At 39.6% G+C, this 72,089-nt stretch overlaps 2 protein-coding genes across 3 annotated transcripts; both read left to right on the top strand.

Moving 5' to 3' along the window:
- Positions 1 to 7,820: 7,820 nt before the first annotated feature.
- ARGLU1 (arginine and glutamate rich 1) lies at positions 7,821 to 18,214 on the top strand. Of its 2 annotated transcripts, XM_061996454.1 has the most exons (4): positions 7,824 to 8,434; positions 12,364 to 12,589; positions 14,947 to 15,030; positions 16,285 to 18,214. In XM_061996454.1, the coding sequence occupies exons 1-4, from the start codon at positions 8,079 to 8,081 to the stop codon at positions 16,447 to 16,449; spliced, it is 831 nt and encodes a 276-aa protein (XP_061852438.1). In that variant the 5' UTR covers positions 7,824 to 8,078; the 3' UTR covers positions 16,450 to 18,214. The 2 variants fall into 2 exon arrangements, with proteins under 2 accessions (XP_061852447.1, XP_061852438.1); XM_061996463.1 differs by lacking the exon at positions 16,285 to 18,214 and having other exon boundaries at positions 7,821 to 8,434; positions 14,461 to 15,026.
- A 5,887-nt stretch (positions 18,215 to 24,101) lies between these two features.
- Positions 24,102 to 70,368, top strand: EFNB2 (ephrin B2). Its single transcript, XM_061996439.1, has 5 exons — positions 24,102 to 25,250; positions 47,054 to 47,337; positions 63,981 to 64,073; positions 64,834 to 64,947; positions 66,569 to 70,368. The coding sequence occupies exons 1-5, from the start codon at positions 25,123 to 25,125 to the stop codon at positions 66,949 to 66,951; spliced, it is 1,002 nt and encodes a 333-aa protein (XP_061852423.1). The 5' UTR covers positions 24,102 to 25,122; the 3' UTR covers positions 66,952 to 70,368.
- Positions 70,369 to 72,089: the final 1,721 nt, after the last annotated feature.

Here is a 72,089-nt window from a genome sequence, read left to right as displayed (position 1 = left end):
AGGAGCTAAATGAAGAGAGTCTAGGGTATGCTAACTCATTAACCAACTAGCAGGAAACTCAACAAATTCAGATTGGCTAGATATTCCAATGCTATGCACATTCAAATTGGACTGGTGCCTACTATCAGATGCTGGCAGCCAAATACCACAGCCTTCTAGCCTGGGAAAAAAAAAAAATAAAAGGCTTAAGGAGCTATGTCTGCATAGATCCAATGTACAAACTCACTGTGTCAACTTTTGGCCTGCACTTTTTGCAATATCTGTGTCCTCCTCAGCAAAAGAGCCAACACCAAAGAACTTGCCAACTCAGCTCTACATGACGTTAGTGACTATCTCCATGTTAGGAAGTAGCACTTTGCAATAGAAAGTCTGTGAACTAAGTGGCTGCTGAGAACCAGATGCCCACTCTACACGATTTTGTTAAGTGCTTTACTTTCCACTAGCTCTAGACCAGTCCTGCAGACTAAAACCCCAAGAGCAGATGGAGTCCTAGAATACACCATTTGTTTTCGCAAAATGGTTGATGTTGTAAGCGATCTCTGGAAGTCTCCTTTTAAAACCTAATCTACCCAAGTAGGGTCACCTAGCGTTGGTTGCCCAGGACCATGTTGCCCAGGATGGAGACTGCACAAACTCTCCAGGTAACCAGTACTATTGCTGGGTCACTATCACAGTAAAAAAAAGTTTCCTTATGTTCAAACAGAACCTACCATATTTCAGTTTTATTTCAGACTTATTCTTACTCAAAAAGAATTCCATTTACCCCATCTGAGACCACTCTAAAGCAATCAAATTTTTGTCCAAGAGATTTGTTTCAACAACAAAAACACAACCAAGTTGAAATTAATTCTACTGTAGATTCATTAATTTGTTTTCCTATACCATGTTCTGACACCTTTATTCACAACCAGCAGTGCCTGACTTTAAAAAGTGGTGTTTAAAATAGTATTTATTTAAATGTTTAAATATCATATAGACATGTTTCTTCCTCTTTAGCTGCTTTCCTGTCTCAAAAAACAGGATGTAAAGTAAAATACAAAGAACTGTCTAAACACAAATATACCACACACTCTGCATTGCAATTGTTAAAAGCATAGAATTATATGCTTCACTCATTCAAAACTTGGTAATAATAACACAGAGAGATAAAGGAGAAAGACTGGTGCATTTCCTTCTACATTTACTTTATTTACCACATTATGAATTCTTGGGATATAAGTTCAATAAAGCTACAATTAGTATGTGTTATACTAACCTGAAAACAACTTTATCAAACTTGTATGCCAACACAAAACACTATGAAAGACCAGTAATCACATACATATTGATGTCAGTTGTATCTCTACCGAAATGTATATAGGAATTAGACAGTCCAGCCATTTAGAAGCCTATCCTGCTCTAACAGACTGCCATTTTGGATGACAACCCACGTTAATCTGGCACTCAGCCCATTTTGAAATCAATGAACACCAAGGCTGACAGCTGATTAAATGCACTGTGCACAGACTCTACAGACCAACACTGTATTATGGAAGCAGTGGGTTAGATGCTGTGCGTGTGGAGGGTGCCCGGTGTTCAGAGCTTTGGGATGGATCAAGCTGGCCTTATTCTAGTATTGCTGAAGTAACAGTTATGCTTATAGCTCTGTGGCAGATCATTAGCTAGGACAACAAGGTCAGACAGATCACTTAGGAAAATACAATTCAGTTTGATCTGCACAACCACTATCGCTGCAGTTTAAAAATTATCAAACCATCTGCAAACTCAATAATAAAAGACAAGAGGAAAAATTAGAGTGAAATGACACATGCCACAAGATTTTCAATGGCTTCCAAAATGAGTGAAGAGATATTCCAATGAAAGCTCCCAGAATGACGGACTTCAAATTGTCTGTTTTCTCTCTCGTATTTTGTTTCTCTTCAGATGATTAAAAAAGATATCTACAAGTACAGTCTTGCAGCTTTTGCCACTTTAATGAGATTTTCACAAGAATTTAAAATTTAAAGCTTCTGTTAAACTGTATAGTAAAATTACATCAGGCCTACATGTTTTATTCCTTCAACCTTTAACCTACTTAGTCAGGGAAATGAATTAATGAACCAGTTTGTAAAATGAAGCTCTACTTTGGTGAATATGGGAGGCAGAATCTGGGACTTGCAAGACTTCCTGCTAAACTGGCTTGCTCATATAGCCAACATATTTGTGTTACACTTTTTAACAAAACATTTTAGGAAAGTGATACTTGTTTTCTGCCTATTAATATGTGCAAAAATTAATTTTAAATTCCATAAATCTGCATGTTGGTAAGAAAGAATGAAAAAGTTTAATATGATCTTAAAAAAAAAAAAAAAAGATTAACGGAAGAGCTGTCAACATTCAAAAATGCTTGAGGGTCAATTCCCCTTAACTGTGGTATCATTGTTTTAGTTTTTAAGCACAGGTAGGAGGTTTTTCCCATACCTGCAACTTTTTCATAAACAAGTTGCTTCTTGACTACTTTTTTTTCAGAAGAAGAGTAAGCACTCTCAGTTATTTTCATGCTCACATAGAAAAAGGGGTACTACTAGACATTTGAGTATGTTTAAAAAAACCAGGAAAAAATCTGTTTACAAATAAAAGATGCAAAATACTCTGGATATGAAACTTCCACAGCCAGCACTTCATCCAAATTGTTTTTCAAAATTAAACAAGAATTAGGAACTCATAAAACACACATGCTAAGTAGAAGTCACTAAGCCAAAAGGAAATGCTGTAGAGGAGTGTCTGTCATCCCGTTAAAGCCAAGGTGTCTGAGTCAACACCACAAGGGTGGCATCTTCATCTATTTCTGAGCCAAAAATTGGAGTCCTCTCCCAAGGGCAGTGCCTACAGTAGACTTTGAAGAACTGAGCATGACACACCCCTTTTGAAACACAGCTGCTGTGGGAGGGAGCATGTTATGCAACACCCAAGCAGCTACAGCATCTGCCAAGTTTTGTGCTCCAGCTTTCAAGATTAGCCCTATTTCCTGTCTCATGATTATTTAACAAAATTCAAACCCAGTCTTTTGAATAGACTTAAATCCAGGGCAATCTGCTATTCACCTTCCAGAGTACTACAATCATTAGGTTACAGCCACATTGCCTCCTGTATCTGAACATGTCTATTATGTATTTTGTGATATCCACTTGGTTTCAACTGAGGAAGCAGAACAGGACTCTGCCCTAACACCCTTCTCGCCTTCCTACAGCCTAGACAGAGGCCTTGTGATTAACATACTGTCATGGGAAGGAAGAAGCATTGACATGAATGAGCACAGACCTGAATCCAATTTTCTTGGTTGTCCAACTAGTTTAACCACTATGCTAACCACCGGATCATGAGCAATCCAATTTTGTGTAACAGTGTCTGTTGCTACTTTAGTTTGTTTTGTTGTTGGGGTGTTTTTAAGGAATTTTACAAGTACCCACACTAGATCAGTCCGTCGTGAGGCTCAGATGACACTTTAACTCATTTCTGACTGGCTTTGGTCCTTAGTTACACATAATAACCACTACAATCTACAACTGTTATAAAGTCTTACGGATAAAGCAGAACATGCCTACTGAGTGAAAGCAGTTCCATAATTATGTAGCTGCTGAGGAAGGCTGGTTGGATTTTTACTGTCAGCCTTCAGTGAACCACGTCTTATGTCCAGTTATAAATATTTCTATGTGATAGTAAATCTGCATACTCCATGTAAGAACAATTTTTAAAAAAACATTCACTATGAGAAAAAGTCATATCACCATGGATACACAGCTTGCAGATGAGTGTCTCAATTTGTGAACAAAACTTATATTCACCACTTCTAATAGGATTCAAGAGCTTTTTTTTTAGGACCTAAACGAGCCAGGCAATGTGAACAAAACAAGCAAATTAACGTTTCCTTTTCCTTTCTTCCACGTATAAAGTAGTTTAAACATTAAAAAAATAAGTGCATTTGCAGGAAATAAAAATTGTAATATGTCCTCTGACATCCATAATTAATGTTATTTTTAAATTATTCCCACACTGATCATGATTTGGCAATTTATTTCCTAAAACTAGATCCACATGAGGATGAAAACAGATATTGTTTTAAATGAATTTATCATATATCCACACACTAGCCCTGATTACTCAAGCTGTGCCTTTTTTCATATCCAAATTACAAAACACTTTCAACAGCACTCTGTACTGTATTGTTTGCTTTCCAAGGATACGATTATCATCTGAACATATGGAAAAGAGGAGTATTTCAGCTAATAACTAAACTTATGTATACAATCTACCCAGCCTCTCTGTATTGGTACAATGAGAAAACCCTTTCCATTTATTTAATTTCTCATTGTACAGAGTTTCCTCTCCATTCTTTCAATTAAATGGTTTTTTTTCCCCTTTTCAAAGGAGTCCTTTGCAGTAGCTTTAATGACTTATTCTCTCAAGTTATAGAAAAGATACTTCCCTTTCTGCCAACTGTTCCATGCTCCTGCCATGGCTTCCTCACAGCTGTTCTGCTGGTCTCCCAGATGCTTCATCTCCCCACCTCTGCAGCTTAGCTGCTAAGAACTCCATAGAGCTGCTAAAAAAGAAACAAAGCAGCTGACAGAAAATGCATAAGGAAAACAAGCAACTTTGGAATTAGGTGTTAAAAAAAAGTGATTAAGTAATACAACTTCTACACCTGCACAGCTGCTGTGATCTATGTGACATGAATCACAGTACTGACTCATACTTTAAAAACCAAAAACCCTGTATACAGAGTTTTTGAGCTTGCAATCAACTCAAGCTGAAACAGTCACTTTGAAAGAATAAACACACATTTAAAACACTTTTTCTCTTCCAAGAATTTCGCTCTTCTGTGCTGCTCTTGCCCTCTTACTGCTGTGAGCCACACTATGCCAAATGACAGCAAATTATATACCAAACACCTTATCCTATTATACTTTCTTTCTCTGCTTACCCTCCACAGCTCTTTGATTTTAGAACAATTACAATGATCTTACATCCAGCTGTGACACACTAACACAAACCAAAGTAATCTATCTGTAATCTCCCAAGATTCCTCTTGACCTAGCTAACAACAAAAGTGATGGTGTGAGAGCAGGTATGATCTGGAGATTATCAGAACACAGTATCTTCACAGGGCTAGCCTCAAATGCCTACGGGTTGACAGATTTCATGTGATGACAGTAGCCAAGATAAAGAAGGGTTAGGTGTTTTAATTATACCACAATTTTGGCTATCAAATAAAGTGTTTTCCAACTAAGACAACCATTTTAAGTATCAAATTATGCATTTTAATAACTCAAGAGGTATTAAAATGGAAAAAAAATAAAGCAAACACACAAGAATGCACAGAAATGATGAACGGCTAGCAAACCATGAATAATACATGCACTTATATAGGAATAAAACCTCAAAAATTATACTAATCCAGAAAAAAAATACATTAATCAAATTTTGAAAGGAAACTGACATGGGAAATAACTCTCTTCTTTTTTAATGAACTGGAGAAATAATTAAATAGAACAAGATTCCGCAATTTAGGATTAATTAAAAATTCCTTTTGGTACTGTAATTCCATATCAATTGCAATTTTACCTGGGGGAGGGGGAAACTCTAAAGATTAATATTTTATTAAGCAGGAAAATACAAAGCGATAGGATGAAAAACTCTACCAAATTTCAAAATAAGAAATAAATCAGACAGAAATGTTCTTCTACCACTTTGTTAGCTCTCAGGAATGTATTTTTAAAAAGAAAATTAGCTTTTTCCAGAACTGTTAGAATTTAGTGCTCATAAACATATAACACGGGGAATTGACTAATGACCTTAACCTACTATAGGTATTAAAGATCTTGTGTTCTGATTAATTCAGGATTTAAAAAAAAAAAAATAAGATCAAGTAACACAGTATTGGATTGGGGAAAATAATTTCATTATATCACATAATTTCTTAATTCCACACAATCTATCTTCATTAATTGCTGTCATAAAATCTTGCATAACGCATTTTATAGCTTTGATGATTCAACATTACTAAATAGAATTCTGCAGTTCAAATTGATAGTTTCAGATAACCACGGTGCTAAATATAGGTTATCTTGATATATCAGGGTGAAAATTCAGCCTATAGTGAATATTTTAAAAACTTCTTTATACTTGCAAGTGACTATGAAACAACTAGTGATGTTCCTTTTCCTTTTTTTATGAATTCCAGGTCAAGGTTCGGTACATACAATATGGAATGTAGTACTAATAAAATAATGATAGAACTTTTAACCAGAACCTGTTGTATTGACTGTCAGTTGGAAACTCATCTACTCAGTTTGGAGCTAAAAATCTGACAGGTAACTAGGAAGTTGCCAGTTGTATGAGCTTCCTCAGGGCCTGGAATTCCTGCCATAGAGGTTGCACCATGTCCACTCCTCTGCTGTTACTTGCAAAGTGGTCCAGAGCAGAGATTCTTCAACTTTATTTTTGGTACTAATTAAAGTAAATTAATTTCAAAATAAGAAAGTCTTCCTTAAAGAAGAATAAGACAAGGCAGTCACACAAAAGGAGATGAAAAGACCTTTAGATGTGACTGGATTTTGCCTCGTGACAAAACAAATGTTTTACAAAATGTGCTTCCTAAAAATGTATACTTAAAAACCCAAAAAGATATAACCACTGAAAGTGAAAAGCTGGCTTAACTATCTATAGCTTGCACCAGTTCATCTGAAATCAAGAATAACATGACTTGCAAATTTTTTTATAGCAGAAAAATCTAACAACTACATGGCAAAAACTAGGACAAAAACACTGTATGAAAATGTCTACTGAACTACTAGTTGATACTCTCCACACGACCTGAATCCACTTCCTTTGCCAAAATACCTACTAGCAATGGTATGTGTACAGGTAGACTCACACTAAATACCTTCACACTCATTCACTGGGCTACATCAGAGATCAGGTAAAATGAGACATATCCCAGCAACGACCTGATTCAACAGAAGATACATAAAGAAAACCCCAGTTTTCACAATTTATTGGGGGCTTTGCTTTTCATAACTTCCTTAACATAGACTCCCGCTGACCCCTATGCCAAAATTGCATCTAAACCCAAAACCAAATAAACAAAAAAACCCCAAAATATTCAAAGCTCGACAAATAAAGCAAAATACAAACCCCTGTCCTAACCACTGTGGCACTGGGATGCCCATTCAGGCTGCAGCTCCCGGGGTAGGGGATGGAAAGACACCAGGCAATGAGTCCCCCCGGGCCTAAGCGCTCCCGCAGGCAGACCAGAGAAACAGCCACAGGCGCTCCCATACCCTCTAGCCCGGTCTCATCTTGGAAAAAAAATCGTCCCGTTCTTGGACGATTTTTGAGGTGATGTCTCGGAGCGGATGGGCCTCTCTCTAAATGCTCCAAGTGCTCCTCACCTTACCCTCTTAAGCCGCCTCCCCCTCCCCGCGCTCTTGAACAGGCCCTCACCACAGCCGGGACGAAGCACAACTGGCCCTGGTGCACTAACTGCAAATGGGTCTACGGTACTACACCAAGTAGTGGATCCTGGGGTAACTCCCAGATCGCCCACAAGAGCCTAACCCTGGCACGAACAACCTCCCGAGCAAGACACCCCTGCCGCCAGCGCCTCCTACGCGCCAGTCGTCCGTCACGCATATGCGCAGAATAGAACCCCTGCCTGACGGGGTTTCTTCCTCGAGTGGCGCTTGCTATTGGTTGCCGAAGATTACCGAGTGCTTTCGTGCTCTTCCGGAGCGACGCCGAAGGCGGCGGTAACAAGGAGGGGGAGCAAACGGCTCGAACACGGCGCAGTGCATTGTGGGGCGGAAGAGGAGAGTCACAGCTCTGCCAGGGCCGCCATCTTGCCTGCGTCCGGACTTGCTCCCGCTTTCGGGGCCTGCTGCTTCTCCTCGCAGCGTGAAGAGGTCAAAAGAGAGAGGACTTAGGGGCCCGCCTGGGCGGTGCTGATGCGCGCAGAGCCTCCTCGCACCTATCTCGGGCTCCACTAGCAAAGGGGGCGGGGGTAGCCGGGCGGTCGCCGGCGCGGCTTCTCCGCCGGGATGGGTCGGTCCCGCAGCCGGAGCTCGTCCCGCTCCAAGCACACCAAGAGCTCCAAGCACAATAAGAAGAACCGGAGTCGATCGCGTTCCCGCTCCCGGGAGAAGGATCGGGCGCGGAAGCGCTCCAAGTCCCGGGAGAGCAAGCGGAACCGGCGCCGGGAGTCCCGCTCACGTTCACGCTCCAACACGGCCCCCTCTTCCCGCCGCGACCGAGAGCGGGAGCGCGACCGCGCCTCCTCCCCGCCCGACCGCATCGACATCTTCGGGCGCACGGTGAGCAAGCGCAGCAGCCTGGACGAGAAGCAAAAGCGGGAGGAGGAGGAGAAAAAAGCGGAGTTCGAGCGGCAGCGGAAAATGTGAGCCCCGGGCCTGGGCTGGGGGTGTGGGGGGGGTGTGATGGTACGGGGAGGTGGGACAAGAGAGGCTCTGCTCCGCGGTTTCTTTCTCTCCCAGCCTCCCTCCGGATCAGGGCCGCCACGATGAGGGTAAAGGCGTTTAGGCCCTGGCCGAGGCCTAACTTATGGCCGTTTTCCCGCCATCCTTTCTTTCTTCCTTCCCTTTCCTGGCTCCCTGGGGAGTGTTAGCAGCCGCCTACTCTTGAGTGCGGGGTGCCAGCCGCCCGCACACCGTCCCCCTGCTCCGCCTCTTCTGCTCGCTTTCGATCTGCCGCTGCTCTTCTCCGCGCCTCTTCCAGCTTCCGGCGGCGGCCTCCGCGCCCCGTGGGCTTTGTGCAGTGCTGCTGCACCGCCCGCCCCTCCCCTACCGGCGTGGGGCTCGCGGTGCGAGGCGTCTGGAATTGCTCGACTTGGGGTTTTAGGAAATCTGTGCAACGACGACATTAACGCTGAGGGTGGTGGTGGGGTTTATTTTCTTGCCAAATGGGACTGTGAGATCTGGTGACTTGTTTCATTGGAAACCATTTCCTTTTTCAGTTTTTCCTACGGGGGAAAGTGGTTCTTTATTATAAGGCCTACAGAGATAGATAAACTGTATTTTAATGGATGCTAGATATAAATTAAGATGTTTAACAATATTGCCAAGTTATGAAAGAGACCTTTATACATTAGAGATAACAGCGGTTTTAACAATTGTGAAAAGTGATTCTTTGAATGTTGCCCTTGCTCATTGCAGCACTGAATCCAGAAATAGCACTTGTTTGTATGTGCAAAGCCAAGTAGTTCTGTCAATTCTCAGGTGGAGCTTTGAGTTTTGAATTTTGGCAATACTGATATAATGAGATATTGTAGTTCAGAAGGCTTGTTCACCCTGAGTTGTTACTTTCAGTTTTGTTTGTCAATAAACAACTTTGCTAACTTAGAATTTGACAGCAATGTCATAAAAAAATTGCGGAGTAGCACAAAATCACATGAAAAATTTGAAGACTTCTTGAGTTACTGATCTTAATTTTGGGGTTTAGTAATTTTAATCAGTACGTAAATTATTTGTGTATATCTGTGATGAAGAATTGGAATGTGCTTAACACTTTGAGCATACAGTGAATGTGTCTTAGTGGTCTGGAATGGTTTTAATTCTTATGCAAGCAAGTTTTCTATATAACTTAGTTTTGCATTTTTAAAACTCATAAAGTCTGAATAGGAAGAATACATTTGAGTGATATTGCAGATACGACTTTTGAGTGAGAAGCAATATTGGAAAAGATGGTGTATATATAATTTTGATGCTTCTAACTACACTTCAAATTTCAAAAAGAAGAAGCCATACAACTGAATAGAGTAGAAAACTATGGTATTTGAGCACATCATTTCTAAATTGTGTTATATATGTTAGTATATACTTGTGTTAGTGAAGGAAAGAAGTATTTTTTACTGACAGTTAACTATAAGGGACAGTTAAAATATTGAAAGTGCCTTTCTTCATGTGTCCAAGACTTAATACATAGCCTAACTTGTGCTTTTTCCTATAATGCTAGTTTTCTATGAAGGCTTTGCAAATGCAAGCTTTGTTATTCCTAAATCTGATGAAATACGAGCAGTTTCTTTTCTGCAGACTTTATGTGATTTGCCTTTAAGAAGTAAACAGAGCACACTAAAAATACTTTCACATTAATGACTTACCTGTTGCTCTGGAGTCATGGCTCAGAAAGTCAGGATGATAAACTTACTACACCTGTATATAAAAAACTGTAAGGTCATGCGATATTAAATAATAGTTGGCATGAGCTATAGAATAAATCATTGATATTTATATCTGTCTTTATAATTCTATGTTCTCTGTAATCTCAAAGGCATTATATATATTATTATATATTTGCAATATTGCCAGTGAATGTGAAAAGATATATTTACAATTTGAGGAAAATATTAGTTATTGATGATAATTGAACACATATTTCAGACAGAAGTGTCCAGAGTATCTTTATAGCTTTATTCAGTTAGCTAACTTTTATTCTAGACTTCCCTGGTCTTAAATGTAAAGCTAAAATAGTTGAATAAAATATGTGAATATGAGCTTTCTGAAAGATGATTTCTGTAGAACCATCTCTTATATGGTAAGCTGTATCAGTACAGAATGGTGACTACACTCACTGTTGAATAAATGCTCATAAGAGGGAAGAAAAATCTTTTATTTTAAAAGGATATTTAGTATATAAAGGATGTTCAAAAAATTTTCCAAAAAGGATTGTAGGTAGTGGCTTGGTAGAAGCACACCAACAGAATGGAGTTGATGTGTTCTCTGGATGATGATGGGGGTCTAGATTTTTGTTGCTGAAAAAGTAACTTTGAGATATTTTTTGTTACTTTAGAAAAAGTAAATGCTGGCCTAATGTGCCACCCAGTGAGTCTGCTGTCTCATAAGGAACATAAATATAAAATTTGTCTTTTGGGACTGAATGCCAAGTCTTCCTAAGTTAAGAGTTGCAGAACTTTTTACTAGAGGATTTGCTTCAGTGCACTTATGAAAAGAAGGTGTACAAATGGGGTAAATTTAGAGTTTGGTGTTTCACATGTTTATCTAGATCAGCAAGTGTTTATCTAGATCAGTAATGTCTACTTTGTTATCTCTTATTGCTTGTTTGCAAATTATACACTGGGAAATCTAAAAGTTAGTATATCTTGTAACTTTTTTTTAATGAGTTGGGTTTACGTTTCAATATAAATACGATAGGAAAATGCAAACATGAAAATATCAGGATATTACAACAGTAGTTGTTTTTCTAAATCATAGATTTCTGGTGCTGAGAGGACAGAAGATAATTTTAAAAGATTGTTCTGTACTTCACAGAATACTTAAAATACATAAAAGTTCAATGTCAAGGTTAAAAAGAATAACCTTCTCTCCAAAACACATAATAATTGTAAATAAACAGTACTGCAGGAAACATAGCTATACAGTATTCACTTTTGTTAATCTTTGGATATCTAATTGTCATATTGCACTAGGGATGACTATCTGGAGATATTTTTTTTCTGCATTTGGTAATAGATCTGTGAAATTACATAATATTTTGTGTCCTTTTGAATGATAACTTAAAATAGTGGTCAGGCTAAGTGATAATGCTACTGCTAAACAAAAATAAAAACAAGAACAAAAATCAAGACAAGAATATGTTTGAAAATACTTCAAAAATTCAGAACATGGAAAATTCCACAGTTTGCAAGGATTGATTTAATGCTGAGTATTGGTATATTTTATTTTGGATAATTCTAGCAGAAGAGAGTGCAGCAATAAAGAAGTTTAGGAGAACTCCGGTATTTGAAATTTAAGAAGTTAAATGACTGAATAACTACATTACAGATACAACACCTGTAATTCTTGTTAAAGTATTCAAATTACAATTTTTTTTGTGTCTGACTTGTAGTTAACAAAGATTAGTTTGGTGCCTCTGAGATGGTGACTTAAAGACAAGATTTTACAAGATACTATTGTGATATAGGGCTTAAAATTGAGATAATTTAAATTCCGGAAGGATGGCTCAAGTTGGTATTTTTCTGTTGTTTTTTTTTTTTTTCCCCCTAGAAATGATCAGGAAGTAGTGTGATAAGCTGTCATCTTAGAGCTTAGTGTCTTGAGATATGTAGAGATGCTAACAGTGATATGGTCTGACTGGGTTCCTTGTGGTAGGAACGCTAACTGCTTCAATATTCACTTTCCTTAAATGTTGTGCAGAACTTTGTTTAAATGTATGATCTTTGTGTATAAGGTGTAAATCTATTTAAAAAGTGATTCAGTAGCATGGCCGCTGCTGTGTATTTGAGGAGGTTTGTTTCAGTGCAGTCATTCTTTATTGATTAAAAAAAGTAACCCTCACATTTGCATTTTGTAGTCGTCAACAAGAAATTGAAGAGAAACTCATAGAGGAAGAAACTGCTCGAAGAGTGGAAGAGCTTGTGGCTAAACGTGTAGAAGAAGAGTTGGAGAAAAGGAAGGATGAGATTGAACGAGAGGTTCTCCGCAGGGTGGAGGAGGCTAAGCGCATCATGGAAAAACAGTTGCTCGAAGAACTCGAGCGACAGCGACAAGCTGAACTTGCAGCACAAAAAGCCAGAGAGGTAACGCTCGGTCGTTTGGAAAGTAGAGACAGTCCATGGCAAAACTTTCAGTGTCGGTTTGTGCTTCCTGTTCGGTTCAGAAAGAGATGGAATACAGCAAATCTTAATTCCCTTCTCGTATAAACTTGCATTGCTGCGAAACTTAATTTCTAGCCTATTCAGAGGAGCTCACTGATACTTAAACAGTTATTCTCCTAAAACCTGAACAAGGATACTTGATTTTTAATGGAACTGACCTACATATTTCAGAATGGTTTGAAACTTTTGCCATGGCTGCAGGATTTATCGGCGGTCCTTTCATTTTTGGGGAAGGGTATTGAATCGGTAATTATGTATCCTTCATTTGTGTCATTTTGTTTACCTAGACTGTAAGAGGCTTTTGCCTTCAGTCAGGCAAAAAGCAGGGTCCAGCAGTGAGCTGCAGTACCTGTCTTTAACAAATAGGTTTCTTACTCTTCATTTAAAATGAACATTTTCCTTGAGCGTACATTGGACTAATTCCGGGACTTCGAGCATAAGCCCATCCACGTCTTCACGAAGGATCTATGTCCAAATCATTATATTCAGTTTTAATAACTACTAACAACTCCTTTTTTTTCCATAGAAGTTATAAAAGAGCAGGTTGCCCTTGTCTGAAGTCAAGCTGAACATGTGACTGGGGTTTTTGTTTGGTTTTTATTTTGTTTTTTTTTCAATTGGCAGCTGGAGCAGAAGCTGAAAATGTCTTTCTGTGAGACAGTAATTTGCTACTAAAGGCTTTGATGCCTGCCTGCACCAATCATTCCAGGATCCAGAAATTTCAACACAAACTTTAAACTGTAAAGGAAATTTGTGCTAGATAGTCCTAAGTCTCAAATGCCTGTTTTACTCTGTATCTCCTACAGAGTTTGTTAATGTTTTGATTGGCTTACAAAAGGAAACACAGTAGCAGTGAAGTTTTCCCCTTTGTGCTAAACCTGACTTGTCTATCACATAATATCTTTAAATTAAAAGTGAAGGGAAAAAAAAACTGAACAGAACAAATACTAAGACTATTAAGATACACTTGTTTTGCAAATTCAAACCTTACTATGAAAGAATTTAAGTTAAATTTAGATGTCTATAGGCAGCAAATGCTTCATATATAGAGGTTTTCATTTGTTCAGTCAGATGGCTTTTTTGGGGTTGTGGTTTGTTTTTTTGTTTTTTAAGTATTTTTGATATTGTCAATGTGATGTGGTGAAGTCCCATCAGTTCTTTATGACACAGAATAAACTTCCATGCCTGGAGTGAAGCGTGCTAGCTGGTAGCTGGTTACTAGTCATAGTAAGAAGTTTTCTCTTCATATGCTTGCTTTGTTCTTATTAACTTTTTTTTCTTACACAGACACAAACCTCTGGCTAACTTTAAATCTTCCAAATATTAAAATAATTCGGATCTATATTATGTGAACTACACTTCAAAAATTTTCACGCAATCTTTATATTTATGAGTTGCATAACAGAGTTCCATAAAATTCACCAAGAAAAGAACAATTACAAGGCTTTATTTCCTGATCTTGCCTTCCCTGGACTCCTGAATTCCAAGTTCAGACTGCAAATGACAGTTTCAGCTGTCTTAAAATTGTCAAAATACTGAATGTTAAGTCCATTCTCCCCATGAAAGAAGCCCATAGCTCCATGAAGTATGGATTACCATTTGTATTTTTCACTAACAGTAAATGTATTTTTCTTATTAATTGTTTGCCTTAGGAATGATTTACATATTTTTGTTCCTTCCTATCATAAACATCTGCATTCCTCAGCTCAGCCTTCCTTGTATGTTGTTTCTTTATAAATGGTTGAGCTGCTGATGCAGGTATTGCCAAGCTAACAGTACAAATCATTTTAAAGAGGAAGCTGGCGCGTATGGCAGCCGAGGAGCACACTCTGCAGGACACTGGACAAGACAGTAAATATTCAACTTTTAATGCTGATTAAAGGAGTATAGGTAAAGAATACGTAGGTATACTTAATTGGTGAGACAAACTATTCACTTTATTTATATTTTCTATATTACTTTTTAATTTGGTAAATACTATCCAGTTTTTGTAGTTGTCCTTGTTGATTTGTGTGATATTAAAATTCTTAGTAATAAATTGTCAGGATTCTTTGATTAGGGAGGGTTTAGTTGGTTGCTGTTTGGACTGGGCGGGATGATGTAAACTGAGTACTAGGAACCAGTTTTAGTGGCTGCACAGTTTACTGTTGTGAGACAAAATAGGTGGCTGTAAAGCTGCCACTTTAAGTCAGTTCACAGAAGAATTCTGAGAAAGATTAGTGAACATGCAGAAATTAATATTTTACTTTACTAACATCTTGCCCTGTCCTCCCCTTTAGGAAGAAGAGCGTGCAAAGCGTGAGGAACTAGAACGAATACTAGAAGAGAATAATCGAAAAATTGCAGAAGCACAAGCTAAACTGGTACGCAAAGATGTAGTTAACTGTTCTGTGGAGGAATACCGGTCCCTCTGCCTGATTTGCAACACAATTAAGCAAATGGACCCTTTCTAAAGAGTGTAGTTTCTCTGGGTGGCTGTGTCAATAGTGTTGCTCTTCTTTCTTTAAGCTAAGTGTAAGAAGCCAGATCCTTAGCAGTTAATGCTTGTCTGAAAAAGTAGTTCAGATCCAGCTAAGAGAAAGAAAGCTGCCTTCAGAATTTTAAAAGTATATTTTCAACTATATTATCTCACAGGAAAACTTGAAGTCAGTTTGCAAACATGTTCAGCTTTTAAGACAGAAGTGACTAGTTCTGTTTTGATGAACAGGACAAGTACAAACTGGATCTGAAATTAGTCTAATGTTGATGTACAAGTGCTGAAAGGGACTTTCAGCATCAGCTTAACATGTCTTAAGTTATGAAAGTCTATCTCATGTTGTTCTCCAAGCCTTTTTAAGCAGACGCCTGCCTTATGAGAACATTCAATATGACTTAGCTGATTCCAATCAATTAATGATAGGCCAAACTAAGCTGCTTCTAAATCCTAACTGAACTCTATCAGTTTTAATTACCCAAGTAATTTCACCTTTTCCAAGTAAAGATAATGCTTCCTAAAACTGTTTAGTTGAACTACATCTGCTTTAGATCTCTTTTTTTTTTTTTCTACTTATTTCCCAACCTCATACAGTAGAAACAGGACAAATGGAAAATGTAAGATATTAACTGATGTAATGAACAAAATAAGCACATTTGGAAGAGCCGTAAGAATTGTAAGTCAGTCAGTGTAAGAGTTGTTTTGTTACAAAACAGGTAAAGATGTTTTTTAATTAGGAGGAGTTTTTAAATGGGTTTTGTAGTGGGGAGACCTCTGTTTCATGGTCTGTTAATTCATTATATTGTGTCTTAATTTGACACGTGACAGGTGTCAGAGGAATTTCTCTATACTGACTTCCTTAATTAAAATGTCATGTGTTGTTTGCAAAGCAATGCTGAAAAACATTGCATGTAAGCGCTCAAGATTTTGATGTGTTGGCTTTAGGAAGTTTTCAGTGTTTCTTCTAAACTGAATTCAAATAATTACAAATAGTTTCGCTGAAACCACCGTGGCATCTAGTGCAGGTAGAACTGCTTACATACCTATGCAGATTTAGACCTGTTTGGAACTCAAATACGTACTTGTAAATTGCTTTTATGACTACAAAGTATGCTGGCCTGAATTCTACCATTTTCATATATAGGCTGAAGAACAATTGAAAATTGTTGAAGAACAAAGAAAGATTCATGAGGAGAGGATGAAACTAGAACAAGAGAGACAACGTCAGCAAAAGGAAGAGCAAAAAATTATCCTGGGCAAAGGAAAATCTAGGCCAAAACTGTCCTTCTCACTAAAAAGCCAGGATTAAATTGCAATTCTGAACTCTTAAAAGAAACGACGACAACAACAACAAAAAAAAAACCAACAAAAAAGGAAAAAAAACCCCACCTTTGTATGGTAGCTTCATGTTGAAGTGTTTTTTGGTTTTTTCTCTCAATTTTTTTTTTTTTTTGTCTTTTTTTGAAAGTCTGGAAAGTTAGCTTGTTCTAATAGGGGCTGTGCTCTGCAAATCTTAATTTTTTTTTTTAAACTTCCATTAAGTTAAACCCTTATCAGATCATTGTTGCCTTTTAGAGGGTAACTTGTTCTTGTCAATTTTGTTTCTGTATTAGTGATCTGAAGCAGATCAGGTCACTTTATGAATTGGGGATGATCTGATAAGGTTTTACTGATCTACTCATCAGAGTTTGACTCTGATAATTGACAGAACTTTATACTGGGTATTGCTGACTTTTAATTATTTTTTTTTTTTAAGTCAGTAAATACATGAGTAAATTGCCATAGTATTACTGGACCTCTGTGGTTTATTGTTAAATCAGTGTCCTATGATACTGTCCCATTGTTGCGCTTGATGTTCCTGATACAGGTAAGGAAATAGTTTGTCATTTCTGCTATGAATACATAGAGAGAGTTCAGTATTGTCTCTGTTAGATTTGTTTTTATTACATTGACAGCATTCAACCAGCGTTCCCCATTGTGTAAATAAACCAATTTGCTGAATAAAGTGAAAGTCTTAAATTCATATGTTTAAGTAAATTTTTTTAGTACACTTCTATAAACAGCTATAAGAGTGACAATTCACTTTATTAAATTCAAGACTATAGTGATATCTTTTAAAATTTTGCTTTAAACTATTGTGGCTTCTCCTACTTACAATGCAAAATTACATACAGTAAAAAAAATCCCTGCAGTTGTGAATGTTTTTGATGGCTGCTGCTGTTTTCATGAATGTCAGGTTTTTATTCTGACAGATATTTATTTCAGCTGTAGTATCATGTTTAAACAGCTGTTTGGCTTACTGCACCCAAACCAATACTTCGATATCTAATCCCCTTCAGTTCACCTCATAATATAGTATACTGTATAAGTTAAGGTCATTACCATATAATGAATCTGATGGATCCTAAAGGATTTTAAGATGGAAGGTTTTTTTTCCCAAAGGATTGGACTGGCTAGCATATTTGAAGTGAAAAACAGAAAGAGAGATTCTGTCTAAATATATTATTTTAGCCAGAAAGCAACTGTTATTGATATACAGACCTTGAATGTTACCATTTATATATACAGGTTTTGTTTTCAAAAGTGAAACTGCAGATGGAAAGCTATTAAAAAAAAAAATCCCTTTTTTGTATATCATTCTACCAAAAACTGGATTATTATAGCTTGTCCAGTTCTAAAACTTTTGGTTTTTCTGTCAATGTGCAACATCCGTAGTAAACATAAAACAAAAGTTACCAGTAGTTGCCTGAGTATTTGAATGTCACTAGACAAAGTTGGAAATAATTCCTGATATTCCCAAAAGGTCTGTTTCTGTAGATTTGTCAAGTTAAGTGTGGGGGCAAGTTGAGTGTGCCACTGAAAGCAGAATTTGACCTGCTTCGTGTGCAGCCTGGGCTTGGGGGCAAACTGATGTGTACCACTTTGTCCAGCGTGTCAAAAGAGAAATGTGAAGACAGTAAAATACCTACACTATCACTGTACTTAAATTTGTCTATATTTGTGTTTAGAAAGAAGGTTGAAGGTTGCTTAATGGATAAAAACAAAAGCTGAAGCCAAATAAATCATGTACATGACCTGTTGGCAGGAGCAGGCTGTATTTAAAGGTCAACTGATACCTGTATTTCTTAAACAGAAAATATCCCCTGTTCCCTTATAAGAAACAAGCTATTAAAAGTCAATACTAAAAACAGACCTATGCATGTTTGTTTCCTGTCCTCTCCTAAAAGCAAGAAGCTGAGTTCTCATACATGCAGCCCTATTATCAAGCACTTTGTTCTACATCACTTTGCTGCTAAACAACAGTATTTGTTATTTACCCTTAACATTGCATAGACTTAGACATTGAGGGGTTAATTTCAGTCACACTGTAAGACTACTGTGTGGTCAAAATGTCCCATCACAACACTCTTTCTGCTATTCCACACCTTCCTACTTGTGTTCCCCCCCACCCCCGCCCTCAAAAAGAGGGAAAGCGTATATTTTTTTTTTTTTTTTCTTGCTGGGGCAGAGGTTCAGTTGGTAGAAAGGACGGTCTCTTTTCTGTCCTAAAGCATTTTGTATTTGAGATAGGGTTTTGTAGTCCTGGTGGGGGTAGATGTCACATCTGCATTATTCTGAGGTTTTCTGTCTTTTTAAAATTACTGCAGTACTTTGGGGATACAGTCAGTTTCTAGGAAACAGGCACACACAGTTTGGCAGGAGGGTAAATTGACCTTGGATGATAAGAACTTCAGATGTTCTTCTATATTCTTAAAACTTGGTACCCATCTAATGCAATGTAGGTTAGACTGTAGACTGATGTTCAGGTAGTAACTAAATTGAGTAAGAATTCTGTGTGTGGATCTATGTGAAACTATTAACCGTCCTAGAGAAATTGCTGTTAGAACTTGTGTTGGGTTTAAATTTTTATTTCATTACAGTTGGAAGTTTCAGCTTAAGATTTTGGTTTCTTCCCTTTTTTTTTGTGGGGTGATTTTTTTTCCTTCCCCTGCCCCTTGGGAGGCAGATAGGCATTTTTTTTAGTACTACCTATCTTGAGTGGTATTCCTTTCCCTTATATCATGACAGAAGGGATCTCATTTTCCAACCCCGGTTCATAAACGTCCTGGAGAATCATTTTAATACTGAAAAATATGTCTATCCGTCAGAGGCAGGAGAGAGTGGAAGGCCTTTCAGCAGTATCCTAGCAGTATGCTGTTTCTTTAGAGATTTGTTCAACTGCCCTTTGAACTTCTCATGTTCATTATCATCATTTTTCCAAGCAGAAGTGAAAAGCTGACTCTGGTGAAATGTATTGAAGAGCTGGTGTCCTTGAAGCTTAGCAAAGCAGAGACAATTAGGTTGGCAAGGTGTCTTAAGCTGCCAAGCAACTGCATGCCTACATATAGACAGATATGTCACTGTTATCTTACTAAAGTATCAATACTTCATCCGCTCCCATCTTGTAAAAGAAGGATCTACCTTCATTGTCTCTCCTTTTAAACTTTGTGCTGCCTCACACACCTCACCCTTTCTGTTGTCCTTGCTGATTTGAAGGTTGTAAACTCTGCTTCCTGATGCTGTTAACATGCCCTCTTAGGATCATTTTCAGTTTCTTTGATGGTTTATTGTATGGACAGCAAATATGAAGGCATTAGCTGTGATTGACTCTTAACTGCGTGAAGGTTCTCATTAAACATTTTCAGAGTATTAGGAAAATTATTAGCTCTGTTATTGCAGGGTCTCAATGCGGTGCAAGCTCAGGAGAAATTCAAGTTGATGAGTGCTTCTCAGTTGGCATTGCAGAGGTGATTTATTTCAGAAGGGTAGAAGGTTCATTCCAAGACAGGAGGATATGGTTGAAATGCCTAGGCTGTTAAGAGTTACAGAGCGACAAGCCAGTCCAGCTGCAGCTGAACCGTGACTTTCACACACCTCTGTTTCATGCTAGTACCACAAATTGACTGCATTTCAGGCTTATGCCCCTCTTCCTCTCCCTCGTTTGCATTTAGCCAATGGAAGAGTCATGTTGACTTTCCATACTGAAAACCCTAATGCTGGTAATTGTCTTTCCTGGACCAACACATGAAGCTAAGGGTTACACTGGCTCAGTGGTCAGCTCTGCAGAAGAGGATGTAAACCCTTACAAAGGCCTTGTAGTCACTGAGTGATATTGAGAATCAGTATAAAAATAAGTCAAGCTGAGAATTAAAATGCATGTAGGACGTACTAGCTTCTTTCTGATTTTTATTACAAGGCTGCTTGAGTTCTCGGGCTGTACCTAGGAACCAAGCTCATTTTTTAAGAAGCCATGGTTAACCAAAATTGCAGTTATAAAACAGACACAGAGAAGACAAAATAACATCTAGATATAAACTCACACTACCGTAAATGCAGAAAATGCATTGTTATGGTGTGAATGATATTTTAGGAGCTGTTTCAAGTATGCGCCACACTTGGCCTTTTGTACAATCAGTAAACAATCCATTTAAATCAGTGTCAATCGTGCTCATTTGTTTTTATTACATTTAGCAGTAATTGTAATCTATTGAGCTATCTTTTTTTGGCTTTCAAAATTGGTAAACTTTCAAGTAATGATGAATGATGGAGAGCTTTTCCACTTAATAAAAATGTTTAGACTTGATGTTAAAAAGAGAATCGGGGATTTTGGGCCCGATCCTGTGCCCATTCAGATTAGCTGCCTTCTTGTTAAACGTTTCCTAGGATCAGAGATAGTATCTATGCAATTATTGTGCACAACACTATGAGAAAGAAGCTGAAAAAACCTGTTTTTTGTTGTCAGCCCGTCTGGATAGAGGAAATAAAGCTACAGGAGTTGTGGGTTTTGTCTGAAAGTAAAGGGAAAGTCAGATCTCACCTGCTCCCGGGCTCAGCTCTTCTGTCCGTCCATCCTTGCCCATCCAGGCGGAGAGGGATGGAGCTAGGATTTCCTTCCTCTAGAAGCCTGTACCCTGTGAGTGTCTGCCAGGAAACCACGTTCCCCAACAAACACGAAATACCTGCCGGGACCTCCTCTGAAATAGCGGCTCCTGCATCCGAAACTGATTGCGAGGGGTTTTGGGGTTTTTTTTTGCTTTTTAACTCCCTCCTCCGCCCCCGTCCCCAACCCGTATTCTCATGTTTCCTCTATTTCCGAGACGATTCCTCCTGTTCCTCTGAAGGTAGTCGGGAAAATCGGAGGCCGATGCAGCGGGCGGTGAGGGGACGGGACCCGGGACGGGGAGCGGCCTCGCCGAGTGCCGCCCGCTCGCGTCCGGCCCTGGCCCTGATCGCGGCACCGCTCGGACCCGCAAATAACCGCCCGCGCTACAAAAAGCTTTCCCCGACCTGATTCCAGCCGTGGGGATCGAGCCCACGGGCAAAAAGAGTGACCTGAGGTGGAGCAGGCACGGAGCCCGCATTTCTTCTTACGTCTTAACCTTTGGTGCGTGGGTTATCTCGGAAACAAGTGCCTGTTTTTCTCTCGGTTCTTACTTAAAAGTGAGTTTGTTAATGCGGATTTTTATGCAGCTACAGTGACATCAATTAGGATGCTGAGAAGAGAGAAGAGTAAAACAGCTGTATTTACGTAAAATGATTAGCTGATGGACAATAGAAGTCGAGTGATATATTTAGCTACAGGAGGATATTTTCAGACAATACCAGGGCTCTTCATTTCCTCTGGTTTACTTAAAGCGAGGATACGGAGAGTTAGAGGTCACAGTTTACTCACAGCTTTTACAAAACACCGCTCGTAACCTTTTGCTTCAAAACAAACAGAAGAAGCAGCCTGGCAAAATTGAGGTAAACCTCTTTTACACGTCTCTGTTGCTAGAAGCGTTTATCAGGTTCGCTGTTTACATTGGCTGGTGACTGGGTATACACCACACATTTGTTTAAAATAATAATAAAGTACTTTCCTCCCCTCGCCGGCGAAGCTCTCCTTTGATGCCTGCCCCTCGATGTGCGGAGATATTCCACCCTCTGTCTCCCACTTGAGTGCTAAGCTTCCGTCCTGGGAATGGGATCCTTTTCCACCAAATTGCGTCGCCGGATCTGCAATTCCTTCCTCACTGCAAATTAAATTTAATTAAGTAGTTTACTTAAAACGTATTCAGTGTTTTGTGCGAAAAGCAAACTGTTTTCCTTGCTTCCTTGAGTGGTAGATTGCATTAGGGAACTACCAAACACAATTAACACAGAATCTATGGGGGCATCGAATGCGTCTCAAATCTTCTCTCCCTTTTGCTATGAGCGGGAGGAGCGGTCCCTGCCAGGCGGGGCGGCGGGGGCTGAAACACTGGTTTAGTTTAAAAGGGGGTCAAAATGATCATTGTCTTTTACATCGATCAGGGAAATAAATTACGGTGCTAGTCGTTTTCCTTATAAGGGCTTCTTCACGTTTCTCTAAAAGCCGAGTGAGCACCACCACTGACCCATTTTCAAGTAAACGCCCATACTTCTTCGGCAATAAAATGATGCGAAATTATTACGGCCTTTCATAGCGTGTTCTTTGCATGCCATAACTAAACGGTAGGGAAATGACAGAGCGCGCGCCGTAATGTCCTGGGATTTAACTTTTAATCCTTTCTGCAGATAGTATTTTGGCAAGAAATCCCTACTGGAAGAAATTCGGTAAGCTCCTTCGTTCTACAGGAGCGACTATGACACCATAGTACAACCGGTGCTCAGCCGCAGCACAGCTCTCGACGCGGCCCGTTCACCCATGCCGCCTCCTCGACCCAGTGCTACCCTTGGGGGCAGCGGTACCGCCGGCTCTTTCCGCGGGGGAACGGCGCTGCCGGCGGCCAGGGAGGGACGCGAGGCAGCCGCGGAGTGGCACAGCGAGGGGCACGGCTCCGCTCCCCTCCGCTGCCCCGCGGAGCGAGGGCGCTGGCCGCTAGTGGGAGCTGTGGGCCCGTGGAAGTGCCGCGGGAGCCGCGGACCCAGAGCACGGCGGCAGGCGCGTCCGCGGGGGCCGCGATCATCACCTCCGGCGGCCTCCGAACCCCCCGGGGAGGCATCTCCAGTGCTATCCGCAGCTAGCTCCTCTGGCTACCTTCTTATTTCAATAAAATCAAATAAAAGGGCCAGGTGCCGGCGGGGTACGCGGGGTCTTGAAAGAGAACTGGATCCGAAAATTGCCTGCCCCCACCTGAAAGTGGAAGGGAAAGACAGCGATCGCGGGGGAAAGGCGATGGAGTCCACACCCGACCTCAGCACCCCTAATTGCGCTCCGCAACCTTTTGAAGGGGCTCCGCGCATCCAAGTCCTGTTATTTCGGGATAGCCCTTGGCTAATTTCCACGCAACCAGACAAACTTCGTAAATTCGGGGACATTTCGCGGAGAGGCCCAGTGGGGACTGAGCATAGGAGAGACCCCTGTCTCCCCTCCTTCGCCCGGGCACCTGCATAAAGTTGCTGGAGAACGCCGCGTCAGCGGAGCCCCGGGCCCTCCCCCGAGCAGCGGCGCGGAGGTGGTCGCAGCCGCGGAGCGCTATCAGCAGCGCTTTGCCTGAGTAAAGAAGAGGGTGCGGGGGAGCCCTGCGCCCCCCGGCCCTGCTGCTGCTCCCCACTCTTTAAACAGCACTGTAAGTGGAAACATGCTCAATTTTAGCAAAGACGTGGTTAGGTGTTTGCTTCATTTTATTTCCCCCACCGTGATTCCGCCCCGCGTGAGCCAGTCGCGCCTCCCGCACAACCCCAGCGTGACTAACAGCGAGTGGGCTCTTTCCCTCAGCCCGGCGGCCGCCCGCGGCGCGCCGGGGCCGGGGGGTGTTACCTGCCGTCCCGGCTCGGCTAGGCTCGGCTGGATTCGGCTGGGCTCGGCGCGGCCCCGCCCGCCGCCGCGGCGGTAAGTGACACACGCGGCGCCCAACCAGCGTGGCGGCCCGGCGGCGGCCCTATGAGCGACGGCGGCGGGGCGGCGGGGCCGCGCTTATATGGCTACGGCGGCGCGCTGCCGCCGGCCGCGCTCCTGTGCTGGGGACTCGCGGCGGCAGTAGCAGCGCTAACAGCAGCAGTACCACGGGTCGGAGGCGCCGCGCTGGGAGCGGCGGCGTCTGTCGCTTCTTTTCCTTCCTTCTCCGCGCTGCGCGGCCGCGCAGGTCCCACGCCCGGCTTTCTTCGTCCTCCCATCGCCGCGGCGCGCACTGCGGATTTTGCAACGGGAGAGAGAGGGACGTTTTAACGCGGCGACAACCACCCCCCTCCCCGCCGTTTATTTTGTTTTATTTTGTTAATTACTCTTTTTCATCGCCACCTTCTTTCTCTGCATCTCTCTGGGGGCTTGGCCGGCGACAAGGACATCGGTGACCCCCGGGGAAACCGGAGCCCTGCGGATGCGCCTCCCCAGGACCGGGGGAGCTGACTCTCGGAGTGGATTTATTGACTCGCGGTTGCTTCCGAGCTGCCCAAAACAGCCCGAGCTGGTGCCTGTGCGGATTGCAAACTGCAGGGAGCAGTGAAAGACACACAGAAGGAGTCTCTTGTTGAGGCTGTGCCCCTTACCCCCAACCCCTTTATTTCTCCTACCACCATTTCTTTTTCTTTACCTTTTTGTACTCCTTTTTACACGAGCCTTAGACACTGTGAACGTGTATGGCGCACTGGATCCAAATGGGAGTTGGCAGTTTTGAGTGGCATCCTCCAAGACAGCCGGGAGACCCCCAGTAAGAGGAAAGACTGAAGTGTTTGCTTTTTTTTGTTGTTGTTGTTGTTCTTGTTACTTCGGAGGTAGCTTGGATCTTAACCTCGCAGGAGAATTTCCTACATGCGAGTGGCATACATGACTCAGTAGATCCGCCTGCAGATCTCACCAAGTGCATTCGACCACCCTTAGCGTGTGATTTTTTTTTTTAATTATTTTAATTAATTTTCCCCTATCAATCGCCCGGGCTGTTGGGATACCGGGCACCCACCCTGCTGTTGCTGCCCAGGTGCGAGGAAGCCGCACGGCGGAGTTGGCGAGGCTCCGGGGAGGGACTCGGTTCCGCCTGCGACCATGGCAGCGCGGAGGCGAGACGCCTCCGCCTGGAAGTACTGCTGGGGAGTCGCGATGGTTTTATGCAGAACTGCACTGGCGAGGTCCATCGTATTAGACCCCATTTATTGGAATTCCTCCAACCCCAAGTAAGTTTCCATTCCGCTCCCGCCCGCCGCCTCCCCGGGGGCTGGCGGTGCGTGGTGGGCAGAGGGGGGGGGGGACGGCAGTGCCGCAGCCTGGCCGCGGCCGTCGGGGGCCACGGGGACGGGACGGGGCGGGAGACTCCGGCGTGGGCTGGCGGGTGGCCCGTGTGACGGCGGCGCTGCCCCGCTGCTGCTTGTCGCCCGGCGGGAGGGTCGAGGGAGGAAGGGAGGGAGGTGGGAGCCGCGACGGGACGGTGTGGCGGATCGGGAGCGGGGCGGCGGCACTGGACTGCAACCTGCAGGCGGGGCCTGGGCTCCGCGCCCGCGGAGCCGCCGCCTCCCCGGGGTCGGAGCAGCGGCGGAGCCGGGCCTTACTGGCCTGCCAGGAAAGGGTGATACTCTTCAACTTCTCCGTCTGCAGATGCAAACTCATCCCATTGACTCCAGCGAAGTTACATCTGCTTATAACAGGGCTAAATTTGGTTGTGGAGTTGATGGTGTCAAGGCACATGTCAGTGAGTAATGAACTAAGCATTACCCATCACACAGCCATTTAGTGTCATTCTTCATTAACAAACCCAGGCAAAAAAAGTACATGTGTTCCCAGGACTTCACTATCAAAGCACACTCTTAAAATAGACGCATATCCTTTTTAAAAAACAAAACTTCTTTATTTAAACGTAAAACATTTCTTGCTATTGGGAGGAGGAACTTTTTGGCAAGTGGGCTGTCTTTCTAAAGAGAAATATGAGTCGGTGATGTACAATTTCTACTTTTGGTTTTGTCTCCATTTTCGACGTGCAGAATTACAGTTGGCTTTGTTCACTTGTGAAATCCTTTGAACTTTTGTGATTAAACCCGCTATTTTAAAAGACAAAAATTGCAATAGGAAGAAATAAATTTAGGGGAGTTTACACCAGAATTAAAATAATTTCTTTTAACTCATGCTATTATCTTCAATTATGTATGTTTAAAAGCAAACCATATGAGTAGTGCTAATTGAATTTAACATTTCCCATTAAATCCAGTAAGTGCACATCTTGTTTTCCCGGGGGACTTTTTAGAGGAAATGTTAGGTGGTGATGGGACAAGAAGCATGGAGTGTTTCCTGGATCGGGGATTAATTTTGTGTAGGTGGCGGGATCTCCAGGAGTTGGGTGAAGATTCTAAAGTTTAAATTAAGAGTAGAATCTCGAAGTTTATCAAGTAGCTGGCTTTACAGTCGTTATTACCTACCATTGTTCCCATGGGAAGAAAAAGTGGCTGCAGACTTCTGCCGGTGTTTTTCATTAATTTCATATTTGCAGTATCTTTGTAGGATTTCTTTGCAGAAAAGTTTTGTGATCTTTAACAAAAGTGTTGAGAATGCTGTGGGCTGCTTAGTTCAGTGTCTTTATTCCGAGTATTGCGTGGCAAATTATCGTTTTATAAATCCACCAGGTGGGAAACCAGTGAAAATAAAGTTTAGTTCCAGCCTCTGGCTCTGCACTTTTATGATGCTGGGTAGCTAAAACCCTTCCTTTGGATTAAGAAAGGTACGATATACCATCTGAGAATAAAGCCACCTGGCAGGTTTTAAATAAAGCGGGCGTTACAAGGCTCTTTGAACTCTCCCAAGTCAAAAGGCTGAGAGTCGGGGTTGCATGGCATCAGTGGGCCTGCTGAGCCGGTGGAGAAGGGGTTGGGCTCCGTCGTGGAGGAAGGGGAAGGCTTATTCTTTCCCCAGCCAGCCCTGGGAGGGCTCATGCCTACAGAGGTCACTGTTCCAATGCAGAAGCGGCTTCTCGGGCTCCGGCTCTGCCGGGGCTGGAGCCACTTGCTAAGGCAGCTTTGCTGTGCTTGCTACCGGTGCGGTGAGAACCCGAGCTAGCTGAACTCAGCCCATCTTACACAGCCTGGGGATATGCTTCCTCTATCAAATACAAGTCGTGTTTCTATTTGGTTAATTCTAAACTATTTGATTAAAAAAAAAAAAGAGGTTGAACGTTGTTAATGGTAGATCTAATGATAATATCTAATTGCTTTTTCAACTTAAATGCACGCTTAAAAATAGGTTGTGTTGTTGATGTAATTGAGTTTTCTGGAGTGATTCATTGAGGCTTAATCACCGCAGTGAAGAAGTACACTATTAAAATTAGTCTATTCAGTTGCTGGGGCTAGTGATTTATAGGACACTCGGAGGCCCGTAGTTTGAGGGAGCTTACAAATGCATTACCGATATTGCTGCCGGTGAGACAGCTCCACTTCTCAGAGCAGGATTTCTTACTGATTCTTGTCACAATTGTTCGCCTGAAGGATACCGAATAATTTCTCCTTAGACAAATTTATCCTCGACTCTAGATTCAAGCTGAATGTTAGCTGGAGAAGTAAGCTATTGAATGGGTCTTGGTGTAGCATAATAATAAAGCTTCTTTCTAGGTTTGAACTAACAACTATCTTTGGCGCTGGTTAATTTATTCAGGGAAGCTGTGCATTTAACTCTATTGAAAGCCTCAACGCATAAATCTGTGGAACAGGTAGGCAATTAAATGCTGGGAGAAGTTGTTAGGTTAATATAAAGTATGAAATAATAAATTTTAGGTTAAGGTGAACGTATAAACTGAATTGGTTTTGCACTGAAGTGTAGAGGTAATAATTTCTAGCAGGTGGCTGGGATGAAGAGCAGGGGGATAGCTATTTGAACACAGAGCTCCCTCCTCTGTTGGCCCCTCTCTCCCTTTTTAGAAGTCTGCTTTTATTGACCAAATCATAAGATTTAAGTGATGCACATAAAATGATTATACCTGCGATTTTATTACTTGGGAGGTTTAACATCGTTGTTGCAGATGGTTTTGGTAGATTTTACAGACTTCTCTTCTGAAGAACCTCAGATCTCACGGTCTTGGAAACACAAAGAAAAATTACTTTGCAGACTTAACTCCTAGTGACACTTAAATAGGGGGGATTGTCTGCCTGTGTTGTTCCTGCCAAGACAAACAATGTATATAGATAGCACTGATTACCTCAGTTTCACCTCACAAGGTCTTGGCACCTCCTTTGACATACAGGAGAGCAGGTAGTGTTATGGGGTACCTTTTAGTGAAACGGTAGGTAGAGAAATCTCATTGAAAAAAAAAACCCTACATTGGTTATGTCTGTAAGTGTCGCTATTCCCTGCATGCCATAGGCCGGTGAGGAAAGCAGTTCTCCTTGGTGATATGTGGAAGGAAGGCTGTCCTTACAAGCAGTGCCTTGGACGCCGATTAAGTTAGATTATACAGCTGTTTTTCCCTCCCTCTGGTAACCGGTTGTATATGGGATATTTCACAGCCTGCCTCTGAATGAATGGTAATGTGTCAGAAACAGGATAAAATAAAGTACAATTGATGACCCCGTTAAACGGTCTATTCAGTGGCATATAGGCTAGTCTGCTGCTCATTGTATCTGAAATTCTTATTTTTGTAGGTAAACAAATGCACATTCCCTACCAATTGAATAGCCCCTTGAACTATGCTCTGCAGTTTGCATTTGGGTTAATCTTGTCGGTTTTAATATAGAGAGGAAAAAAAAGGAGAAAGCACCAGGGGTGGAATTGTTAGTGCTTTCACATCCACATTCCTTACATTTTGTCAGGATGATAAACTGTAGGTAATGGACAGCCGTTGTTTCGCAGGACAGGCAAGCCAGCCAGAGCACAAAGAGCTTGCAAAAACGATATCTCACAAAATGTTTGGGAGCCTCTCAGCTAGACAAGAATTTATTTGGGAGGCCTGTGTCTTGGGACTGCACTTTCTAACCTCAGAAATTACAGCTTCAAGCCGAAGAAACAGGAGTGGAAGGTTAAGATTATTTAAACACATGCTCCTAAATTGTACCCAAAACATAGCTGTTGACACTTGGCATGCTAATACAGGGAGTGAGTAGTAGCTTCCATTCCATTTGCTATCTCTGGCATTCATAGCCAACTCTCCTGAAGCACAAGTGCATTAGCAAAATGAATTCAGAACAAACTGAAGGCCCAATTCTCAAGCTGGTTACTTTCCCCAGCCTTTTATACATGGCATATAATTGCTATATTATTTGTACTAATTATCTTGAAGCATGTTATCTATAAGCTGTGCTACGTTATTTCACTTGGTTTAACGAAGTAATTGCCTTTAGAAAGAGGGTGACTAAAAAGTCAAGTTAAAATCACCTAAGTTCTCCCTTTTCCAACACACCAGAGTGCCTCCCTCTACCCCCCACTTTTTTTTCCTTCTTCCTTGTTTTATTGTAAGATCACGTTGCTTTAGGTGTGATACTCAGGATCATCTCAAATTTGACCAAGATTCCTGTGATGAGAAGTCAGCAGAAGACCCCAGGTAACTGCATTGACATGCTGGCAAAGACAGGCCTTTGGAGGAGGTTTCTTTTATTTTTGGGGACCTGGTCTTCATGCTTTGTGCAACCTGCAGTACTTGAAATTGCTTATTGCAAATGAGAAGAAAGTGTTCTTATGAGGAAAAAACAGTGATTAAAATGTTATTCATGTGTGCCTAATGTCTGCCTGCCTTGGCTGCCGACATAAAGAAACCTGTTTTTCTGGTCATTTATCATACATCTACATGGATTTGCTTATGAGCTCATTCTTTGTGAGGCGTTGTGGAAACTTAAACAGGAATGTTAAACTGCTTGGAATATTTTGATTAAAATATGCAGTGCCACAGCATATAGACTTTTAACCAGAACAGAGTGGTCTTGAGCAAGGGGAGTTTTTTTGGGGTTAGGGAGAGAGCATCAAGGGGGAAGAGTTTGGATGTGGGGGGAGTTGCATGAAAATCAGAGGAAAGGGAGGATGGCAAATGGACAGTGTTAGAAGAGCTTGGAAAAACTCCTGTGGCTTCATTGTCTCTTTAAAGCCAGAGAACACAAAGACAAATGCAGTTCAGCCTTTCTCCCATGATGGAAAATGTAAACCGTTGACACAGCTCCCATGTTTAACTTGTTTAATTCTCATTTTAAATTCAGTACTATACCAGCCGTGTGAACTCTGAAGATTTCTTTAGTAATCCATTTTGTAGTTCCGAATCAAAAACAAAGTGAAAAGGTCTGACACAATTTGCTTTTATTTTTAGGCAAATCAACCCTGGTCATAGTTAATAAGGGGATTACAACCCAGACTAGGTCTTTACAGATGTAATGTAAATCAAGGGCAGAGTATAAAGAAACTGATCCCTTTTGATTGAAGTATGGTAAAAAGGCATAGAGAAACTAGCAGCAGTAATCTGATTGTATGGCAATAAAACCACCATTTTCTGTCTTTCAGATAAAAATAATGTGGTAAATCCATGCAGTTCATAAGATGTAAAGGCAGATAAAGGGTGATGCCATGGCAACATATAGATTAGCTTGATGTTAGAAATGACACGTCTCTGAAAGGGGTGTTAGAAACTAAGGGCCTTGCTCCGGGCTGTAAGGTATTATGTGAGAACCGCACAAAACTTGGGGGCCAGGATTAGAAAGTATGAAAGGCCTACTTGTGGCTTGGGATGGTTCAAGGAGTAAAGAAAAGCTGCTCAGTTCTTGCTCATTGGTGGTGTCTAACAAGGTAAAGATAGATTTCATTTACTGCTTTCTGCTGAGATGGGGACCGATTAAAACTTGACATGGTTGCAGTTGTGAGGTGTGGAAGATTTTCCTTTTTAACTCCTACCTTAGCAGCAGTCTTTCTGAAGAATTAGCTGCACTTGGGGTTTGTTGCCTTAATGTATTTGGGCTTCAGGCGTGAGCATGCTGGCAAAGAACAGAGGGCAGAGGGGATAGGTAGGACTTCGGGTTATCTGGAAAGAAAACAGAGACCTTTTGATTTCAGCTATGTTTCAGGCTGTGGTCTCCATCTCAAACGCCATGGGAGCGGCAAAGATAAACACGCTGCATTGTCTGTGCCTTGGCCAGGTGATACTTAAGCATCTCATGTGTTTCCCATCCTGCAAAAATATAAAAGGGAAAAAAACCCCAAAACAAACCATGTACAAACCAGAATCCCTTCGTATTTACCAGTAAAGCTGCAGATAACCAAACGGATCTGGTTGAGTTGTATAGGTGTTATTTATTTCCAAAAGGCAGGCAGAAATCAATGAGATGGATGAGATAAGCATCTGCCAGCCTACCCCCCCCCCCCAACTTAAAATAATTGGGATCAGTTTGCTGTCAGCCCCTTGAGTTCAGCCGGCAAACAAGTTAGCCATTGTTTTGTCATTTATTTTAAGTGATCTGCAGCTGTAAAGGTACTAAAATACCTCTCCTAGTGCAGCTACTTGCTTTTTTTGTTGTTGCCTTTCTCTTAAAGAGCCTTATAAATAGTTAAGACTTGCTTTTAAACCCAACTGGCAACCGTAAACACCCACAATTTAAAGACAGCATTACATTGCAAATCAGGGGTACGATTCAAACGAGAAATATTTACTTTATTGCCTGCTCATTTGTCTGCTAAGGGAGAAAGAAAGCACTCTGCATTTGTTAGGCAGAGTCTAGACATAAGGGGAAAAAACACTGAAGCCTACAATAACAGTTGTGTCTGTCTTTAGTGGGAATGAGCTTGGGATGAGCTCTGCAAAATGGAATTCATGCTGGCTGTTTGGCAGTGGCTGGGACACTTCTTAAGTTTGGGGATTTCCCTCCCACCCCCACCCCCGTTTTTGGTTTTTGTTTGTTTTTGTGGGTTTTTTATTATAAAGATGTTAATTGACATGCTTGAATTTATCATTCTTATCCTACCCCATAGTAAGCTGGAAAGCTTCACAATTCTGACTGAAAAGACAACTCCAGAACCCAAACTGTCAAACTGCTGATGCTAATGTGATTTAACAAATGAAAAATAAACAAGTGCATACAGGGAGCTGAACAGATTGGCAGTATATAGGGGATCTGAAGTGCTCAGATACGTTTCCTCTCTTGTAGCTTAACCTTCACAAATGTATATCAAAAGATCTGATTCATTTGCTGAAATTCTCTAAAGCATAGGGGCACCCTCATCTAATTTACAGGCCAGTCACATCCAAGTACCTTGCATTCTGCATTTGACAATGATTGCTAATGGGCCATTCAACTAAAGTATTTGCTTGTTAACAGGGAACAGAGCATGATAAATGTCCAGCAAGCTTGCAGCCTCCTTCAGCTTTTCAAATGCAGACTGGTGCATATTTATGGCAGGCAAATGACAAAGACAGAAGCTGAATTACTCTGGCCTTATGCTTTCTGTTCGAACAAGGGTTAAAGTAATTAAAGAAATAATGCAAAAAACTATGTCCTTTGTTTGCACACCATTATCCAACATTTAGCTTTCGAACCTGGCTGTCATGTCACATATCAGAAATGTTCCAGATAAGACTAGGTAAGTTTGGCAGGGCATCGAAGGGAACCGGTGATTCTTCATGGAGCCCATCCTGGGCAGTGCACAGCAGGTCTGTCTCCCTCTTGCCATACAGAACCCTGTGAAGGTTCTCCTGTAGTTTTCACTGATATGCATTAACTCGAAAATGCACTCCAAACGCAGAGGTTTTGCAGTTTGCACTTCTGATCCCTAATTGGAGATGGGAGGGAAGAAAATCCCAAATCCCAAACACTAAACAGTGGAGAGACTTGTGAGAAAACAAGCATGCAGCAGTCAGCATGTTTCTGAAAGCCAAGTATGAAAACAAAATGGCAGAACAAAAAACAGTTTTGCTGTCACTGTTCCACCCACATGGACAGATAGGTTTTCAAAACTGGAACTATAAAAGCATGCATGCAGAAATTCCCTAAACTTGAAGTGTCTTCGGTGTAATTTTGAATTACGTGTTATCTTTGGGGGCTTGTAAAATCACATTTGATCTTTGACTGATTTTCAGAAGTCTACAAGTAGACTTAAATGCAGAATTATGATAGATAAATTTAAAATTCATATTTGAAAATGTCATTTAACATTTTATATTTCTAGTTGCAAGTAGATAAACATGTTCAAGACTTATAACTCCTGTTCAACTCCATGAAAATACCTCCAGTATTTTTCAGTATTACATTAGCCTGCAGGGACTTTACATTATAATTGAGATTTTTTCATTATAGACAACATTTTCATTTTCTCACAATGAACAAAATCTTATCATATTACTCAAGGAAGTAGAACATCGAGAATATTTTTTTTCCTCTATTCTGTTAGCAGTGATGCAGAGAACTTTTCTTTGATGTGATTATATACATTGTCAAAGACAGCAAATAAGGGCAGGACCTCTATCTTTTTTGGCAATCCTGGCTAGCCAACACCCAGTGTTTATTGCAGTATCAGCATGATAATTATAATGCAGCTGATTTAAACTTTGATCTAATAGTCTGTGCTTTCTTCTGGTTTTAAACATAGGTTCCAAGCCAGAAAAGATAAAGCCTAGTAGAGGATTATGTTGCTAGGTGAATGTTTCTTGATGTATGGCATATGCAGAAGATGGTTTTTCTACCTATAGTGTTCTTTTGAAATGTTTTGTGGTTAATGGCTAAAATAGGATTTACAAATCTTTATTTAGGAGGCTTCAGAGCTGTATACACTTTAAAGCATAATCAAGTTTTACAAGTCTCAACAGAAAATGAGAAATTATATGGCTTGTCATACACAGGAGGATAGGCTAGATGGTAGAATGATAACATTAGGCTTAAAAATCTGTGATGCTGTGAATTGCTTCTCACTGTTTTGTTAGCTTCTGTTTGAACAGTGCATGTACTTAAGTATCCAAGCCAAAGAACAACGGTGGGAAAGGTGAACAATGCACTATAAAAACAAGAGTATGTTAAACCTAATAAGAGGGATTTAAAATTTATTATTATTCATATTATTAGTTAAAGCAGAGTCTCAATTGAATGCTATTTTATTTTGGATTGGGAGTTCTGCCAGACTCCAGCCTGTCAGAGCTAAGAAGACTCAAATCAAGTCCAGGCCTATTTCTGCAGCAAACAGGAATCCTGGCTGCTTGCCTTGTGGATTCATTCAGGAAGACCCATCTGGCTTTTGATGTTCTGCAAGTTTGAAGCAGTTTGTTTAAGGAACCTATGCAGTGGGCACTGGTGAAAGCACACATAACTGTGCTTCTGACTTGCTGAGTGGCACATCGTTTCGCATTTTCGTTTTTGCTGGTGCTTGCCATCTGCTTACCTACTGCCTGAGCAGCAGTTGGTTTCTATACCTGACTAGGTAAAAGTGTAAATTTGGAGTTGGGAACACCTTGACTCCTTTTGAGGATTTGCAGTCCCATAGCATCAGCTGTCCTCACTTCAGTTGCTTTCTTCATGTTTAATTAATTTCAGTTTAGTTTAGAAACAGTCTAGCTTAATCACTGCATAACACTTGACCTTTAGGGGTTATGGAGGTTTTATTTTTCCAAAGTATTTCCAAGCTATATAGATTAGCTAAACAGGGAAGGTCACGTTGCCAAGCAAGATTGCTACTAGTCTGTGTGATAAATATTTGAAAAAGGTAATACTTTTATGGTGGTAATAGTTATTAATTCTGTCAGTTTTCAGACACTTTTTGAAGCAAAACTAAAGCCGAATCTTAAAAAAATTATTGCTTATTATAGGCTTTTCCATTTTGCGGATTGGTGTGTGACAACAAGGCAAGCTTGAAGGCACTATGCTCCTAGGGCCTGACTCGGGAAGCTGTCGTCATTCAGAAAAGCTCATGTTGAGCATGTGCTGAATACTGAATATTTTTGCTCAAGCAGGACGAATTTAAGCATGAGCTGTGTTGAACTAAAGCCAGGGTGAAAAGATTTTTTGGAGGTTGAACAAATACAGATCTCTGAAGCATCATAACTTTTTTTTTTTTTTTTTAAATATCAAGGAATTATATCACAAGCTCTAGGCTCATCTGCATTTGGAAAGAATCTTAATTTTCATATAACGTACCAGTAGTCAGTGTAGCTATACCAGTGGCCAGTCCCTTGTACTGTCTGGTACAGCTCAAGCCTGTCCGTCAGCTTTGGTCCCGGAGGTCTGGCAGCACTGGTAGCTCTGCTTGAACTGAGTTTTCTGTGCTTTTGCTTGCAGTTCAGTGTAATGCCAGCAACACATTTCCACTGTCGACTAACCACCAAGAGCCACTCAGCTATTTCCAGGAGCCCAGGTTATCTCCCTGAAAGAGAACTCAGATTGCAAAGGATGCATAGGGCTGAGCCTCCATCTAGTAGAGGCAGTGGGTTAAAAGTGACTGCCTGGAGCTCCTGCTGTCCCTGTGTGTCTGCCGAATCTCTCTGATGGACTCTTAAATCCTGGACAGGGATCTCTAATTACTGTTGAATGCACCTCTGGACCTTGCAAGATTTTCTAAACTCCAGTATCAGTGTAGCTTAATTTGAGAAGCTCAGACCTGCAGCAGACCAAAAGCTGGTTCTTGCTATTACTGTCCTGGAAGTGGTAGCAACCACATGGTTTTATTTTGCTTCTGTCAGCCAATCAAACTTTGGAAATGCTGGTATTTAATGTAAGAACATAGGATCTCCACACTTGGGAGTGACTGAATCTTGGATTTAATGAGGTACAAGTGCAAACTGACTGTAGATCTCCCATTTGGGTTTTCACTCAGGGTCATGTTTTTCTCACCTAAAAACTGTCTTTATCATATAAAGAGAAAAAGCATGTGGTATAGGAGTGATGGAGAGTTGCTGGAAATATTTGCATAACAGTGATTTGCCATAATAGGTTTGGTTTGTCGTACAGTGCTGTTAGTGATTTGGTGTAACTTTTCCTGAAAGTTGTGAGTTAACAACTTGTTCTGCTTCCAGTGTTTACTGATGCAGGCAAATGATATGCAATAATACATTTTCTACCAACTGCAGAGCAACTGAATTTTTTTCTTTGCATTTGAGGTACAATAACTGATTATTAATGTCTCATCAAGTAACAAGACAGTCCCTGCCCTCTTTTATAGACTTTGCTTGGAGCACATCTTGAAACAAGACTGTACAGGTGTGAACAAATTGTAGTTAAGGAAGACTGCAAGCTTTGGTGGGTATCCTCATATTGTGGCAGACATAAGACATTTGTTTTTTGTAATAGGAATGGTGGAGAAGAGCACAGAATAGCACGGCAATAGAGCAGTCTGGTTTTATTGTTTCTTTCCTGTGATGTACAGTGCCATTTTTTGAAAAGCAGCTCTTTGGCAATTGCCAGCTGCTCTCTGTTAGCTATCTGAAAGCAAAGACTTCAGTGACTTGTGTACAGAACACATATGGTTCGATTTGACTTAACGTTCCATGCGATCTACTGTTCTGCATCTTTTCAGTAAAGCCCGATCTTTCTTGGGTTTGGCACACCCTGCCTCTGTGAGCACAAGTCAAGTAGAGCTGTGTGGTTTTGTTACACTGTATTCATGGCACAGATTTTTTTTTTTTTCAAAAATACAAACCATATAAATATCTGATTATCTTTGCTGTGAGAGCAAAGAACTACTTTAATAGTCCCAGTAGCATATTTTGAACAACAATTCTTTAATTAAAACAACATTGGTCTCTTCCTGTATTTCATAGCTAGCAAATGAGAGAAAACACCAGTGTTAATATCAAAGGGAGTCAGTTTTCATTACAGTAATGGTTCAGTTGTGTAATGCTGTAGGCAGTGAAATTTAATATTATTGTGACTTGTATTGTAATTGTAGGATGACAGAGGAAAATGGATTAAGTTTAAATATAAGTGTACATAGCAGCACATGGATTTTGTCAAATGGACGCTTAGGGTTGGGGCAGGATGTGTGCCCCTCTGGCTCTGTCACAATGAATTAGTATTTTGTAAATAACTGGCCACTAGACTATAGATTTATTACCTTTTGTAGATATGTGTGGACAGACAGAGACATACGTGGATTCTGTATGGACTCTAATTGCAGTGCAGAGTTGCAGAACGGGTTTATGCCTGTAGGCTTGCAGGGTATTTGAATGTCTAGGCTTCTTGTCTTCACCTTTCATGAAAATATTCTTGCCTGCCAGTTTGTGAAGATTTCTTCTAAAGGATACACCCATCCTTTCAGTTAAGGGATTGCTAACACATGAATGGCCTCAGACTGGAAAGCCTTTTGTCACTCTTTTTTTTCCCCCGATGAATAAAACCAAATTCAAGTTGCATATGATCTTTGCTTTAGAAGATTGTGCTGTAGAGGCAACTCTGGCTAATGAGCAATATCCCCTTCTTTCCTAGTTAACCATATACTTGCAGATTAAAATGGAATATGGTAATTTAAACCATCCATTACAGATCTCTTCCATGGAAGATTAGGGACAATGAAAGCTAGATGTTTCATTCATTTTCTTGTCATTTTGCCCCATATCTTCACAGTGTTTTTCAGATGTGTGTTCATATTGGAACTTGTTCTAATGTTAAAGTGCAAAAGGGGGCAGTAAAGTGCTATCCAAAAAGTGTTTATTTTTTTAAAGGTATTTTTTGTGGCAGAAGTTGCATTTCTGAATGGGCTTATAACCTCCTGAATTTAAAATAATGATCACAAGAATATCTTCTGTTTGAAAGGCTTATGAATGTCGCCAAAGCATATCATTAAGTATTGTGGGAACACTGTTTGTTGTGTGTATTTCCATGTTCTGTCCTTTAACCCAGTCCAAAAACATGTAATATATTTGGAAGGAATTGAAAGCAGGAAGCTTTCTTCAGATATATTTAGGACATAGCTATATGAAGCACTTCTGAAAGAATTCCAACTTTGCTAATCATGTCTGGTTCTCATGTTGTGCTTTACCAGCACCGTGTTTCTGGAACAACGAAATGAAAAGAATGCTGAAGCTAGGGGTTTCTGCTTGAAGTACTAAAGTGTGTAGTGGTGGCATGGGTCAAGAGTTGGGCTCTCATCCAGACCCACATGCATCATTTGTCAAGAGGTAACTAGAAAGAGCAACTAATTACAATGCACCTACTGAGTGTTTTCTCTTTCAGAAATTCCTCAGAATATGTCATTTATACAGATTGGCTGCTACTCCTCACGGCAGCCACTTGCAGTTTTTAAACTCCGTGTAGAAAGCATGTTTCTGCTGAAATGCAATAAAAAGGAGAATGTGCCTGTGTGTATTTTCATGCTTGTGCCTGAGAGAACGAGCAATGATTTGTGGAGTGATTCTCTGTTTGCTGAAGCTGAGTAACTCCAGCACTGTTGTGAGGGTTCATATTTCTGTAAATGCTGATGAAATGTTAATATAATACACTTTAAAATAGAACATTGGTCATATCCATCCTTTTTTTTTTTCCTTTCTTTTTTTTTTCTTTTTTCCTTTCTTAGTTAGAAGACTGTCCTGAGGCACATTAGCAGTTCTTTTGTGGTAACCGGAATTGATTAGTAAATGGATCAGAATTCTCTAGTGCTTTAAGTACTTTTAGCAGAGCAGTAATTGCTTTCTGCACAATAATACAAAAAGTTAATTGCTATTAATAGTGCTTTATGTAGAGGTCATGGATGAAAACCAAATACAAAATCTATAATTAAAAAAAAAATCCTTTATCAATTTCAGTAAAATATCAAATCGTGTATCTTTTCAGCATTTCAGGCCTGTGTGGTAAATGATCTAAGCTGGGCTGCACATTCTTGTGCAAAAAGCCCAGATCTTATTTTACATTGTAGAGGAAAAAACCAAACAGATAGGTGTTTGGCCTCCAAGGGTTTTTTTAAGGCAGAGGAAAATGTGCTTCCCTTTTAGGGGAGGAAAACCATATATCCATTTTCACACTCTGGATTTAGGTTGGAGATGGAGTAAAGCACAGGTTGGTCTGAACGTTTTATTTATGCATGTGGGTTTTTTGCTTTGTTCTGTAAGTGAGATACAGAAGTGAGAGAAGGTCAGCTTTCCAGCAAAAGTAAACCATCTCATGCAGGCAGAGATAGTGTTCAGCTGAAACAGATACACTGTCTTAGAGCAAACCCCTTCTGGTAGCCGTGTGCTGGGGACTGAGTAAGGCAGAGCACTGCCTCTGCTTTGCAGGGTGGTCAGGGAGAAGGGGTTTCCAGAGTCTATGGTCACCCCAAGCTTCTGCAGTCCCCTGGACAGGAATTGCAGAGTCAGCTACCTCTCTGCTGGAGCCCAGAATTGGGGTACCCCAGAAGGAGAGTCTGCAGCACTTCCTTTGGCTTACTTTTTCCACGGCATGAGATCACATCCATAACTTCATAATCACAGCTTTTAAGGAACCAGATTTTCTCTTAGAGTTTCTCCAAGAAGATGTGTTTGGTGCTGGGTTGCAGGTGTACGTGAAGGGTGAAAGGGGTTTGGTTCTTGTCAAATACCTTGTCTTAGCTGCATGTTCTGCACTCTCTCAAATACAAGGCACCTTTAGAGTTGTGACTGTCACAAATGGAATGGAATGAAGAAGTGACTGTATCTCTGCAACAGCAAAAGTCACACGAGTTATTTAGTGAAGGAAACTCATGATACATGTCAGAAAATGCCCTGACTGGCACGTCTGAAGAGGGATGGTGCCTGTGTGCATCTCTCTACAGTGGAAGGAAGCTCTGTGCCTGTGGGACTGCAATGTAGGGATACAATTTGACAGTCAAATCCTCCGGGTCCATGCAAAACCAATGTTTTATTTGGGGATAAGTGTATGCATTCCTGGCCCATCCTTATTTTATGTCTATTAAAAATCCTCTTTTGTATTTTAAATGCTCTCCTCTAGTATTTTGCAAAAGGTAGGACAATGAATTGGTAAATGAAACAGATAAAATTTTAGAGTGCTCCTCCTTCCCTGTCTACTTAAAATTTTGAGAAAACATAAGAATGCTGTAGAATCATTCTTGTGTGGGTAATTAAGATTTCAGTTGTAAATGTATTGCATTGTCTTGCCCCGCTGAAGTCAGTGGAAATTTTGCAACCGATTTCAATACAAATAGGTGCAGGAAAAGGCATTGTCTGAAAGCCATGCCCATTTTCATGGCTGCTTGAGACACAGGAAATGGTGGCACCACTACTATTTTGTGTCCAGGGGTGGTGATTAAAACAAAGTAAACCCTTGAACATTCTCTTTTTCAGGGCACTGCAAGCATTTCCCCAGATAGTCTGAAACAAGATGAGCTCCTTTGGAGGTGTCATGGTAACTCCAGCTGGTAACTAAGCATCACACAGCTGCTTTCCCCATCTCACTGGGATGGGGAGGAGAATCAGGGAAATGAGAGGAAAACCCATAAGATGAGATAAGAACAGTTTAATAACTAATCAGAAATAAAATATAATAACAACATTTTTTTAAAGTGTTATAACAATAATAATTAATATAACAAAAAGAGAGAGAACTAAAACTCAAGCTAATCAAGTGATGCACAATGCAGTTGCTCACCACCTGGTAACTGATGTACGGACTGTTCCTAAGCAGCCATCCGCCCCTCCCAGCCAGCTTCTCCCAGTTTATATACTGGCCGTGATGTTTTATGGTATGAAATATCCCTTCAACTAGTTCTGGTCATCTGTCCTGACCATGCTCCTTTCCAGCTTCTTGTGCACCTGTTTGCTGTCAGGGCTTGGGAAACTGGAAAAAATCCTTGATTTAAGATAAGTGCTACGTAGCAACAACTAAAACATCAGTGTGTTATCTACATTGTTCTCACACTAAACCCAAGACACAGCCCTGTACCAGCGACCAGGGAGAAAATTGACTCTATCCCGGCTGAAACCAGGACAGGAGGTACGGGAGGTGGATGGCAAAGGAGGTTGGCTACAGTTTCAGGGGATTGTTTCAAAGCATTTAATGGGCTTACTGCAGGTTTTATTGAAGGAGAGCCCAAACCCTGAGAAGAGTTCCCTTCCAATGAAGTGAGAAATACAAGAGCTACAGCTTTAGAAACTTGTGTTATGGTATTTATAATTTGCCTTTGTATAATGTGGTACTTACCATTAAAGATCTTAAGGGATGAGTATGAATATTTTTGCTTATTTATTTGCTTGAATTCCTTTTAGTTTCCAGCTTGCAAGTTCTACTGATGCAAGAAACCATTGTTTATATGGATGGTTTCATTAACTGTGGAAAAATGTTACATGTAAATAAAAGTCAGCAGATTAAACTCCTTAAATTTTATTTAAATTCAAAAACATCTCTATTTAGCATGTTCTGTAAAACTTGTTATAGTATTAATTTAATAATACTGCACTGGCAAAGACAAATAACTTCCAAAACTCACTCAAAAGAATTTTAATAATATGAAATGCTATACTTCTTTGTTTTCAAAGTTTCATTTGCTAGTCTGTATATAAAGCCAGTCTGTCATCTTACTGTGTCACACTGTAGTAATTCTTGCAGAGTCTTCACGTAAGAGTAGTGCCTTTCTTTTTAAGCAAATTCTGTACCCATTTTGAGACAGAGACTGCACATTAATATTTTTTTTATGAAGCTTGTTTTTCTGTCTGTTCCACAGCAGTTACTGATCCACTTCTCCTTGAATTCATGTTCACTTAATCCATTTAAACTGGTGTGAGATCAGTCTTGTAAAATCACTGCTTCTGCAAAATAACATTTGAGGTTTAGAGCTGAGTATATCCCTTATATCCACATAACATATCTTTGTATATGATGTTGAATATGACAGAAATGAATATGAAGGTTCTATATGGAGCAAGAGACTCTTACAGAGAACTCTGGTCTATGTTTTTGGATCTTATTCAGTTCAAAGTCTTTGGGAATTGGTAAGCTAGTTTTCATCTCATTCAGAAGCCTGTGATTAACTAACTGCTACTTCACTGAAATCACTGGAACCTTTTACTGGAACTTTCATTTGCTTTGCATCAACCTTAAGTGTTTCTCCCGTGAACAAAATGATATTCAAAAAATGAATGTTCATCTACTTAAAAGTCAGATGATGAATACATACACTATTTAATAACCATTCTTTTTAAACAGTAGAGACTTGTATGTGGTATGCTGTTCTGTATTCTGTTTCGGTTTGCAATCGCAAAAGTAACGGACTAACATACTGTGTTATTAGTATTCATGACATTTCCTTAATAAAACTTTTCAGTGAATAACTTTATAGTCAGGGTAGTAGTTAAACTTCATAAAGTTAAATAGGTAGGATTCCCCAACAGAAGGTTTCAGGCCGCATTTGAAGAAGTGTCTTGATTGTTCACATTTTTTGGGTTATTTTTGTTACATTAATTTAAGGCTAACTGCCTACACCAATTAGTTCAGGTAAGGTATTAAAACACAGAAATTTGGCACTGTTTCCCCAGTTAACTAGACAAGACTTGCAACAAGTACTAACACGCCTTTAAAAATTGCATTTATTTTATAAATACTAAGGTATAGTTAAAGCTAAGTGTGTATATATATATATGTTTATATTGTGTGTGCATATATGGTTTTGCAAGTTGGGAAAAGCACAAGAACAATTTGTTAGATCAGTCAATATTGATTAACAAAATATCTTTAGGAATTTATGTCTCTAAAGAATTTTATCTGTTGATAATTTTACAGCTTCAGAAATGTTGGTTTAGTAGGGAGTAGTGAAATATTTTTAGTGAAGAATACTGATATTTTTTTTTGAGAATTTGCTATTATGAGATTAGGCAGGTTTGAGTGGTTATCATTAAGGAAAACTCCTTTAATTTAATGTGGTTGAATGCACTAAGTTTCTCTAAACAAGAAGGAAATTCTTAAATCAGTTTGAATCTGTGCATAAAAGAAGCTTTATTTTTAAAAAAAACTTAAAAATCAAATTTAACTTCTCTAGGATTTTGATCATCCAGAGACTGCTGGGCCTCAGTTAAACTAAGTGTGGTACAGAAAACTATTTTAACGTTTGTGGGAGCGGGGAACAGACCACTCTCTTCCTGTTTGCTGTTCATGTATCATGTGACTTTTGGATCTAATTATAATACTTAATTTTTAAAACGTTTGGGGACTCTGCATGTTTCTGTTAATTGACAAACTTCATGATTAGCTGGACATGTGGGAAGGATTAATGTCCATGGACTTTGCACAGATGTCAAATCTCATCCACAGTACACTAATTTTTGTCTGACAGAAAAAAATGCCCTCTGCATCCAAGACAGAAAGCACATTAATTTTGTGGTACAGCTTTTACTGTACTTAATATACTTTTCTGTGCTTTTTCCCAGAATAACAACAATAATAATAATCCTTTCTCAGTAGGATTATTAATTGTGAGCAAGATACTTTGATTGTTTTAGTCTCACCATATCTGACTGCTAATAGAAATAAGACATTCACTAAACTTTTCTCCTGAGTTTCTGTAAGGGTACAGGGACCTATATTGTTACATAGGTTTCCTGGTAAAGAACATTTAGAGCCAAAGAGCAGAGAGCTAGGAAGTTAGCTGTTTATAGAAAGCAGTGGTTCACTGTCACTATCCCAACTGTTCAAAGAGCTTGCCGCTGTCCCAAACAACCATTAAAGTAACACAGCCTCCTCTGTGTCAATCACAAGACTCTGAAAACCTTTTGCTCCATCTTTATTATATTTTCATTTGGGGGAAAAAATAAGGTTTTTTTAACCACTTGAAGGCACATTATATTCAGACTTTTAAAGACAGTTCATTCTAGATGCAGTTTATAGATGCTGTCCTGTGTTGATGGCTACACCAGAATGCTACATCAGCACAGGCAGAAATCAAGATTCGGGATAAATCCCGAAGCTTTTGTTAAGCTCTACCAAGGCTGAATGTACATTGTGCTTTTTTTTTTTTTTTAAGTAGAAGTTTTTCAGAAATAGGATCATAAAACAGTAACCTTAATCTTCCTGGCTTACAATAAATAGCTTCAGAAAAATGCTTAGTACTGAGCAAACGATTTATTTAAAGTCTTTATGAAAATACAGTAGCAAAAGTATTACACAAATGCAGCAATAATAATCAGGCCTCCTACCAACTGGCTACTGTAAGTCTCGTGGCCGAACTGAAATGCATGAGGTGAAACCTTTTTATTCTCTCCATCCATATTTGTGCTTTATTGTTGTAAGAAAATTAGGAAAATAAATTGGAAAAAATATCTTTCTCACAAAGGTCACGATCAAAACTGCAAGCTGTGGAAAAAATTTCAATACAATCAAGTCCTCAGATTAATGTTTTCTTTTTCAGCTTTCTTTCCTAAACCCGTCAGATCCTTCAAGTTCAGAAACTCAAATGGAAGGAGATTGGCCGAGTTTAGTTCTCAAACTGTACAGACTTCAGAGCCATAACGAGAATATTCCCCTATCATAAAGTCTAGCAAATGTCTCAGTTTAAAGCTCTTGTAAAATGTACTTTAGTTGTTTGTTGGGAGTGGTTCTGTCCTCTGCCTTTTATGGGGCAATTCCTGGCTATTTAACCAAGGCACACAAGTGTATTTTCTCTCCGGTACCAGTTTCTGAGGATTGCCTGGCACACTGTCTCTGAACTCATCTTGCTTCCGCTCAGAGTTTGCATGGAGAACGTATGCTGCTGCTGCTTTGTACACAAATATACACATATTCTCAAAATCTAAAAGCAGAATCAGTGTTTTTGTTTTTCAGGACTGTTTTTAGGTCATACTATTGGTAATGACCGACAGGTGCACATTTCTAACCATATGAATTTCATTTTTATTACAAATGGAAATCTAAATTGTTTAATTTAAAAACAAAAGTTTAGTTCCTCTGAAATCTCATATGTTTCATATTACACATTCCCGTTACATGAAGAAGAATTACTGGCAAGAAGAAATATTTGCAGCACTGGGATCACAATGACTAGCCTTTGTCCTGGCATGCAAATGGGGGACTACGAGTAAATTTTCCTCTTTCTGGTACAACACTGCTGCACAGGAGCAGAGTAAAATACGTCTATGGTCAGATAAGGTGATAAAGTCAGTTGGAGGTGATGGAAGTTGGCCAAGAAACTGTCCCTTTGCCTTTGCCTGGTCAGAGTTGATATCCAAAGAGAGCATCAGTCGGGATCTGTGCTTGTCCCTTGGGAACAGATGCTGGCTGAGATCTTCCCCCTCCCATTTTCTCAGTGCCCTTGCAGAGCTGGCCTCCCTCAGCCATTCTCCACCAGGCTGGTGACTCTGAGGAGGGTGCATTTCCACTTTCCCATTTGTTTAGCCATTTTGGTGTTTGGGAGGTGTTAGTGAATGCGTTCCTTTGGCATGTCTGAAATCTGGAGGAGGAGACAGAGCTTCAGCCTCTCTCCAGTGCATCTTGGCTTGAAGAGCTGTGGCCAAGCCTACTTTCTGTAGTCTGGAAATTATACTGCTCAACAGAAAAGAGCACAGCGATTTATACATCAACAGTGGCTTTTCTTGCCATAACACTTCATTGTTCTTTTTCCCTAAATCTGTAATTACATGTCTTTGTCGTGCTATATGCTGCTTCACAACAAATGTAATTCTTACACAGGCTTTGTGAGTGAAAATAATCCCAGTCAATTAGCACAGATCATAAAACTTACATTGTGTGGGAGCAAGCTGTAAATTATGTATTCAAAATTTGGGGTGTTGCATCACCCATTTCTCTTTAATTTATTAGTAAGTTCTTCCCCAGCACTACTACAGGCTGGTGGTCTCCTTTAGCCAAGCCAGAGGCTGGAGGTCACTGACGCCAGAGCTTTGTTCTGCTGGGACTTTAATGTAAAGTTTCCAGGAAGGCTGCCTGTGAATAAACTAGATTTACCGTGTGTGCTGTTTATACACTAGCACTTGGAGAAGGGTGTTCATTAGGCAGCAATTGTTTCAGTCGGTTTTTCAGACCGATTCTTCATTAAGGAAGTTCTTTGGAAAAGGCTGGCAGGCAAGAGAAAGAGGAAAGAAAGTCAGTCTTTTAGGTCTGTGCATTCGAGGATGTTGTGTCGTTGGCTGTAGTTCTAAAACATGCACTTCTTGGCCTTAATTGGAACAAATATATTTTACAGAGAAAGAAATAAACCTGCTGTTGTTTTCGTCCTTGTGAGAACAAGACTCCTCATTTTGTGTATGAATCAATACAATAAGTAATTATATTTCTCTTTCCTGAAGAAGTGCTGAAGTTTGCCTGTTTCTATTAGTAGGAAAGATACAATATTGAGTCCACCCCCAAACATTAAAGTTCACTAACAGTTTGTGTAACAAGTCTTCATCTATACTAAGGCAAAAGGATACCCGTGTTTTACTTGTAGAACAAGAAAAAAAAAAAGAGCTAAACCAATGATAGTAATGGTGTAATACAGAAGAAATCATTGTAGAGTAGTGGTCACATGGTCTTGGAAAAGTGTTTTATCAGAAGCATGTGTGATCCTTGGGTCAAGTAGATCTCTCTACTCCAGGTCTGTAAGCATGATCCTGGTGAGTGGCTGATGTTTCTTTGTGTTATACTAGTAGTATCAATCAGCATCTTATTATGCTGTTAACTCTTGAATTCCAAGTTGTTTCCTTTCTCACATCGATGCTCAGGGAGCTTAAAAGATTACTCTTGTTATTCTCTCAGGTCCAAAATGAACAAAATACATGTAAGAATAGAAGAAATGTTACCAAGTGGAAAAACAGGGTTGTAGCCTACCAGATATGGTACCAGCTGCTGTAAATGTCAAAATGTGGAAGAAACAGCAGTGCTTGTCAGAGATATAAGAGTTCTCAAAGCTGGGATAAGGACTGTAAAATTGAATCCATATGTAATTTCCCAGATCTAGATAAGCGTCTTGTTGATATTAAATTGTGTAAGGCCTAAAATGCTAATAAGATCTAGTTTATTCAGTCTATCATTTTGGTTTTGGAAACTGTGTATTTGTTCCTTTCTGTCCACTGCAATTGCTACTTTTCTGGATGAGGTTTTGTGAAGTGTCTCATGTTTTCTCTTTTTTTCTTCTCTTTTTTGTTTTCCTACTTATTTTTCTATTGTAGATTCCTTCCTGGACAAGGATTGGTACTATATCCACAGATAGGAGACAAACTGGATATTATATGCCCAAAGGTGGACTCTAAAACTGTTGGCCAGTATGAATATTATAAGGTCTACATGGTTGATAAAGATCAAGCAGATAGCTGTGCTATTAAAAAGGACAATACACCTCTACTCAACTGTGCCAAACCAGATCAAGATGTTAAGTTTACGATCAAGTTTCAAGAATTCAGTCCTAATCTCTGGGGCCTGGAATTTCAGAAGAACAAAGATTATTACGTCATATGTAAGTTAAAAATTTCAGTTGTTCATTTTTTTAAATTATATTTTTAAAACTTTTTTTATTTTGTATGTTGTCTTGTATAAGCAAACCAAGAATGTGAATGGCTTTATATTTTTTCTCTAAAACTATTTTCTTGCCAGCATATGTTTGATATTATGTCTGACTTCCATGGGACCTCTACCTGTTCCTACCTCAGTTTATGTAAACCAAATTAGATTGTACTTCTGTACCTGTAAAGGGCTTCTCTCCTTTTGTGTACAACATTATGTCCCGTGCTCACATTGAAAGTTGAGTGCAGCTAAACCACGGTGTGTTTCCTGCTCGCTGTGCTGGCGATGTGCCATGCTATTGGCCTTGCCCTCAGGAGTTCTGAGAACAGGAGTTGAATGGCCTGGCCATTCTGAGCTGAGGTATCCTATGTGAGATGGCTGGCCATTGCACCAAGTAGTCCAGGGATTCTTGCAGGAAACACCTTTTGGCCACTTTGGTGACAACTTTGACGGGGGCAATTTCCTCACAAGGTTAACTGGTGGGTTCTTAACTGAGCATGCCTACTGGCAGTACATACCTACTGTGTCCAGTCAGTAGCTACAAGGGTTTTTGGGCAAAACCTAGAGTAGCATGACCTTGAATTTCCTCCCTTTTTTGTGGTCCTGGACTTGAAAAAAGAATGTGTGACATACTTGAGTCCAGCAATATAAACTTTGTGTGAGTTTTAGTCTGATTGGGGATTTATGGCTGAAAGCAAGTCTGGAGGTAACCACTGTGTTTAGTAACTCAAATTACAGATGATGTGTAAAGTTAATGATGTGAATCGGGAGTTAGCATAAGCTGAGACCTCAGCAGTACAACAGCAATTTACATTAGTTTAGGATTTGTCATTGTAATACTACAGCCTGGGGATCTTGTTTAGCCCCATGAGGACTTTTGAAGTCTTGAGTAAGGATCATCAGTTAGTAGGAAATGCACAAATTCGGTGCATTGGCTTTACTGTAGTTACAAGGGAGTTAGATACTGGTGTGTCTTGTTTTTGTCACCTCCTTGAAAATTTGAGGGCTGATAACTATTTCATATAATGTCTGCCACTCTGAATATTTCTTAAGTTCTTAGTTTAAAATATTGGTAATTTTACATGTACTGTGAGCAGTACTTCTCAAATGGAAGTGGAAATGCATTTAATATAAATTAATGCTCACTTCCAAGTTATATCCATACTGGTACACCCTGTGTATAAAACAGGTTGTATGTCACGAAATCTAAGAAAGAATTCACTAAATATTAAATGAAGAAATTACTAAATAAAAGTTGTGCGAGATACAAACCACTGTTGTTTTTTTGGTTTTTTTTTTAAGGTTTGACAAAAAGGTCACTTGATATAGACACTTTCTCTGTTTAGTCAGGGGAGGTATTAAAAAACCAAATCCCACTTACACATTATTTAACTTGGGCAAGCTTACCACTGAAATCCAGTGAAATTTACCAGGGTAAAAGCTGCAAGGATAGATGTAAGAAACAGTTGTCTGTAACTCCAGTGAAAATGTTGTAGTGTAAAAATAACCACATTCAAATAGTTGCCTTTATGGTGAAATATGTACAGTATTTAGTGCTGCTTTTAGAAACATTCTCAGCAGACCAGCTGTAGTGGAACAAATGGGACTGTTACAATTATTACCTGAAAATTATGGGAACAAATGGAGTTTTCTGATATCTTGTCAGTTCTGTCATACCTATGTCATGGATTTACCCAGAGAATTATTAAATATGTCTCATTTTCATTAGTTTTGTATAATTATTTCATTATAGTAATAGACATAATAGGTGTTGCATTTCCTGGAAGATTACAGTATAGTTTGGTTGAAAGAACTTGCTCTGCCTTCAGCCTAATGCCTCAAAAAATCACACTGGCCTGCAGTAATACTGAAGTGCCTTAGAATATTACTTTCCTTACTCGATCTGGCATTTAAAAAATGGCTAATTTATCACTGTATTACTAATATACTTACAAGCAAGGGTACCCATACATTTTAATAGGTTGGAAAAACCCAAAAACCATCCCTGAAAACCCATCCATCCTGAAGCTACAGCTAACTCACTTGTGTGTCATTCAGGGTGAAAACAATGAACTCAGTGATGATGGTCTCAGAAACACTAAGAAGGGTAGAAAACTAGACCAGGGCTCAGGTAGGACACCATTTTCCAGAGATACTGAAGCTAGGTAGGACTTTAACAGTTTGTGTTCAAAAGCTCATATAACCTGACACAGCCTTGTCAGATGCAAGTCCTTGTAGTCAGGACATCTGCTGTCATTTTTTATAAGTAATACAATATTTCTTAATAATTTATCTTAATTATATCTTAAAACACAATTCAGGCTGTAAATTGTTCACGTACATCTGTATTCCCAGACTTGTAATTTAACAGGTGTGCTTGGGCTCAAAAGGAGAATGAACTGGGTCTCCCACCAACTCTTGATAACTGCTTGTCTGCCTCTCCCTCCCTCTCTCTTTTTCCATCTGTCTGTCTTGTCTGGGAGTTTTCAGTTTTGTCTTAATTTGTTGGGGAATGCTACAAAGTGAAGTCAATGATGCATTTTATGTGCCAGCTTTTGATTTTGAAATATTTTAGGATCTTGTATTCCCTTGACTAAGGGGCAAACAAACAAACCTGACACAAGAGTTATCTGAGCCCAGCATCTTTGCAGTGCTTGATATGACTGCATCTGCAGGCTAATCTCACGCTGCTTATGCTAGCAGGCTTTTGTCAGCCCTTTAAATGTTTTGTGCATTGTCATGTAGCTTTATCATCTTGACAGTATTTGAAAATGTAGTTTGTTTTTTTAAGGTAATAGTATGTGGTTTGTGGAGCTGTATTAAACAGTAAAATCTCTATTCAGATTAGGGAATTAGTCACTTTGGGATGAGGAGTTATAACACAGGATGAAGCAGCTTCCTGAACCATATGTATCTTTAGGGAAATGTGATTGTTGTCCAGGAATTAATCAAGCTATAACTTTTATATAATCCAGATGTATTCATGATAAGTATAGCAGAAAGAGATATTTTAGACTCAATACTTCTGTACATCTAAGCATATATAAGATACAACTTTTCTCATTTCCCAATTCATAATTTTTTTAAAAGGTAAAAATGTAAATGAGTTTCTGATACCTGTTTTCAGATTTAATTGTACTTCAATTAAAAAAAAAAAAAGAAAGTTCCTGGCAATAAAAGTATCAGGATCCAAAGAGTTAATGCTGTGAACAGCAGTACTTGGAAAGATGATACTGAATGTGATTGTGAAAGTGAATAAATGATGTAACAGAGTGTCCTTGCTATTCTCTTTTTGCTATCATCACTTTTTGGTTCCTGGGAAATTAATAGATTCACTTTCCTTCAGTTACCTGATTTCTTTGCAGCAGAACTGAAGAAGGTCAAATGTACTTGAGATATCAGAAGTATTACTGTTAGATGATCCTAAAATATGCAATAATTTAGTGAACATATCACAGGTCTCTAAGGAAATCCTTAATAAGATGCATGAAGGAAGATGCATCCTGCCCAACAACATAAATACGTATGCGATGGGCAAAGTTGAGCAGTTGGAGAGCCTGCAGATTTGCAGCTCTGATGTTTGCATTTAAAAGTCTTTTTATGTCTTTGTGTGGTTAGGGAATGAAGCATAATTTTCTGCTGTTGTGGATTGCTCAGAATGAGCAATGACTATCCTCTCGATACTGAGGGACTGATCTGCAAGTGAATGAATGGGTTGTGGTGAAGCTGGCTTCAGTCAGTACCTTTCTCAGACGCATTGTTTCTTCTATGGAAAGAAGGCATGTTAGCATATGTAATATTCCAAAGATGTTTACTTTCAATGAACAGGAGTCATTCAAAACCCTTCCCAATAAACTTGTCTTTTAGTCAAAGAGGTAGGGAGCACTGTGGTACCATGGGTTTGCACTGAGGGAGCTCCCTGGGGAAGCCTGCCCGAAGCTGTGCCAGAGGGAAGGGAGCAACACTGCTTCCACCTACCATCACATCAGACTCCTCAGATGGTTTGGCCAAGCAAGCACATACTCTGCTTACTTCATCCCTTCTTTTGCATAAGTAAAATGAAGATTATTGGACTGGCATTAAAAAATAAGTCACCTGCAATAAGTCTTCAATTGTTCAAAATTTGTAAAAGAATGGCTTGGTACTTTCAAAGAGGCTACAGTATGGTCCTCGAAAAGGTTCCTCTTAAAATGGTTGCTCTGCCTGCAACCTCATTAGCCAAACTTGTCAAGCTAATGATGCTTATTGACTTTGACCTTGGCGAAATGGAATATGCAACTTTCCTTAAATGTTTTTTTGTCAACTTTTTTTCAAGTAATCCACTTACATAATGGGTCTCTGGCAGAAATTAAACAACACTTATATCTATCTATTTGATCCCTGACTGACTTAAAGGTTTATACTGGCCAGTAGCACCGTATTTTGGATAACTGCTTTAATAGTACTGTGGCTTTTAAAATCTGAACAGTCGTTCTGAAACTTTAACATTAGCTGGATTTGAAAAAATCACAAGGCATTTTATGTTTTCACTTTATCATTCTGTTACAATTAAAGGGCAATAACTGTCTGAGGAAGAACACATTAAAGGACAATATAGATTGTGCCCTGAAATATAGCCCACTGGGGAAAATAAATCTCTTTGCATGGCCAAATAGGTTTACATTGAAATGTTATTTTAGTATTCTGACCGAACAATTTAAGTGTTGACTAATTTGCCTGACTGGGCATTCTGACATCTCTCTGAGGCAGATTTTAGTTTGCAGGCTCTTGCAACCTCCCAGACACCTAGTGAGAGGTACCCAAAAGGAAACAGTAGGTTTTCCATTGTTTGAAGGTTAATTCTGAACTAGCCAAACAGGGACAAAAAGTGTATCAGAATTTTAATTATTTCTTTTCCAACAAAGACATTCTCGTGCCTTTTGTTGAAGACTCTCTGGTCCAGGAATCTGTTATTTACTTTTTAGTGGTGGTAGTGTTAATGAAAGCCAGTGTGGTAACAGACACTCTGATTCCAGTTGTACAAATGCCACTTTTTTTTCCTTTTCTTTTCTTTCTTTTCTCCTCCTGCTTCTTTGTGTAAAATTAGTTAAGTGATTTCTTCTTTGTGTAAAATGATATCCAGAGGTCAGTCTTTGACTTTGCTGAGAGTGTTTTAAGGGATATATCAGCAATACCACTTAGCTTTTGTTGAATTAAATATAAATACAGCTCATACAAATAATATTATTGCAGGGAAAAAAATCACTGTCTGTGCAGCTTCAGATTTCTAACAGAGTCTGAGACCTACAGGATTAATGGAGTCATAGTCCTTTGGGATTTTGTCCCAGACCACAGAAGTCTTGTAAGAGAATAAGGCTATTTTAGATTGATGGAGTTTATTCATATTTGGTGCCATTACCTAGGCAATACTGACCGTTTATCTCCTTTCATTTAGACAGAGATAGTTCAGAAGGAAATCTGTTATTATTTCTCTGTTCCTAAGGGAAGGAAATGAAAGATAGGAATGCTCAGTTTGTTAATTGATGGCATCTTGTGAAAAAATACGTTTATCCTTCCCTACACCCCCCACCTATTACAGATAAGTGTGGAATCATATGAAAATTAAGAATAATTATTCAGACTGGAAGAAAGAGTTATTCAGGAAATAATTATGAATTTAACAGGTTTTAAAATTTCATAGGAAGCTGTTCAGTGTTTTTCATCACTATTTATTTTTCTAATTTTTTTTAGTTCCTCATAAACAATTTATAAGTACTACAAGTACAGTACATTCACAAAGAAAGGTACAATATTCTCACTTAGAAGTCTTCATATGTTGAGTATACTTACCAATAGTAAGAGACACTGTAAGTGCTTTCAAAAGACAGCTTAAACCTTGATCTTCTACAAGTTGTGTATATTCTTAGATTTACATATACAGCCCTAACAGGACTACATGCAAAAAAAGTTTGGTTTGAGTGTGTGTATTTTATGCATTATATGCAGGGTATGAGTAAGTGGGTGTGTGCTGGGGAGACACGCCATACTGTGAGGAAAGTATTTGTCTAAACTGAAACTTCAAAGCACATTAGCATACTGAAACACATTTAACTTCCATTTTGTACCAAAGTTGGGTGATGAGCGTTTATCTCATCAAGTGGGATGAGATTCAACTATATTTTGTACAATTGTTTGTATTATATCTATTACATATTACAATATTTTGTCCTAAAATAAAACACTGGGAAATGCATAAGCATTTATAAAGGTTTTAATGAAATCAATATTAAATACTTGAAATTGTTTGCCTCATTGAAATCTTTACATAGCTGGATTGGAGGGAGGTGTACTTCTGACTGAGAATTGTCTTAAACTAAAACACTGAGTTGAAATGATTGAAAAACAGTTGAAAATGTCAGTTTGAACTTTCTTAATAATGCTGGAAACCTTGGAAGAAGAGAGTATTTTGGGATTTATTTCTGATAAATCAGACTGTAAAACTAAGCCAAAATAGGCAGTCTTCCAGCTGCTTTTTTTTTTTTTTTTTTTTTTTTTTCCAGTTCCAAGGAAATCATGCAAATATTTCTGTGAGTAAAAACAGGATTAGGCTTAGGGTAGTTTCAGCAGTTCTTGGAGAACAGTCCATTTTAAGCTGATAAGGCTGGTTTTAAGAAGCGTGTTGAGATGTTTGTTAGCATGACTTAGCTGTTTTCTTTTCAGTAGATGAAGACAGCAAAAATAACTAAACCAAAGCAGCAGAGTAGTCCTTATGTGCTTACTGTGAGAGAAATGGGAAACTGAATCTAAGCCCTGCTAGGGAAACCAAGAAGGATTTGGTTTTCAAGTATTTCACATTAGCACATAAATGAATTAGACCACAACAGGGTGGCTGATCACAGAAACACAGAATCCTTGAATTTGGACGCACCTCTGGAGATCATCTAGTCTCCTGCTCAAGCTCTTGCTCAAGCAGGCTCAGCCACAGCCCAGGATTGTGTTCAGCTGGGTTTTGAGTATCTCCAAGGATAGAAACTCTACAGCCTGTCTGGACATCCTGGTCCAGTGCTAACTTTCACATTTAAAAAGATTTTTCTCTGATTTAAATGACATTCCCTGTATTTCAGTTTGTGCATTTGTCTTGTCACTGGGCGCCCCTGAGAAGAGTCTGACTCTTCCTTTTTTACTCCCCTTGCAAAGTATTTATACATAGGATAAGATCCTTCTGACCCTTCTTTTCTCCAGACTGAACAGTACCAAGTCCTCAGCCTCTCCTCCTATGTGAATCCTCCAATTCTGTCATCATGTCTATGAGCATTTACTGGACTGTCTCTTGTAAGTCCATGCCTGTGTTGTATTGGGGAGCCTTTGACTGCACCTAGCAAGCACGCCAGTTGTGACCTCACTAACGCTGAGTATAGAGGGTAAGGATCACCTTCCTCCACCTGCTGGCAGTGATCTATGCCACATGCAGCCCAGGAGGCTATTGGCTACCTTTGCCACAAGGGCATATTGCTATCTCGGGGTCATATTGATGTCCACCAACACCTCCATCGTCTTCTACAAAGCTGCTTTCTAGGTGTTTTACAGCCTGTACTTGAAAGTCAACTCCACCTGGTATCCAGAGACTGCCACAGCAGATTTGGTGGCAGAATCAAGACATTGAATAATTTGTGTTGCAAAAGAAAAAATTCCCCAAGCTTAATAATGTTATACTTAATAATGCTAAAACACTAGTGAAATATTAACAGAGGGGGAATCTTATCAACACTTTAAATACTTAAATAAATACTTCAAGGGCAGGTGTTGAGAGGAGAGGATGAGTCTTTTTTCTGTGGTCAGGACAAGGGGTAACGGGCCTAAGGTGGAACATGGGAAGTTCCACTTGAACGTGAGGAGAAACTTCTTTGCTGTTAGGCTGAGATTGAGGGAGCCCTGGCACAGTTGTGGAATCTCCTTTTCTGGAGGTTTTCAAAATCCTCCTGGATGCCTTGCTGTGTGACTCAATCAAAGTGAACCTGCTTTAGCAGGGCAGTTGCACTAGGTGATCTCTAGAGGTCCCTTCCAACCAACCCCTACCATTCTGTGATTCTGCAATTAAAAACTGTGTGAATGTAATTATTAAAACTATAATTTCTCCTGTGTAGTTATGACTTTTCCAAGCACCGGAGGATTAGCATGCCTATCCCATCAGAGTTTCTTAAAATGAACCGAGATGTACATATGTGGTAATTTCTAAAGAAGCTTCTGGCAAGTATTTGAACTAGAAGTCCTGTAGCACCTTGGAAATTCTGATTACTTTATTTCAGCAATGTTCACTCATTAAGTTTTACTCTGTGTGTACTTTAAAGTTCTAAACACAAACATGCTGCATGCTGCAATCAAAACAGTGCTTAACTTCTGATTGTCTCTGCCAAGTGCACAGTCATCCAATAGTATCGTAATTGATCTCATTGCTAAGGTGCCAAACTCTGTGTTGCTGAAGGATAGTTAGATGATGTAAATAGCTTTTTGTGTTTTGCAATAAAGCACACTTCTGTTGTGCTTGATGTAAAAGCAGGAGATGAAGGTATTCTTTTATTGAAGCAAACATGTGGAAAATTGCTCTAGATTGTTATAGTACAGAGCATCTCCCCTGAAAAGAATTAAGTTCATCTCTAGGGCAAACTCTGACTGTGCCACTTTATTGGGGTTACTCCTGGACTCTGTGTGGTCAAAGCAAATAACATCATGTCCATCTAAACTGTTATAACCATGAGACTGGCATATTTTCTCATCTATAGCATTATATTCTAAACTGTCACTAGGCATTAACTCAGTCGCTGGTGAAGTCCTACCACCTAGAGATGAACTCTGCCTCAAAATGATGTTTTCCACTTCAGTGCTACTCTTATAGCAATTACTGGGTCATTAATATCATTGCATGCAATTAGTGACAGTGGAATGAGCAAGAGATTTGTTATTTATTTAATACAAACTTTCACTATAACCCTTTCTTATCCAAGTGCTACAGATAGAAACCAGAAGTTTTCAAGGCAGATGAACATCTTTGAAGACTAGTGTTGAGTTTGTACAATACAGAAAATGAGTCCTCATTTAATGTTAAAGCTTCTATGTTGTTTCCAGCAAGCCTGCTTGTTATTGGCAACAATTGCTGTAATTTGAATGCTAACTAATTCTATTAGTTCTGTTCAGCTGAACTGTTAGGCAGATTTTGCTGTGGTAGTGGGGAGGTACTTCCCCCCCATCCATGAGAGACGCTTGCCAGTAGTGTGCTGGGAGAAGAAATGAACTTACATAAAATACCTGTTTGTGTTTGGTGAGTTAACTAGCTAGTAATCTGTTTTAGATGCATACTTTCTGATCTATGTTGAATACATCATAATTAGTGGTCTCACATCTGCCACAGTTACTTCAGTGCTCACAAATATATAATTTGTTTATGTAAACTAGAAGCAACCATGTGTGCAGTAGATCATTATCTGACAACATTTCTCAGAGTATGTGAAATATAGAACTGAAATACTTTTAGAAATGTTTAACTGTAATGAAAGACTTAAATTGTCATTCATAGTGATACAGTGTTGAGATGCTTTTATTTTTTTTTTCATAATCTCTAAATCATTCCAAGAAAACTTTGAAAACGGATACTTGACAGTAGTGAAGCAAGTAGGATTTTGTTGTGTGTGGGTTGGTGTTGTGACCTTCTCTAATGGATAATAATTCAGCAGATAGTTTCCTGTTTAGTACATTTCATCTGAGAGATTCCTAAATCCAGAGATGAAGTGGTGCTGTTTTTGAAATAATAGGCAGCAGAAACCACTTGGAGCTTACAACTTTTTTTATTATTTTCCAACTCTGTCTTGCTCACTGTCTCTTTTTACCTTTACGGAAAGACATTGTTGACGTAAATGGCTTTTTTTTACTACCTGTATTCTTGTAGGATGCCATGCCTCCCTGGAATTAATAGAATAATTCTGAATGTAGGAAACTTTACAAAGACTCTCTGTTTTGTTCTTAATACTTGAATGGTCCTTCTCGGTTGGACAACATGAGATTTTTATGGGGAATTACGTGAAGAGCCCTATATCATGAGTCCTATCTGAGTACCACAAATAATGCCATTCACATTTGGACAAGATACATTTTAGAGCAACCTTTAGAAAAGTGAATCACAAAGTATCACTGCAAAACAGACAAGAAGAGGCCTGTTTTTTATTTTATTTCATTTAGTTCTACTTTTAGCTTGACTGAGGAGGGCATTGCTGCTTACTTGCTGTGCAGAATAAAATTTGTGGATTCTGTTTAGATAGAAATTTTGAGACATACAACATAAGACTTAATTTAAAAAAATAATAAGGATGTGAAGTGGAAAAGAAGAAGTGAAAATTCTTGTCCTTCACATACAAGTTTTGCCTCATGTGGATTGAAGGAAAACAGACTGGCTTCAAGACTATTTATAAACACTCAAGCTTTAGTTTAAGAGGAAAAAAAAATCTTAATTTGAAGAAATATGTGGAACAAGACTGAGAGAATGAGAGTTTCTTAATGGCCTTTAGGTTGATAAACTCCTCAAAATTCTGCTGCCATCTTGTCTTTGCAAGTAGAACAAATGAAAACTCAGACATATTAGAAAGACACATAAATACTGGAAAACCATTTTTATACATTTTTTCATAACTGTCTCAGTGCCCTAAATTGTATTAACTCAGCAAATTCTGCAGATTTTTATCTTTTTTTATTAAAGATCCTTTCTTTGTATCTACAAGATAAGTAGAAAAGTTAAGATATGATTTTGTCTGTAGATAGAAACACAGACAGCATATTAACAGCACTTCATTCAACTATTCAAGATGTATTTAAGTTTAAGCACTCCCAGTCCAGGTTTGGGGCCACTGATAGTTAAATTTTGCAATAGAACTTAATTTCTTCTGAAAGTGAAGGTTTCTGTGGCAGTCTCATTTTTTGTCACTTCAAGCAAGGGTTGTTAGTCACTTGTAATTGAAATTAGTATATATATCTTGTCTCAAAACTTTCTTCAGCGCATTCAGTGGTAGTGTTTGCCAGGCTTCTTGTTCTTTGGTGAGTGGCTTTTGGTTATTTCAGATCCCCATGCAGATCTGGCATTGCTATTAAGTGTTTTGGGGAGAGGAGGTGGGGAATCATTTAATTAAAACACTTTCTATTACCTCAGCTGCCTTGTTCTTCATCCCTGGCTGGTCTAGAAACAACCACCACGTTGTGATCTGTGATTTGTGGTTTCACAATGTGTGATTTCTGGTGTTCTTAAACCCATCCCATACATTTAGATAATTTATGGGAAAGAAGAATTATTTATTTGATGCTTTTCTAAGAAAGACATTAAAAGGACCAAAAGCAGATGAAAGCAGTCAGAGCACAAACATATGATGCCTGGCCAAAATAGTGTTCTATTAGTTAATAAAATAAAAAACCCTCAAAAGCTTTACATATGCTTAGTAATCCTATGAGTGAATATGAGATCAAGTGCAGCTTTGCTTTAAGAATAACTTCTTACTACTGTTGGATCTAAATATTTCATGGATTTTTGTTGCTGTTTAGACTTTTCCATTCTATTTCTAAGCACAGCTAGGGGAAAATGGAGACAGGTAGGGTTATTTGATTTAATTTTGCTCTGATTTAATTTTCAGAATTCATTTTTATTTCATTTTCAGAATCCTATTTTCCAATGCTGAATTCAAGCAATCTTTAAGGGGAAAAAATGGTGAAAATCATTCCTATTGGATAGTCCCGATCTACCCCAAAGGAACGATTAATTTTCATTTTTCTGTTAACAGATCCACACCAGCAGCAATTAATTCTTGGTGGCCTTGTCAATGTTGTGTCTTTGATACATTGCCAAATGGCTTGTTTAGTCCAGCACACTAGGGTGGATGAAATCAATTTTGCCCTCACTCATCAGTTGACATCAGTCACTCATTCCTATAGTCTGTGGTTTCTGGTCCATTTAGTTTTCATAGGAAAATTTAAGTACAATGGTCATAATTTCTCCCTTCAGCAATATAGTCCATTTCATATTCAAGTTCTAGAAATAAATGTGTTATAAAACTGTGTTGGTTAAAAGGATATAGCATTTAATTTGCAAGTAGGTATTTTTTTTCATAATCCTAAAACATAAAAGTGTGGGTAATAGTTGTGGCAGAATTAAGAGGCTGAGATTTTTGTCTGCTGGTGGTTTCTTCTAAATTGTGCCATCTAATTGTGATGGCATTTTTTCATTTTGTAATGTATGTTTTTAGGAGTGAAAGAAGTTGAATTGTTTTGTGACTGTACCTTCATTTCTAATCTCTTTGTGAATGAAAAGCTATATACAGGCACAAATCCAGCAGATTAATTCTCCATCTGATTAGAGCACTGTTACCAACCTGATAGGTTGAAAACAGCCAAGATCCATGCAGTGGCTTAGCCTCCTGGGAGACAGAGTAATAACAATCAAATGAAGACATATTAAAATGTAATATTACTTCCTCTCCACAGGGACTGTATAAGAATCATAGCCAGGAACTATTCTTGTCAGCTGACTCTGTTCAGCTCACTGATTCCCTGCTTCTGCATTTCTGACTAAAGCATTTCATATAATGAGCGAAACTTGCGATGTTTTAAAAGCAAAGAAATTTAAAAGATCATACATTGATTTACAATGAGGTGTGTTGGGTTTTTTTTAAATAGTTTATCTGTTTCTAGGAAAGCAAGATGGAGTTGGAATGAAATTCTTATAAAATCCTTTGGTCTGAATAATTTCATTTCCTCTTGTGTAAAGGAGAGGATATGTTAGGCAGTGTTTTATGAAACTGAAAATGTGTGCTGGCTTCTCCAAAGTAAGTATGTATCAGCAGACACTTAACCATGATTTCATAACAAGTTATTTTTTTCCTGTAAGTTGAAAACCCAAACTTATGTTCTTTATAAAGTGGCAACTGCTGTTGTATTCAAGGAATGCAGACACATGCTGTCTGTATACGAAGATTGAACATAATTTTTGACTGACAAAGCATTGCCTATAAACTATTATGATTCTGTCAGAAAGTCTTAATAGAGATTTTAGGGCAATCATATGTGTTTATTTGTAGGTGTGGATAAACTGTTGACTGAGTAATTTAGTGTGCTTTTGACTGTAATTATTAGTTTTGGAATTGATACCAGTGGAACAGGACACGTCTCAGAAAATCAGAGGTACAGATCCATCAAAAGATTTAAAAATATTTTGCTATCTGTTTAGCAACATTGTACTTCCTTTTAGTTTCCTGTGTGTTGCTGTATTAATACAAAGTGTAGAATCCTGAGAAAATGTAATACTAATGAGAAACTTTATATTAATCATTAATTATGCTTATTAATGGTAATATTTAAGTAGTATCTAGTCCTCTTAGCATAGGGCCATGTATGGTAGTTCATGTGTGAGCAATTGCATCTGAAATGTATCCATATGGAGACCTAAATACAAAAAAAACCCCCAAACCTATTATGCTTTTTATGCATGTATATAAAAATAAATGGATGGAAGGTCCAAAATTTGGTCATACAAAAGCACCAGAGAGTTGCGTTTCCATTTTAGACACAAGAAACTTACGTTGTGCTTCTACGTTTATACACAAAACTCACAGTCATCTTTTTGTGAAATATCCTTTCAGTGTGAGAAGAGCTCCAGGTTCAGGGTCACTTTCCAGAAGTGTGAGTGCAGTGGAGGAGCTTATATGATAGCAGGTATAATTTTCATTTGGAGATCAATATAGAAAGATAGCAGCAAGTGTTTGAGGAATATTTTGTACTCACTCCCATGTTTGACTTCTGCACACTGAGCTGTCAAGGGCCATTAGCAGTATGAAACTGTTTTCTGTGATGTCCCAGGTTACTTCTTTTTCTCCATGCAGCTTTTAAAGGCTTGAAATGATGTGTTTAAAACTATCCACTTTCCTCTTGGTACACGAGGGATATGTGAGGTTATATTTCGATAGTCTTAATGAATTTTGAAAAATAATTTCCTCCAGTGGCCTTGGGTAATTGTCAGTTTAATTACAGGGAGAAGCTGAGATGGAAACTTTTCTTTGTCACTGAAATGCTCCTCTTTGAAAATTCACTGTTCCTCTGGATGTAGCAGTCTGTACCCTGAGCTATAACATAGGCTTTCTGAAAACCCCTTGAAGAACTGTGGAAAAAGTGAATACTCCTGCAAATTCATTCATCTGACATCAAAGCTATGAAAGCATTCTTTTAGCAAGCAAGCAAGGCAGATTGCGCTTGCGTAGGCACACAACCAGACTCATTGTATGTCTGAGCCTTCCCGTTTGGAGACTGTAATTTTGCATTCTTTTTGCCATCTTACTCTCTTACTCTGTACGGAGGTCAGACTGCATCCCCTGCATCTTACTGAAATCTGCTCTGTGGGTTAAATTGATAGGCCTTGAAAGAATAAAAAGGCACTGATGTTTCAGAAGCAGCAGCACTCTATTCAATTAAAATCAAGTAGAACACTTTTAAGGAGCTATAAGCCCACATCGCCTCGATTAAAAAACAATCTTAATGAAAACCTCAATACAAAGTCAGTGTTTATTAGTTGTACTTTCCGTTCATGCTCAGCTTTGGTATTTCTATTTACTGCTTATTTTTCCCCTTGTCCTTGTGCTGGTACCTTGGCAAATAGGTCATAAAAAACACGTTCAGCAAAGACACATTAGATTTATGTCTAGAAGTGGTTCTTAGTATTGATTTTTTTTTCCCCCCTGGAAAAAAACAAAAGAAAACAAAACTATATGTCTCCATTATTTTCTGAGCCTCGCAATGCAGTGGCACATTTCAGATCAGCTTTTATCTTACACTGCTCATTCTCTCCTCTATATTTTCAAAAAAGGTCTTTTTTGCAAGTAGGAAAAAAAAGTAGTTGTACATATAACCATTGTCATGTTTTTACAGCGGGGAGGGAACAAGAGGAGGAACTGGGAGGGACCATGTATGAGAAAAGAGGAATTTTAGGAAAAGAAAGCACAATTTGGGAAGTTTGTATGGTGGCAGTAATTCAAGTTAGTCACAAAAGAGGCAGAAGTGGAACAAAAACAAGAAGCAGATCAAAGGCTAGGAAGCAGGGTTCAGCAGTATGGGGTTTATATCTTTACGGCTAGAGAGAAGATTAGAGCAAGAAAAATACTGCCGTGGGGCTAGGAAGACATTGTGAAGGAAAAAGGAAATATACATAGGCTGCATTTGAAAGAAAATCCCCAAGGAAGGCAAAAGAGAAGGAGCAGGAATTAAAAACAAAGGTCCGAACAGTGTGAAGCCCTGGTTGAATTAGATCCTGAGCTGAAAGGAGAGGGGCAGTCAGGAAAGTGCTGCTTAAGCTGTTCACCATAGCCACGATAAGCAACAGCGAGCACTGTTATCTCCCATTTTCTGTTTGTTTTCTGCAGCTGGTGGCCTGATGCAAGTGTGGGTGCATGCACCCGCCCGCATCTGTGTTTTGGGCCTTGGATAAACAGCTGCAAGCAGTGACGGTGAAATTTACACCTCCAGGACAAATGGGGTGGGAAAAAAAACTCCTGGTGCGTTCCCTAAATAGGGAAGCCCAAGTACCCCATCGGCACACGTTCTTGCTTTGCCACCGGAGCCAGGGCACCAGCACACACGGTGACGCAGACTGTGCCTGGTGCGGCATGAAGTGGCAGCAGCCATGCCCAGGCCGGAGGAAGCCCAGGCCTGAGGAGCTGTCAAATAGTTTTCCAGCAGCTGTTGAGGGTTTGCAAGCAGCAGCTGGCTCTGGCGGCAGCAGTGGCGCACCCCTAAACTGTGACTCAACATTTTGGATCGTCTGGGGGAGTTGTGCTTCATGGATAAATCGTGTTGCAGTGTCAGCTTCCAGCAGGGTTGCACGGTTCCAGCCAGCCAGTGCTCAGATAACAGCGAGAACAACATAAATGCAGGGGAAAGCACTCGTTTGTTTGTATGAGCTAAAAGGTTTCTGTGAGAACAGAGCATGTTCTCTCCCCTTCTCCTGCACCACCCGCCCCCACAGAGGCACCTCAATGCTGAGAAAAGTGAGATTGTACTTAAAAATATTAAATGGTTTTCCAATCAGTGCAGAATCTCAGCTTTCACCTGGGTCTTTTGTATGGGATCACTTCTTCCAGCAGGAGATTTGTAATAGAGGAAGCAGGTGTAACATAGTGATTATAAAGATATTGTTGTGGGGAGGGGGAGGGGAAAGAGGGTGAATTTTCAGTGCTTTACTCCTCTGAGCCTACCAGGGCTTCCTTTTCAGCTGACTCCCATCACCTTTTGGCAAGGTGCTGTGTTCTCATCCCAGTCAGTCAATTGTGCATAGAAAAAAAAAGGTTGCTGGGTAAATCTGAAACCTCGATAACACATTCCTCCATTTGTATATATTGTATGGCTTACCAGTGTATTCATTCCTTTGGCTTTCAACATTTCACAGCTTTCCATAGGTCAGCCAGAGCAACAAGAACAGGTCCTGATAGATTGAAAGATTTCTGCTTTCAGACACTCATGTTCACATCACTTTGCCTGTTGATTTCCTGATTTTTATTTATTTATTTTTATTTCTTTTATTTTTTTTCTTTTATTTTTAATCAGCAACATCAAATGGGTCTTTGGAGGGCCTGGATAACCAGGAGGGAGGGGTGTGCCAGACAAAAACCATGAAGATCCTCATGAAAGTTGGACAAGGTAAAGACCATCTGCTGTTTCATGAAATCACTTTGATCAGTTTCAATGTCCTTTTAGTTTCGAGGCTTCTTTTTGCAGTGTAGAGCAGAGAGCCAGCCGAGCCCAGTGTGGTCATTCCTCCCTCATAGTCTGAAAGCAAAGCCTATTTTCTCTTCCTCGGCCACTGACAGATTTCTACAGAAGGAGGGTTAGTGTAATAAGATCTGTTCATTGGAGATATCCCTTGAAGGAAAAGGTCACCTGGGAGTAGTGTGTTTCAGTCATTTTTATTTTTATTTTATAAACAAAAGCCACAGCTCTGCTGCTCAAAATTATTTAAAATACATGAAAGGAGGGAAACTAATATTTCTATAGTTTGCTTGTTATGAATTCTGATTACAGAGAGGTTTTTGTTCATTGTCTGTTTTCACATATAGATAACCTATTGTGCGGGAAGAAAGAATTATTCTTCTAAATAGAAGTTGGTTCAGTAGTCAATCAACTTCCTCAGTTAAACTGAAATGTCATCTGCAAAGCTTTTCTTGCCAATTACAGGAGTCCCTATAGTTTCTGCAGATGGCCTCACAATTTAAACCTCTGAAATAACTAATATAACCATTTTGCTTTAAAAGGAAAATTATGTTCTTGTATCTCCCGGTCCTTTGCATAAAGGTTCTTCTGTTCAAAACCCTTTGTGTCTCATGAGATATCTAGAGCTGGCTTATAAGGCTCTGTACCACAAAGCACTGAAGCTACATGAGTCGTCTTTTCTCTCCCCTAGATCCCAATTCAGCGGGGCTGCCCCGGCACACGGATCCCACCAAGCGCCCTGAGCAGGAGGCTGGCACCAATGGAAAGAGTTCCACCACCAGCCCCTTTGTGAAGGACCACTCAGGTAGGTGTGGTGGGGCTCCTGCCTGGGATCAGACTCTGATGGATTCTTCTCCTTTGTTGCCAAACGCATTTTATCTTATCATTAAAGTGATGGGAAAACAAATCTTTTGTACTGATATGAATCAAAATCTAGTTCTGATGTTCCAGTGGATAGTGTCTGGGAGCTACAAGTTTTGGCAACAGTTGCTGTCACCCTTCTTCCACTCTGCAGTAGAAGTTAATTATGTCTTGAGAGAATATCACTCATTTACAGGAAAGTTTTTGGATAGGACAATTCACTAAGCAGCTTTACGATGGTAAATGCTCCCTTATATTTAGTACTCTGGCAGATGAACCAGTCTTTCTGTCTTTGTCTTCCCGTAGAATACATTATCAAGTGGTTCTCGAGAACCATTTATAAAGTTTATTTCATGACATCTATAATTAATGTCCTGATCTTTTAACTGACCATGTAAAGTCTATGTATGAGTAGCTGTTCTTTCCCTACATTTAAAAGATTGATTTTTATAAAAAAATAGTTACCTAAACAAGATGAGTATATGGTTCCCAGACAGATATCTTCAGGATGCATTTAAAATACTGGGTGAACAAGAGAATACCTAACTCTTAAGGACCCAAGGTCTCCAGAAGAAAGATTGGTGAATTGGGAATGCTGCAAATCAAAACTTGCTGACAGTTGATTCTGGGGTTCCTGAAAATGGCAGCAAGTTTTCCTTGCTAGGTCAGTCATTAGTTACCGGGCTAATGAATCTTTGTTATGGCAATGACTGGGCAGGCTTCAGCCATTTCCTAAGGAGATTCCAGTAGGAAAAAATCCCAGTTAGGTGGATGTAGCACCTGGAACATTCTTCCACCTGTGAGCAAGCATCAGGAGAGGGAAGTTGGTTCAAATTTTCAAGTGAGAAAGTGTCAAGTGAGCGTTCATTTAATTTTTTGCGGTAAATAAATGACAGTGTGACGGCACCGAGTATTCAACAGACTGTTCAGCACGTGAGCTTTTCTTGACTACCACATGCATGGCGTTGTTTTCTTTTAAGTAAGTGCAAGTTAATGCAAACAATTGTATGCCGAAGCCATTTTTGCCTGCCTCTCCTGCACTGCCTCAGGTTCCTTTGTTTCACATGCAAGCGAGTCCACCTAAAGAGGCACTAGGGACAGTTTGACTTAAATCAGTATGCAAAAGATAAACCAACAGAAAAACAGTGTGACACTGAACAGTACCGGTTGTCCTTAGAGTTATTGTTTTCCTGTGTCATTTTCTCCTTGTGGTCCTAATCCCACTCCTCTCTGCTCCCCGGGGCTGGCCAGCATCTGTTAAAAGATGTGTTGTGCATCAAAGGCTGCCTTGTCAGTGCCACTCCTCGCTGCTGATGGATGATGATGTATGAAACAGGGTGGCTTGGGAGCAGCACAAAAGTGAGACCAACAGACACAAAGTCTTGTTTAATATTGATTGCTGACTTCGGCTGTTTGCATTTAACTAGCTAACAGGGTAATTGGTTTGTCAAAGTTTAACTGTCAGTTAATTCTTCCCATCTTGCTTACTCTACACATTTTTAAGCAGCGTAAATGGGTTGCAGGATGGCAATAACTTTTGTCTGTTGTATTTCCGTTCTTTCCAGGATCTAGCGCAGATGGCAGTAAGGCTGGGCATTCCAGCATACTGGGTTCAGAGGTGGCCTTATTTGCAGGGATTGCATCAGGGTGCATCATTTTCATCGTCATCATCATCACTTTGGTGGTTCTTTTGTTGAAGTACCGGAGAAGACACAGGAAGCATTCCCCGCAACACACGACAACTCTCTCACTTAGTACATTAGCCACCCCAAAACGCAGTGGCAACAACAATGGTTCTGAGCCCAGTGACATTATCATTCCTCTAAGGACTGCAGACAGTGTATTTTGCCCCCACTATGAAAAGGTCAGCGGCGACTATGGACATCCGGTGTACATAGTTCAAGAGATGCCTCCTCAGAGTCCAGCAAACATTTATTACAAGGTCTGAGGAACACACAGCCAACTCTGTGGTACAGTTGAGTCATAGAGGAAACTCACTGGTCAAATGCTTTCTGTTGGGGTTTGTGATGACGCCTTGTGCGCTAGCATTGACTCAAGCACAGCGGGGAGAAGGCGACAGCTCTTTCTCCAGGAGCCAACGTGAGCTGGACGGCTTACCTAGTCTGTAGAATTCCTATCTCAGTGAATAAGTATTCACTAAAAGCTGGAGGACTTTTGTGTAGAAGATGCCCATTCTTATTGCTGTACTCTTGTTACATTCATCATCCTCAAAGCCATGTGCTGCAGGCGTTCAGACATGTACAAAAGCCAAGGGAAGATGGAGTGATCTGTGGATATTAATAGCTCTAGGCATCCTGGGAAGGTGCTCTAGGATATATCGAGCTTGAAATGCAGTCTTCTGACTTTTGTGTGTCTCTCTCAGTGTGTACTGGATTTGTCACACAGACCTTTGTGTCTGAGTAAGACTTCTTAAAGTTCTCTTGCTTTCAGTCCGTCACTGTTCCATTTGTTTCTGTTATTCGGGGCTCTGCCATCCTTCACATAAGATTTTCCTTTCACTCCACCTCCTGAATCACTAATGGAACATTAATGTTTGGAGATCCGTGATCCATCCATCTGCTACAGCAGTCTCACTCGAATGGGTAATGCATTTATAGAAATTGTGTTTGATAGTAAGGAGCCTTCCAGCCAAAAAGTTAGGCTGTCAACAAAGTCAAGAGCAGGACTGGGTGGTGGAGGGAAGGGCTGACTGCAGTTGCAGTTGTACTGCTGCCTCAACAATAGAAGCTGGGAATTAAAAAAAGAAAAAAAATAATAATTTAGGTAGCACAGCACTTTGGTATGCTAAGTTTTAAGAGGCAAGTAGGAGACACAATAACACACGCAGTGGATTTAGGGCTGCATTTGAAGGAGTTAATGATTATCAAGTACCAGTGTGCAGAAAAAAAATAGTACCTTCAATACAGTAGAACAAAGGGGTATTGTTAGTAAGTGAACAAGCTTGGAGAGGACAAGACAATAGCAGGCCGCTGAGGATATATTAGGGCAGGGCTGTTTTGGTACTGGCAATAAAATATACAGCTTTGAAGCTGTAGAGAAAAAGTAGTCTGCTTTGGATGACTTTTAAGTAGACTCAGCTGCTATACTATCACACTATACTGAACGCAGGGAAAGCATTTAAAAAAATAGCAGAGTGCCGAATCTGAGCAAGATGATAATAAGCCAATGGGTCAAATGAGCTGTAATTCTATCACTGTTAAAGCTGTGGAAAAAAACCCAAACAATGTTTTTCATCTCTAAAAGTAAGACAGAATTTCTTTCCGACTGAGCTTTTTTGACACTTTGGTTTATTATAGTGCTGTCCCTGCACAGTGCGTGTGGGTACTGTGACTGACACAGCCGTTCATTGGTGCTCCGTTGCAAAGTTTAAAGCACATATGGCAAACCTCTTGCAGTCCGTAAGAATAAAGTAAATTATGACACTGAGATGGAGAAGGAAGATATGTCTTATTTATAATAGGTGTATAGAACACAAGGGATATCAAGTGAGAGTTTTTCTTTTGTTTGTTCTTTCTTACTGTTTTGTTTTGTTTTGTTTTGCTTTTTTTACTAATATATATTTTGAGATTGCACAGAATCTACACCAGAAGATGTGAAATTCATTTGCGGCAATTAAATAGTCTTAAGTTGTCATCATTTTACATATATATATGTGTGTGTGTGTGTATGTATATGCACACATATATATGTTTATATACGCATCTATATGCATGTACATATAGACACACACTTTTTTTACAAAAAAAGAAACTGCTTCTGGGAGAAGCATCAGCCATCTAAAAATAACAATGGGAACATCTTAAATAAAAAATCCAAAGCATCTCATGAGAGAAAACTAGGAAACACAAGGCCCAAAAAATATCAGGAAGTCCACGTTACTACATCACGTATTTAACAATGACAAGGTGTGCTGGCATTTCTTTTCTGTGTTGTGTTTTCCCTTGCCTTACAGGCTGATGTGTTCTGTAGATTTCAATTGAGATTTGGCGGGGAGGGGGATGTTCAGGTTAAAGTTTTCTCTTTAGCATGGCTATTCCCCTAAACCTCCCACCCTGGGGAGGAAAGAAAAAAAAAAAACACCTCTACTTTTATATGTGCTATGCAAATAGACGTTTCTAACATAGTCACGTTACTATGGTAACACTTTGCTTTCTGATTTGGAAAGAAAATATAGCAACAGTGTTTTGGGGTTCTCAGGCCTCTGGTGAGCACCTGCAAGGAAAAAAAAAATAAAAGTCAAAAACAAAACCAAAAAGAATCTCATGTAGAAATCATCACTCTCTCTGGTTCCTGAACCTGAAAATAATGTTGGGATGCTGGTCCAAAAGAGAGAAACAAAACAAAACAAAACAAAAATCCCAACCCATGGTTCTGTGGAAGGTTACCATGGTGACTAACTACAGTAGATATGTAATTCTTTTCAACAACCCTTCCTTTCTGTGAATCCATCCATACAAGGTTCTCTTGTAAGTCATTAAGATTTTGTTTTGGGGGAGGGGGAGGAAGGGAAAAGATGGGTTTACCAATACTGATTTTTATTAAATCAAATCTATGTTTCATCAGTTGGCTACATCCTGGTTATGTACCAAACTGTGAAAAAAAAAATCAGATTAATTGCTCAAGAGCAACCTGCAACCAATTGAAAAAAAGAAAAATAATGTACTGTGCGTCTGTTTTGTGTCTGGTGCAGAATTATGACAATCTACCAACTGTTCCTTTATTTGACGTTGGTCCAGCTTTGAAAAGTTACTGTAAATGCCTTGCTTGTATGATCGTCCCTAGTCACCCGACTTGGAATTTGCACCATCATGTCTAAGTGAAGATGCTGTAAATAGATTCAGATTTACTGTATATGGATTTGGGGTGTTACAGTAGCCTTATTCACCTTTTTAACTAATAAAAAACACATGAAAACAAGACAAAAATGGCTTTTCTTAACCAGATTGTGTATATAGAGCAATGTTGGTTTTTTATAAAGTCTGAGCAAGATGTTTTGTATAAAATTTGAATTTTGCAATGTATTTAGCTACAGCTTGTTTAAAGGCAGTGTCATTCCCCTTTGCACTGTATTGAGGAAAAAAATGGTATAAAAGGTTGCCAAATTGCCGCATATTTGTGCTGAAATTGTGTACCATGAATATTTATTTAAGAATTTCTTTGTCCAGTTTGTAAGTAACACAGTATTATGCTTGAGTTATAAATAATTTCTTCTTTCTTTTTTTATTTTGTTTGTTTGTTTGTTTTGTTCTCTTTTAAGACTAGCTGGTCATAAGTTTGAAATCCGCTTTAGTTCCACATTGCAATTAGTTCCCAGAAGATGAAAATGGTGAAAATCACATTCCACGTCTGTTTCAAACTGAATTTGTTCTTAAAAAAATAAAATATTTTTTTCCTATGGAAACCTTGCTTTCTAAGTATTTTCTTCTTTTGTTTTGTGATCTTTCTCTTTTTTAAAAGGTGAAAATTAATAAGAAAGCCACCAATCTAACCTCCCTCCCTCCGCCTCTTCTGTCTCCTCCTCCTCTCTACCCTGATTGCTAGTGGTATATAGGAAAGAAAACTCCTTGTAATACTGTGACTTGTGTTAACCTACTTCTTTCCCAGACTTTTTCTTATATATACCAGCAGATTTTAAAGAACCACACGAGGGGGTTTTATGCCCTTGAAAATTGGTAAGCTTCAGTGAGGTGCAGTAGCCAGGTTGCCTGGTTAGTCTGGGAGGTGAGATTATAAGCACAATAATTTTCAGACGTGGATTTATACTGTGGGCAGAGTCAAGAGAAGAATACACCTAAAGCCTTCTGGTTGCTCTTGATACCGCTGCTACTTCTGAGGAGAAGGAGCAGCAAGCCTGGAGTGTTGGGGCTGAGCAAGAAGGGACAGGAGATGAAAGTCATGGGAGAAGGGCAACGGATTAGAAATGCTGCAGTCTAAACACCTCTGTGTGCTTCTTTCAGTGGGAGTATGCATCATCCTGTCCTTGCATTACTGTGTCTTAGCTTAAGGGATATTGGAGCCAGCATGTGTGGGTGACAAGCCTTAGTGATTGCATTGCTCTCATTTTCACTAGGATAACTGATTCTCTCATTTGATAAATAATACCTTCATTTTTTGACAAAGATCAGTCACCTTGGAAGTGAAGCACCTTTTTTTCAGTTTGTTAGCAGCACGTAAGTGGCATGATCATCCCTGGAGTAACGGGTGGGAAGGTCTACACAGGGGAAAGATGCATTTACCACTTTAACAGATGCCCATTTGTCACAGAATTTTCATTGAAGGTAGTTACTCGTAGTGATGGTCACGTGATTCTCATTTGTCAATTACTGTTTTCTGAATAATCGGGGAAAAATTACTCCATGGCAAAGGCACTATATATGTGTTGCAGTGGCACAAATATTCTGTAACTGGGTGTACAGAAAGCCAGAGAGACTGTGGAACAGTTGAGCCAGCATGACTTCTTGCTGACAGAGCTCATTTTTATAGGTCGTGTTTACAGGATCTGTGCTGGAAGTTGACCTTAGAGGGAAAGTCACACATTTGCATTTGGATTCATGTCCAGACTGTGCTATAGATGTCCTTGAGAGAGTTATTTGGTCCAGAAGAAAGCTTAAGTGCCCATGGTAGAGCATGTGAGCACCTTCTGACTTCTCAGTAAATTACTTGGGCCTAATCCTGAGCATTTATAGCTGTAAGTCACTTCAAAAGGAGGTAGTCTGGCGTACTCAGAGGCACATGCATACTTGACTGGGTTGAGATTTCACTCACTGCTTTGTGCTTGCACGTGAGGGATTTCACGTGCTCATCTCAGTGGGTTGTCATGAGGGTCTCCCACGTTGTTAAGGGATATGAGGTGATCAGGTCTGGTCTATGCTAAAAGCTTGTCTCATACAGCCATCTGTTAGAGCTATGTCTCTAGCTTAGCTAAGGCTATTGTTTTTATTTTAGACCTTGCAAATACTAGGAGATGGTGATAAGAAAAATAATTGGATAGTGGCAAATTTACATGGCACTTTCATTTCTGTGCTGCTTTCTTCCATCTATGATAAAGATATATAATTATCTATA

Source organism: Colius striatus, chromosome 1 (genome assembly GCF_028858725.1).
Source record: "Colius striatus isolate bColStr4 chromosome 1, bColStr4.1.hap1, whole genome shotgun sequence".
NCBI classification, from domain to species: Eukaryota; Metazoa; Chordata; class Aves; order Coliiformes; family Coliidae; genus Colius; species Colius striatus.
This window is presented reverse-complemented; position numbering and strand designations above follow the sequence as displayed.

Coding starts and splice junctions, on each gene's coding strand:
- ARGLU1 (XM_061996454.1), top strand. CDS start 8,079: ATGGGTCGGTCCCGCAGCCGGAGCTCGTCCCGCTCCAAGCACACCAAG. Junction 8,435..12,363: donor TTCGAGCGGCAGCGGAAAAT/GTGAGCCCCGGG, acceptor TGCATTTTGTAG/TCGTCAACAAGAAATTGAAG. Junction 12,590..14,946: donor CAGCACAAAAAGCCAGAGAG/GTAACGCTCGGT, acceptor CCTCCCCTTTAG/GAAGAAGAGCGTGCAAAGCG.
- EFNB2 (XM_061996439.1), top strand. CDS start 25,123: ATGGCAGCGCGGAGGCGAGACGCCTCCGCCTGGAAGTACTGCTGGGGA. Junction 25,251..47,053: donor TGGAATTCCTCCAACCCCAA/GTAAGTTTCCAT, acceptor TTTCTATTGTAG/ATTCCTTCCTGGACAAGGAT. Junction 64,074..64,833: donor CCTCATGAAAGTTGGACAAG/GTAAAGACCATC, acceptor TCTCTCCCCTAG/ATCCCAATTCAGCGGGGCTG.